The following is a 68,054-nucleotide window of genomic DNA, read 5'->3' as shown; positions in this document are numbered from 1 at the left end:
TAGTCTGATTCATCATTGCTATAATTGGTAGCTAAATGGGGGATCGCTGCTGTCAAACAATCTTCAGGAAAGAATTTGGCCCCGCCGGTGGAAAGAATTTGGCCCTGCCGGTGAAGCGTCTATGATATGGAGGAAGGTGTGGGAAAAAGATGAGAATCAACATGTGAGGTACCTATATGTCCCTCCTCCGTCAAAAAAATATACAATTCTAGATAGTACTAAATCAAACAATCCTAAATTAGGCAATTTTATGTAAAAGATACTACCATTTATCATATACTATACAAAGAATCGTTAGATCTGCCGTGAAACAAATTTATAGAGTATGTTGATACTATTTTCTGTAAACTTTAGTTTCACTTTGACTAGAACTTGAATTGCGTCTTCTTTAAGTGGACGTAGCATATTGCAGAAAAAAAAAGGATATATACCATAAGATAAGGCTTTGCAGATTTTATTTTTATCTTTTTAATATCTTGCATGCAGGCTTCACATTTTTTTTATTTTTATCTATCTATTTATAATATATTTATATCTTTACAAGATAAGATTTGTTCTTAATATTTTTATATGTTTAAAATTAGACCTCCCCCGTTTACTTAATTTTATTTTTAAAATTCCTATAAGACTTCCATCTATATCTATATCTAATCTGCATCTTCAAGGCTGTAATCTAAAAATATATATACATATATCGTTGAATCATTTATAGAATAAAAGATAAGTTGGATATGCCATATTGCCATACTTATTAAATAGTCAAAATCTAAAACTGCCACAAAGAGGCTGCAGAAATGGATGATCCATATATCCACACCAAGTGCAAGCAAACTGATATATGCATACTTATTATTTCAACTACAAAACTAGTCCTTTTTCATTTCTACTAAATCTGCAGAAGGAACATGAGAAGCTAGGTGGCCCGGAATTAATTATGTAGTCAAAACTAGCCATGTAATACATCAGATCATTTGGATATATTGTTTTGAAAAGTTCATATTTAATGAGCTCCTACCATATATTCGTTACACTTTTACATTTTCCACCCTAACTACTATAAAACTCAAAGTTTTAATTTAGTCCCTATAATTTGTGTTATTCCCATATAAAACTTATGCCACACATATTGCAAAATGTGTACAACCTATGCAATATGATTCAACCATATTCTTCTAAGTGTACATTGTTTTATAAGGAATGTGTAGCTGTATTCGATGAAAGAGACACACACAAACGCTAGACCACTACCACTGCATTTGGAAATCACCACAACACACATAATGCCACAGTCATACCAAAAAGCCATATCATTTGTGACCGCATTGGTTGACAACATAATGAATAAATTTAATCGTTACCAAATATGTTGCGACCTAGCTGGCACCCAACTAAAAAAAACCTTTTCCGCATACGCCAAATACGCCCGAGTACGTCACACCACGTCGGATATAATGCGCGTGACGCCGCATGCGCGTGCACAACTGTACTGCGAGCTTGACATGTCCGTTGACGAGATGACCGTTGAGCACTTCAAACAGTGAACACCGCGTTACCCCGCCGCGCCAAACCGCTACGCAGAAGAGCCCCTCCAAATCGTCATTTTCTTGTCTTTGCACCAATTCTTTTCTTCTACATTTGGTGAAGATCCTTTCATAGAATAGTTCTAAACTCTGGGTACCAATTTGCAAATTCAGTGACAACTGCAGGCCTCCCACTAGTATATATACCACCCCTCCACTCCCTCCCACATACAGTACACAGAGCACACAGCTCACTGACATTCAACCCCACACACCAGTGACCAGAGGGGACCAAGCAAAGCTCCCACTGCCACCTCACTCCCTGCTCGCATGCAAGGAATCACAATCCCCTCGTGCGCCGCTAACCCGTCCATGGAGTTAGAGCTGGCGCCGGCGCCGGCGCCGGTGCCACCAGTCAACGGAGCCGGTGGTCCGAAGGCGCGCCGCATCGTGGTGGCCCACCGGCTCCCCCTCCGCGCGGCGGAGGACCCGGACACGCCGTTCGGCTTCGCCTTCTCCCTCGACCCCGACGCGGTGGCGTTCCAGCTGTCGCGCGGCCTTCCGGCGCCCGTCACCTTCATCGGCACGCTGCCGGCCTCGGCCGAATCAAAGATCATCCCCTCCGACGAGCTCGACAACTACCTCGTGGAGCATTTCTCCTGCCTCCCCGTGTACGTCGACGGCGCCCGCCACAACGAGTTCTACAACGAATTCTGCAAACATTACCTGTGGCCGCTCGTCCACTACCTGCTGCCGCTGTCGCCGGCCCACGACGGCGACCTGCACTTCGACGCCGGTATGTACGGAACCTTCCTCGCGGTGAACAAGCAGTTCGCGGACCGCGTGATCGAGGTGGTCTCGCCGGACGACGGCGACCTCGTCGTCGTCCACGACTACCACCTCTGGGTGCTCCCGACCTTCCTCCGCCGCAAGTGCCCGCGAGCCGGCGTCGGGTTCTTCCTCCACTCGCCGTTCCCCTCCCCCGAGATCTTCAGCGCCGTCCCCGTCCGCGACGATCTCCTCCGAGGCTTCCTCAACGCGGACCTCGTCGGCTTCCAGACGGCCGACTACGCGCGCCATTTCGTGGCATGCTGCTCGCGCCACCTCGGCGTCTCCGGCGGCGCCTGGACCGGGCACACGACGGGCATCAACTACCACGGCCGGACCGTCGTGGTCAAGACCCTCTCCGTCGGCCTCGACTTGGGCCGGCTCCGGGCTACGCTGGCCACGCCGGAGGCCGCCGCCAAAGCGAAAGAGATCGCGGAGGCGTACCGCGGGCGGACGCTCATCGTCGGCGTGGACGACGTCGACCTCTTCAAGGGCGTGAAGCTGAAGCTGCTCGCCATGGAGAAGATGCTGGAGACGCACTCCGACGTGCACGAGCAGGTGGTGCTCGTGCAGATAAACAACCCGGCGCGCAGCCGGGGGCGCGACGTCGACGGCGTCCGCGGCGAGACGCAGCAGATACTGCAGCGCATCAACACGCGCTTCGCGAGGGCCGAGGAGACGGCGCCGGCGGCGGTGGTCATGATCGACGGGCCCGTGCCCATGTCCGAGAAGGTGGCCTACTACGCCGCCGCCGACTGCTGCGTCGTCAGCGCCGTGCGCGACGGGCTGAACCGGGTCCCCTACTTCTACACGGCGTGCCGCGAGGAGGCCCCCGGCGCGCGGAAGCACAGCGCCGTCGTGGTGTCGGTGTTCGCCGGGTGCTCGCCGACGCTGCGCGGCGCGATCCGCGTGGACCCGTGGGACCTGGAGGGCATGGCCGACGCCATGCACGCGGCGGTCACCACCATGAGCGCCGAGGAGAAGGAGGCGAGGCACAGGAGCAACTACGAGTACCTGCGCGCGAACGACGCCGTCACCTGGGCGCAGGTGTTCGACGACGCACTGCAGGTGGCGTGCAAGGATCACTCGACGACGTCGTTCGTCGGCCTCGGGTTGGGGATGAGCTACCGCGCCGCCGCGATCCAGCCGAGCAGCAGGACGCTCGCGACAGCCCTGCTCTAGCTAGTTGTAGCCTTGTAGGCACAAGGTGGAAAACAGGCAGGACTATGTACTCGATTTGAATAATCCTGTAAATTACAAGAACTGTTAGCCCCCTTAATTTCAAATGCTGGAATTTTTCTTGTTTGCTATATTTTTTTTCTTATGAAAATAAACTGGTTTTTGCGAATTTCCTATATGATTCATGTGAAATGCCTGCATTTTAGAGAGACACTTAACTGTTATCCTTTTACTGCCTTACTCGTATGCTTGCATAATATGTATGTTTACTTATTTATTACTCGATCATTTGTAATATATTAAAATTATTAAATGAAGTAGCTTATATGGAGAGATTATGTGGAGTAGATAAATGACATCCGATGTAATTTGCTATCCGTCCAATATGATTTAATTAATACGGAGTATTTTGTTTGGCCTAGTGTTATGTATGTACCCATGGAGTGGCATGTCCGCTCCATCCTCAAGGATGCAAATCTAAGTCTGGTCCAAAGTCAAATTATCTTATAGAAAAATAGTACGGACATTTATAATAGATATATTATCTAAAAAAATATTTTATGATAAATCTAATGATATACTTATTAATATGCTAGGTATAAGTACCTTTTTATACAAATTTTGTCGAATTTAGAAGATTCGACTAAACTTCTAGAATTGCATCCTTTCTATAGGATGAAGTTATAGTATATATATATATATATATACTAGTACTGGATAGATATGCATCTCATTGCATGCATGGACTGCATTCTACTCTACGGTAGCTGACACAAGAAAACTTCAGGTGTGATGGTGCGTACGTGCCCATGGATCAACACATATAGTTCTAGTAGGCTGTCTTCACATCACAACAGTAAACTCTCGAGGAGTGGGAGCAACCAGCTAGGGTGTTAGGGCAACTCCAACCAATCTCTCAAATTTTGCCCCTCTATTCCTTCAAATGAGAGTCCCTCATCCATATTTCATCCTCTACTTCTCAGGATACTCCAACTGATCCCCTAATTTTCCCTGCTTTTACACTGTATCGTCATGGATCCTATTTATTGGTCCCACTTGTCAGCTTTATGGAAGAGAGAAAGGAAGCAGATGAGGGAGAGGATGAGGGACTCCTACATCTGGGAGTTCAGGAGAGAGAAATGAGAGTCCCTCATCCATTGGGGCTTGAATAGGGGTTTGGTTGGAGAGGTTATTTATGTGTTTGAGCTCTCAAAATAGGATGAGGGCTCAAGTAGGAGTTTGATTGGAGTTGCCCTTATCCCTGTACTGTACAAATACGACACCCCATGACACCCTCATAAGGTTTTTAGGCTTTTAGCTGAGTGTCAACCTGTTGTTTTGGTGTGCTAGGTGTTCATGCTAGTCAAGGTTGTTGTGGGTGTGTTTGCAACCATGGCCCTTGGGCCAGACTGCACTCCCGAGGAGCAGAGACAAGGTTTGGTGGGCTTTGTCCCTCCCACAACCTGGCTCGCTGGGGCCAAAACCACCCCATCTACCTGGCTCCGAGGAAACTATTCCCCCCTCTGTTTTTTAGGGCATGGCTCCATGCGGCTCTGGGCGGGCGATTTTGCAGGTGATTGGGGCAGCGCCCAGCTCGCTCGCGTGGGAACGGTGAAAGCTCTGTGTGTGCTCTCATGTCTGGGCATTTCCATTCGCATATTTAGCCCCCTCCTCATACAATGGCCTCCTCCTTCTCTGTTCCCTCTCCACTGCAATGGTGTCTAGCGAGGCGACGTCCTTCCCCAGCAGGCTTCGTCTTCATTCCCCCGTCCTGGATCTGCTTTGACTTGGCGCCACACTATGTTCCTTCTTGGGACTCTAGGGAGGCAGACGTCTTCTTCCTTCGCCTTCCTCGTCTCTAGTGGTCTAACTGCCATTGTGGTGGAGTGGGTCTGCTTCGTCTCTGCCTAGATCTGCTTCTTCTTCGTTGGGTCATCTTCTTCTTCTCTGTTTTGCATTGCTCATTTTCTCTACCAACCACCCCGAGATAAAATTGGTTCCCAATCCCCCATATTCATTGTTTTGTATGATGTTAGGGTTTGGGTGTTATATGCTGAAGATGATGCTTTGCACTTTTATCTGAGTTCTAGCTATCTTTTACATGATTTGACTCATGTTGGTCTTAGGGTTTCACATGATTTGTTCATTTGTTTTGCTTTCAATAAGCTTGAATGCACTGTGTTTAGCTGATATGGTCGGTTGTGATGTTCAATGTAGTAAGAGGAATGTTCATACATGTAGTCGTGCCTATTTTCTAGCGCCTTCGGTCAATCTAGTCAATCACCCAGGTGGAGAGGCAGCAGGAAATTGAGATGTGTATCAAGATGGTGTAGAGGGTGGACTTGATGAGTGTCAGGCGTCCTGCATTGTTGATGAGCCTCGCCTTCCATGTCTGCATGTGTGCTCAGAGTCCACCAGTCGCTTCTTGTCTAAACATTGCAGCCTGGTGAGTGAAAGGGGGGCACCTAGGTACTTGCATCGAAAGGGGGCAACTTAGTAAGGGAATGCCACTTGCACAGTACCAACTTCCTCGTCAGTACACCTGATCAGCATGATGAGACACTTATCAAGGTTAGTGTCTAGCCAAATGCTCCCACAAAGAGGAGTAACAACTGAAGGATACAGGTGAAGTCACTAGGTTCTGGGCGAAGGAAGATGACCAGGTCGTCGGCATACACTGATGCTCTATGCTTCATAGCATTGCCCGGCAGTGGTGTGAGGACATGTAGCCTGTCAGCCTCAACGATCAGGATGTTGAGGACCTCTGTGACAATGATGAAGAGCAGGAATGACAGCGGGTCGCCCTGCCACAAGCCACGAGCATGGCAAATTCTTCAACCCAGTCTACCATTGATAAGGATCTTTGTGAGTAACACGGAGATCTAGTTGCACCACTACAAAGGGGAAACCGACACGCTCCAAGACTTCTAGCAAGAACATCCTGGTCACATAGTTGATGGCCGCCTTGGCATCCAGCCATTTGCTAGCCAGCTATACGACATGGAAGTTTTCATGGATCCTACATCCCTTGATGAAGGCCGTGTGATTGTCCCTAATGATCTGTCACATTCGATTAATTAAGTGATGTATAATATGGGTTCTTCCATTCGATGGTGCTTGTATTATAAGTTGTACTGTTTCAGCGAAGAAATAATATTTTTCTCTCACAACAAATCAGTCAACAGTATTTTTAGTTATGGCTTTTCAGCGAAGCGAACAACTCTGGTAAGACAAGCGAATAGGGTGAACATAAATGAGTGCTGCTGTAGCTAGTTATAGTTTGTCACCATGGCCAGGGTAGGCTTGGGATGGATTCCTCTATATATCTACAACTAAGGTCAATCGATAAATAAAGGGGGTATTTGTCATGGCTCCTCACGAGGGGTTTCTCTAGAGGAGTGGCAGCCGTTTTGGAGAAGCTACAATTTGTGGCTTCGTTAAAACGGCTTTGGTTCCTCTGCTTTTTACTTAAAAATAGTTTCTTTAGAAAAACATTTGGTAGAGCTCCTCTAAAAAAATCAGAGCCGAAGCCGAAGAGAAACCCTGCCAAACAGACCCTAAGATAGCCATTGACCGCGTTCCAACTGCCAAGTATAGTAGACATAGCTCAAAGAAAACAGGTTTTGAAATGTAGCCTTTGGAAGGGGAAAAAAAAGAAAAGCAGCTTAATACTAGCATTAGTCTTTTAAGTAGTAATAGTTAATCACTGCCAGCAAAATGAGATGTGGCGGGAAAAATTTAAATCTGTGTTCATATATATGACCGTTTATATATTTGCTAATAAACAGGAGACTGGTGTGAAAGGGTTTATAATAATACGCGTATATATAAGTTGTTGGACGTGGCACGACGCGATTGGCTGACCCATGCATGGCGTCCGTTTGAAACCGCGCATGTCTCCCGCGCTCTCCATTCCTTATTTTGAATTGCTTACACGGCGGCGCGCGGTTTTGACACAGCAGGGCAGGGTGAGAAAGAGAAACCGATCGATCGATGCCTGTAACCAAATAACCTGCCGGCAGCTGCCTCTAGCTCTGCCGCTGCTTCTACAAATACCAGCCCGCACAGCGCTTCCCTTGCATCAAATCGATCGACCATTCATAGCTAGGATTTCCATCAATCAATCATCATCAGCAATATAATCTCTGCTTGCAGCTAGGAGCTAGCTAGGTAGGTAGCAATGGCGGCAGCAGGTGCTCTCACCGTCCGCGACATGCTCTACTTTTACTCCGACGCTCGCAGCGTGTACGAGCGGTTCATCGGCATGGGCAGCCACCCGGAGCAGGCACGGAACGCCGTTGCTCTCCTGCTGTGGCTGGACCACCAGGCTTTCCACCAGGCGACGCCCATCCGCCACCTGCCGACCCTCGACGCCATGGCCGTCAGCATGGTGGCCAGCGAGGCCAACCGCATCCTGGACTGCCTGCGCGGCCTGCAGCCGCAGCAGAGCCACCACCACCACCACCCCGTCGGCGGCGTGCTGCCGCCCATCCCCTTCATCTCCGCGCTCTGCCAGTGTGACGACGGCGGCAGCGGCGTCGACACCGCCGCCTTCTTAGCCTTCAACCAGGACCTCGTCGTGCGCGGCGTCGCGGACATCCTCGACGGCGTCGGCGCCCTCATCTTCGACGACCGCCTCTACCGCCTGCTGCGCCGCTACCAGACGGGGCTCGTCGGTCGCCTGTCGGAGCTCGAGGCGCCTTACACCTGCAGCCCCGTCACCGTGCCGGAGGACTGCCGCTCCATGTTCGTCACATTCTCAAAGGGGCAGCCCGCCGTCGACCGTGAAGAGATATTCGACTACTTCAGAAAGTAAGCTGCTTGCATGCGGTGTTTATATATATACACATATATATATTTATATATCTCCTCTCGATCGATCGCCTTCATTTCATTGATGGATGCAAATGCAAATGCTGAAATGCAGCAAGTGGGGCGACTGCATCGTCCGTGTTCTGATGGAGAAGACGACGAGGGGCACGCCGCCGATGTACGGCAGGATAATCTTCAAGAGCGAGGCATTCGTCAGCCTGGTGCTCAACGGCGAGCACACCGTCAAGATCACCATTGGCTACCGCCAGATCTGGCTCCGAAAGTACATCCCGCGCCCGCACACCATCAACAACCTGCAGTGATGACGATGCATATGGTTGATGGATCGATGATCATCGATGAACCCACCACCACTGCACATGTTTTAAGCAGTGTCTATACTAGCAGTAGCCATTCCTCTTGCATTCCTTTCCATAAATTCTATGTAATGCAATTTTCATTTTTTTTATATGTTAAACAATTAAACGGAGATGGAACACCATGAGTCAAGGTTATGTGAGGTTTGCAATGGGCAATAATTGAATTTTCTCAAACAACATAACCTAGCTGCAGAAAATGATTTGGTGAGGTGACATTTTCATGGAAATACATATGGAATATAATTCCCAATATATACCAAAAAACAACTATCCGGCACAACAGTTTTCTTCCAAGTAAAACATTATTTTATCACGGTGTGTACATTTTTACTGACTAGAGAATAATTGTTTTGCTCTATCAAAAAAATGCTAAAAGAATATTCTAGAAAAAAGCAAATGTTTTGGATTGGCGACGTGGCTACCACCCGTCGCATATGCAACGTATGATGTTCACGTGGCCTACTTAACATCTCTCCCTTCGTTTATCATCAATAACCCACCTTAGGTCTTTCGAGTGGTTTAGCGTAAAATTAACCACACCAATACACATGCTGGATTGAAATGAATACATGAAACGATATCCAAACAAGTCTTTATGTGCTACTAATACCGTGTTAACAAAACTACTATATATGTAACGTCTGGTAGTGACATTATAATAGAGGGTGAATTATTTATGCTTCTAAAAGGAATATTTGCTCTAAACCCAACACAAGATGGACTTATATCAAATTTTGTATGTAAATGTGTTATGGGTTTATCGGGGTGCCTCTCCTACTTCTCAAAAAGTCTTGCAACTAATTCCAATCCTATAAACAACACAATACAAGTAAGTACAAAACAATTAGTAACTATTGACTAACACAAAAAAAATTTTCCATTGATAATACAAGACAATTAATCAATTAGATATATAACTAGCAAAAATACCCGTGCGTTGCAACGGGAGAAAAAAAACTATCAAATCTATATCTATATCTTTATTACCTGATAAAAAACATAGAGCCAACATTTACCTCATCAGTGTTACAGCTTTGAGCCTGTTTGTTCGGTGCGACTATGTCATGAGCACTTTGATTTGTGGTACAGCATCATCAATATAGCAGGTTTATTTTAGCTTTGACTGATAAAGCAGCTTTATTGATGATGAAGCGGAAGTTACTTTGATAGAACAACTTCTTCTGTTGTTGAAAACGGCGAATGGTGTATAATTATTCTCTTATTTATTTTTCTTAATTAATTAATTTTTCTACTTATTTTATTTCCCTCTTTTCTCTCTCACCTATCCATCACACGCACATAGTCACCACTCAACCTTATCTTCATCCACCGCAAGCTCACACAACTTGGCTCTTTCATCTCCATCTTTCTTTTCATGGTCGTCCTCGTTTATTTCTTCCTTGGCGGCCTCACCTTCCTCGCCTTAGGTTGGCTACAAGACCCAGTGCACACCTCTCGCGTCCATCCACCTGAAGTGTCACGACCTGCATGGAGGAGACCCATGCTCTCGTCAGCCCAAAGCCACAATGAGCCGTGCCACTGCCGCCATGGGCTCAGGAGCTCACCAGGCGCTGTTGAGGTGTTGTCCACGTCCATGTGGCCACGCCGTGCCAACCAGAGAGAAAGTTTGTCTTTTAGATCATATTCTTGTGCTCGAATCCATGAAGGATACCTACAAGAAATGTGATTCTCACAAGCCATTCTCACAAGCCATGAAGCTTGGCCTCAGAGAGTTTGCCATTGTTGGCTCGGCTTTGACTTCCTTTCTCTCTTTTTGCCTCTCAATCTGATGTTTATTTCTTGGTTATTGGTTATCTCAGTGGATTATATGGTGGTTTATGATTTTCTTGACTCCCGAGCCTTGCGTGTTGAAGCTTATTTGTGGCCTAGATGAAACTCTGTTTTTTCTTTAGTAGTATGGGACAGGAGCGGCGTTTACTTTGTGATTCGATTCGATTCGATTTGTAATATTGTATTTGATTTCGATTCAGTTTGGGAGTATTTAATTTTTGTTTAAGTTGGAGATATGTACGACATGGTAACTTGGGCAAAGTTGCAATGATTCGTCCAACACAAGGATGAAACCAATGATGGATTAGAGAGTCGTGTGTTGGTTTCGATTTGGTGGGATTTTTTCCCCTTAATTTCGTTTGATTTGGACTTGGATAGGATTGGCTGGTTTAGATTTCAACAGTAGTAAGAGTCCGATTTAGGAGATACTACAACATCTAGTTAAACTTAGTTATAACCAAACCCAATAGCAAATCAATTCTATCTAGAACCAGTCCAAATATAGTTTAAACTGAACCTAGCAACCAAGAATTGGTGGGCAAAATTTACCTGATGAACTGAAATTTTAACAATTATATATTAAGACTAGATTACCTTTCGCGAGTTCAGATATTTATTTTTAAGATAATTACCTTCCGCTGCGAGTTCAAATGTTTAGGAATCAGGCGCCTACTGCTCCTGTCAGCTGGGCTCCACTATATCCATCCGAGCCGGGGAGACATCATAAATGGGCATAGATGGATTCTGCGAGCGCCAAAAGGAAGGAAGAGCCGCTGCAGCGTCTGCAACTTCACGTCTTAGGCCTTGTTAGTCACCCAAAAACTAAAAAGTTTTCAAGATTCTTCATCGTATCGAATCTTACAGCACATACATAAAAGTATTAAATATACATGAAAACAAAACTAATTATACAGTTTATCTGTAAATCGCGAGACGAATCTTTTGACCCTAGTTAGTCTATGATTGGACAATATTTGCCAGAAACAAACGAAAGTGGTACAGTAGCGAAATCCAAAAAAAATTCATATCTAAACAAGGCCTTTAGTTACATCTAAAATCTAAAAATTTGGTAAGATTTCTTATTACATTGAATCTTACGATACATGCATAAAATATTAAATATAGATAAAAATAACAAACTGGACAGTTTATTTATAATTTGAGAGATGAATCTTTTAAACCTAATTCCATAGTTAAACAATAGTTGTCAAATACAAACAAAAATGTTACACGTAAAAACTTACCCAGGGAACTAAACAAGGCCTTACTTAACCTTGAAGTCGGCAGGGTCTACAACTTGACCCTGAGAACTTGCCGTTTCGATTCGGGCGGCGGCCGGGGTAGACCTGAGTACCTGACCGACACAGAGAACTCCCCGTTCGTTCAGTTGATTCAGGCTTGCTTGCACTTAAAGTTGATTCAAAACTGATGCCGGCCGATTCGGTTCGATCGGTTCCCATCCCAATTGCATACCCACCTTGTAGAAATAACCTAGCGCTGAATACCCAAGATATATTCACCTTTGTGCACATTTATTGACTACTACTACTATGGTTCACCTTTTGCACAAGCTGGAGGCAGGGAGCACGGGTATGAAACTATTGCAACTGTTGCTAGAATTATGATAGATCTGTTTGTATGGTGTATTTGGTATTACAATTGTTGCTACAACTGTGATCTGTTTGCACTCTTTTATATAGAAACTGACCTCGCTACTGCCTTTGCTGTCACATTCTAATGCTTTCTGTATAAATTAAGTTTTGCCTTCCTTCTCTTTTCAGATGAACCAGTTACTGAATCCTACAGTATCTTGGGCTTTCCTCTTGGGTGGTATACTCATCGTAGTGGCAAATGTATGAACCCCATCTCCCTCCTCTTCCCCCTCTCTCTCTCTCTCTCTCTCTCTCTCTCTCTCAAGACATCAATACCTCATGATCATTCGCTTTACTCAATTTTTTTCATATTTCTTGGCTTCCTGTGTTTTTGCAGTCGATTCTTTTTGCAAGACATGCTACCTTCGCTTTGATGTTCCACATCCTAGCATACAGAAGATATTTGCGTGTGGACATAAGAATGTGGAGAAAGTATGTGAAATGTGCTATATCTTTGCTCCCGTGTGCTGTATCCATCCCCTGGGTAAAGTTTATTTTGCCTTTAAAGGCATGTGCCTTCACTCTCCCACCTATTGGATTTGCTAATGAGAAGTATGCAAACACACATCTCAATGCAAACTGCTTTGAGATATGTGTTTGCACACTTCTTAAAGCGAATGCAATAGATAGAAGAGCGAGGACATGTGCTCTTAAGGACAGAAAAACCGCCTCTCCGTTTGGAAAGCCACCATCCTTACCGCCCCTACCCCACTAAGCACTGATAGTATGGATCACTGTGGATGGGAAACTAGCTAGCTTCTTAGCTTGCTGCTTGTTTGGTACTTACAGGTAGACAGACTTGTCGGTATTGCTATATTTGACCTTGCTGGTTGGAATGAATGTACAAGAAACTTAACGTGATGACCACTCTTCCATATGCGAGTTAATTTGAAGTTAGAAATAAGCCACGTTTCTATGTAACATGGAAGACCGTTTGTATGTTTCTACTTTCTGCTGGAGACGTGCAAAAATGTTAAACTTTTTTCTGTGGCTGCATTTTTTGTTTTATATATGATACTAGAAAATTTGCGTCAGAGGATTCACCATTTTATTAAAAAGGCAATTTGCAGTAGAAATGACAAATTAATCAATACCGAGACATGCATCCTATGTCACATCGACCTAGCAATAATTGGCAAAATTGCATGGTTTGAAACCGTGATTATGACAAAGAGAAGAACTTCATGTCCGTTCAGTTGATTCAGGCTTGCACTTAAAGTTCAATCAGAATCTGCAAATTTCTATAGACTTTGATCTTACTAATTACAAAATTATTACGTCATAAGTGCATGCGTAGTTGATTCATGCACGGTGTGAATTATGATGCATGTAGTCCTGACACGGAACTTATCTGTCATTGACACTGCAGCTTTGTGTGTTGCTGTTCATTAACAGATTAGACACCAGAATGTGGAAATCTCTATATAGCCAAGATCCATGGGTTTAGGAAAAAGCAAACTGAGAGAGATAAAAAACAGGGTCACACCTTTCTTGCGAGTGACCTACTCACAACCACCTTCACAACAATACATGTGTATTAATCAGTAAAGCATGCTTTGCTTTCAGCTAACCCCAAGATTCCACTGAACAAATCTGTTTTTTATGGATGGAAGAAGAGACGAGGGGTAATTCAGACAAGAAACGCCTGTGGCCTGGTAATACTACATGCATATATAGTACTAGCACTGCCACACAATGATGCAATACAACAGTCCTGGACTGGTCCTGCAATAGAAAGGATTCTTCAGTTAGCAATAGCTTTCAGCTGATTCACTTCTCCCCCCTCTGCTGAATCATTACCCCGCGGCGTTTCGTCACCGCTTTCAGAGTTCAGAGAGAGGTCACCAGGAACCCAGAAAGGTAGCTTTATATTTCCATCTGCTTATTCTCACATATTATACCTAGGAATGACTCTTGGGGTATCATCATCGTCAGAATGTTCAGAAATGCTTGTGCACAAAGGTTACAGTTACTTGTAGACCTCTTCAGTTCAGAAAGTTCAGAAATGGAGGTTCAGGTGGAGATGACCATGCATGCTAGTTTTTATTTACAGTTTCCAAACATGATTTTGTCTGTGATCATAGATGTAGAGTACTAACATTGAGTACATGACGCCGAGAGAGCACATGATCCATAGCCTGCCTCAAGTTCTTTTCTTGCAGCTTTTTTTGCACACCCCTACCCATGACATCAACCGATCCCATCCTGATTCCTGACACACAGCACGGAAGCTAGTAGCGACCTCGCGCATGCGCGCTGCTGACGCTTTCATTTTCATGGCTGCTGCTTCTTGCTTCGATGTGCAGACTGCAGCAGCCACAGTCCTCCAGTGACTCCTAGGGTGAGGCGATCGCAGGTGCTCAGTGCTCACCGGCCGGCTGGCGCCATGGGAGGGGGAGGTCACTCGTGCGTGGCTGCCGCCGGCGATGGAGCCGGAGCCAGCATGGAGGCCGCGTTGAGGACTCTTGTCGGCGTCGACGCCTGGGACTACTGCATCTACTGGAGACTGTCTCCTGACCAGAGGTAGGAGTAGCTAAGCTAGCATGTAGCATCGCTGTCTGTCACTGGTCTTGCTTTCTTCTGAATCATGCGAATGAAACGAACTACTCTTGTAGGTTCTTGGAGATGACTGGGTTCTGCTGCAGCAGTGAGTTCGAGGCACAGCTTTCAGCACTAGGTGACCTGCCTCCATCAATCCAGCTCGACTCCTCATCTGCAGGGTAATACAATTTTACAATCTCTCCATCATCAGTTCCACTGTCACTCTGCTGCATCGATTGCCTTGCCTGCTGTGCCAGGTCGAATTCTAGCTAATCCCCGCAGTTCGTTCTATGCATGATCATAATCGATTGGTCAGAATGCACGCCGAGGCAATGGTGTCCAACCAGCCGATTTGGCAGAGCAGCCGCGTGTCAGAGCTCCAAACAAGTTACTCCAGTGTAAGCATGCAAATAATAAGCACATCGATCAGCTCCTGTCATCTTCAACCTCCCTCCATTGCCAACTGCTGTCTGATCATCGTCTTGTATATCCATGGCATGGTGCAGGAGCCCATCGGATCCGGCGGCGGCCCGAGGACGCGGCTGCTGGTGCCCGTCGCCGGCGGCCTCGTCGAGCTCTTCGCTGCGAGATACGTACGTAAAAGCCACGTCTGAATCTGCACCGTTTTTTTTTCTTTCTGTTTGCCTCCATCTCATCAGAAAATTCAGGATTTTTAGTTTGGGCGCGGGATCGGTTTCTGTTAGCCCGCCGAGAGCTGCCAGAACCAGGAGCGCACGGCTTCCGCGTGAGCCAGCTGCCAGCCGCCGCCGCCCCGGCGAAGATGTGGGGGTGAACCGCACGCAACAGCCACGGCCTTTGCATTTCCATGCCATGCGGCATGCGCACACAAACACATGACATGACATGACACACCTGACCTGACGCTCTCCTCGTTTATATGTATGCCGCCGCGCCGCGGCGTGCGGGCGTGCGCGCGCAGATGGCGGAGGAGGAGCAGATGGCGGAGCTGGTGATGGCGCAGTGCGGGGTGCCGGGCGGCGCCGAGGCGGGCGAGGGCGGCGGCGGCGTGCACGCGTGGCAGCCGGGCTTCGCGTGGGACGGCGCCGCGGACGCGTCGCGCGGGATGATGTACGGCGGTGCTGCGGTGCCGCCGTCGCTCGGCCTGTTCGACGCCGCTGGCAGCGTCGCGGCGGACCCGTTCCAGGCGGTGGTGGTGCAGCAGGCGCCGGGCGCCGGTGGTGGTGGTGGGGTGGACGACGCCGGGTGGCAGTACGCGGCGGCGGCGGCGGCGGCAGGGAGCGAGCTCGCGGCGGTGCAGCAGGAACCGCAGCCACCACAGCCGCAGCCGCGCGGCGCGGACTCGGGGTCCGAGGGCAGTGACATGCAGGTGGACCCCGAGGACGACGGGGACGGCGACGGCGACGTCGACGCGCAGGGGCGTGGCGGAGGCGGAGGCGGTGGCAAGGGCGGCGGGAAGCGGCAGCAGTGCAAGAACCTTGTGGCGGAGCGGAGGCGGCGGAAGAAGCTCAACGACCGGCTCTACAAGCTCAGGTCGCTCGTCCCCAACATCTCTAAGGTCAGTACTCGGGGTACCCGTCGACCCGCCGCCGTCTCCATCCATGGATTGGAACGCTGGCTTTCTTGCTTCTGAGCTTCGATTCTCTGATGGTATTGTTCAGATGGACCGCGCGTCGATCCTCGGCGACGCCATCGACTACATCGTGGGTCTGCAGAACCAGGTGAAGGCGCTGCAGGACGAGCTGGAGGACCCGGCGGACGGCGGCGCCCCAGACGTGCTCCTAGACCACCCGCCGCCGGCGAGCCTGGTGGGGCTGGAGAACGACGACTCGCCGCGCACGAGCCACCACCTGCCGCTCGCCGGGAGCAAGAGGTCCCGCGCGGCGGTGCAGGCCGCGGAGGAGGAGAAGGGCCACGACATGGAGCCGCAGGTGGAGGTGCGGCAGGTGGAGGCCAACGAGTTCTTCCTGCAGATGCTGTGCGAGCGCAAGCCTGGCCGCTTCGTCCAGATCATGGACTCCATCGCCGCGCTTGGCCTCGAGGTCACCAACGTCAACGTCACCTCCCACGAGAGCCTTGTCCTCAACGTCTTCCGCGCTGCCGTAAGTACAATGCCACCGCCGCGCCATTGATGCATGCAGTTCGTAACTTCGTACTTCGTAGCAGCACGTGCTCATTTTTTTTTTTTTTGGTGACACTGGCAGAGGCGGGACAGCGAGGTGGCGGTGCAGGCGGACAGGGTGAGGGACTCGCTGCTGGAGGTGACGCGGGAGCCGTACGGCGTGTGGTCGTCGGCGGCGCCGCCGGTGGGGGTGGGGATGAGCGGCGGCGGCATCGTTGACGTCAAGCTCGACGGTGTGGACGTGAAGCTCGATGGCATCATCGACGGGCAGGCGGCGCCGGGCGTCGCAGTGGCGGTTGGAGAAGATCAATACGGCGGCTACAACCATCTCCTCCAATACCTCGCTTGATCACCATTTACTACCATTTTTTATGTTGGAAATTTGAATCAAAGGATGGATCAACTAATAAAAACGGGTTCTGCATATAAGTGACTGAATTGCGATTATTGGTAGTATATGGTCGTTGATTAAAGTATATTAATTATTGAGTTTAAGTTCATGGAGTTTTTTTATGCTTTTCTTGTTTTTTTTTGTGTTGGTTCAAATGAGTGTGGAATAATAAAGTTGTTTTATATGTTTTTTAAATAAAAAATAAACTATGGCTCTGTGCATTAATTGCGCACTTAAATATGGTTTGTTATGAGTTTCAGTTCGAGCAAATAATATCATTATTTATTATAGCACAGGGCTAGTTTAACTCTTTTTGTAAAATATAGTTTAAAGAGCAACTTCAGTAGTTTGGCTAAAATTAGAAGCTAAATTTTATTGTTTAGCCATTTTATAAAATATAAAACTTCTTAAGAAAGAAGAAAAGATCTACAACCGTCTTGCAATTTTATAAAATCAGATAATTAGTGTTAGTGGTTGGCTATATATAGCAACCGAAAATCAAGGGATAGTGTTAGTGAATTTCAATAGCACCCTATTTTATAAAATCAGATAATTAGTGTTAGTGGAGCATCTCCAACAGTTTGCTAAAACATTTGCTATCTCACAAATTTTGGCAAATCAATAATAAAAACTTTCTCCAACAATTTGCTAAATATGTTTGTCTGGAGTTGCCATCCTACACGTCGGCGCGGGGACTTCTACACGCGCGGACTCCTCGCGTATTCGTCCCTGCGCCGTTCGTTGCCGCGCTGCTGGCCTGCTGCTGCTGAGCTCTGCCGTGCTGCTGCTGAGAGCAGGTCCAACGCTGGCGAACAGCTCGTACTGCCCCAGCAAAAATCATCAGGACACGTAACATGGAGCAGTACATCTCCCAATGCAAGCTGCTTGGACCATCTTTTTGTCAGCAGCACTTGCCAGTGCATGCAGCAGGCTTTTTCTCTCCCATAGCTGCTGTTTGTCAGACGAAGCAGCCGTTTTTCTGCTACAGCGCACTTGATCTTGATTGCCTCTTCTTTTATCTGACGAGGCTGTTGGTGTGTGGGCTTTCTAGTCTAAATGGCAAACTATTGAAGATAGTCATTTTTTTTACTTGTCAAATTTTTTACCAAATTGTCAAAACTTAAAATATGGTAAATAAATTTTAGCAAACTGTTGGAGATGCTCTAAATACCACTAAAGCACTAAATAAACCCATATTACCCTTAATTAATGCAAGCGGGGCGGATTTAATAAGCGATATCCTTTGTAATATTTGCACTTTAGTCACTTTTAGCAGCCCCTTATCTACTAAAGCCACTAAACTTTAGTGGACCTTTTAGAGGGGGTGTTTGGTATTTCAGTGACTAAAAGTGACTAAACTTTAGTCACTAAACTTTAGTGAGGGTGAACCAAACAGGCCCTGAATTGTTAGAATCTATGTCAGTTATTTTTTTTATTTGACTAACTTTATAGAAAAAAGCATCAATATATATGATATAAAATAAATATCTTATAAAAATATATTTTATAATAAATATAATAATACTAATTTGGTAATATAAATCTTAATGTTTTCTTCTAAAAATTCGGTCAAATTTTAAAATTTTTGACTTAAAGACAACTCTCAGAATTAAAACTTTCAAGAACAGAGAAAGTATACCTAAACTAATCACAAAGTTTTTAATATTTTTCAATTTATCAAAGCGAATTGAGCATAGTTCACTTGATCAGATATTCAGATTTCTTTATGATGATGATGGTGGAACCGTGCGTGAGACAAAAGAGAGATCTTTCAAAAAAAAAACAAAAAACAAAGAGAGTCAACAGTGCGCGTGAGATGTGAAGGTGGGAGTGCTCTTACAAGTTACAATACAAGCTCTTGACCGTGGCAGTCATGACTTGGGCCGTAACGGCAGCCCAAGCCCACGCTTCCAGCTTGATGACTCGATGCCCGCCCGCCTCAACTGCACTCAGACATCACTGCCGGAACGGCCCAGGTGCTCCCATCCGTCTCTCGCTCCCCCGCCGCCGAGCTTCTGCACCGCACCGGATCGACCATCGCCGCCGGTCAGGACCGAGGGCCCCACTGATGGCGGAGGAAGCTGCTGCGTCCCTGGAGGAACAGCCACTCCACAAACCCTCCTCCCTGCGGGAAGCCGCCGTCGACGACGAGACCCGCGCCCTCGTCGTACCTGACGCCGCCGACCTCCTGCCGTCTCCCCCGTCAGCCGTCGAGGCTAACTTTGCGCGCTACTTCATCGCAGGTAAAAAAGGCCTTTCTCATGCCTGATTAGTGTATAAGCTTTGAACTTTTTCTTGCTTCGCTTGCTCTCTGAGTGTGTCAAATTCGTAAGGAATACTATGGAAGCTTAGGGATTTCGAGGAGCTTACTTCATTACAGTATTGTCTTCTGAGCCAAGTGTTTAGCATTCTCACGTATGATTTACTCCAATCACTGTGGGAATATCAGCATCAACATCATCCAACTTCCTTTGTCGGGCCCATTGACCCATTCCAAGTAGGATAAAGGATCCTGGTTTCCATTGCCGAAAATTTTATTTTCAGCCTACCGTGTCTGCACTGCGTAGCATAGTGAATTGACATACTAGAATGTTATGTTTCGCAAGTTTATGATGTTATTTTGAGCCGGGTGAGGGAAATCTTTCTACTGGTCTCTAGACATCTGCTTCAAGCACTCTAATTTCACTCCACTGCTTTCTTGGGCAGATTTTCTGAATCCCGGGTATGATCAGTATGTGTATCGTCATCCAAACGGGTACGTTTTCAATTTCGAGAAGTCAACATCAGGTTTTCGAGGCTTTTGGTGAAATTTGCATTTTCACAATGTGCATCTAAGGCTGGCAATAGTTCGCTATGTTTTCTATCTTCAAAGGGAGTTATTGGTAGATACTAAGAATGTTAAGTGTTGGGTAACTAAGAAAGCCGAATGTGTGCTTCATAACATAATCGTGGTACCTGCAAATAAATGACTTGTTCTTGTGTTAGGTATTTATTTTCTACATACAGTAACTCTAGTTGACAAGTGTCAATCAATGCCTCTCTGTTTTCTGATTAGTGCAGATAGAGATTTCTAATGAGCCTTAGTATCTATTCTTATGGTTCCTTTGTTTTGTTGAAAAACTTTAGATTGTGTGTGGTTGGTTTAGCTCCAGCCCATGTTGTGTTTAAAGAGGAAGGAGCAATAACTGCTGTTGACTTCAATGTTGGCAAGTCAGATCGCAGTGAGATGAAAGTCACGGGAAAACGCAAAAGGGTAACTAGACTGCTTAAATGTTTCTTTTTCAATGTTTGGTTAAAAAAAGGGCAGCATCAATTGATGTTCGTTTTACATTGCAGAATGCACAACACTTGCAAGAAAATTCAGCGTTGTGCAAAGTTTGTGTAAATGATAAATCTTTTATCGTGAGGTTGGTCCCCTTGATCTTACAGATCACAGAAGTATGCCTGATACATCATAGTTTTCTGCACTGCAGTATTGCTTATGCTAAAGTTATACAGATGCTGTGTGAAAGGCTCACTTCTGGAGATCAATGAAAGATTGATCAAACAACCAGATCTTCTAAATACCGCTGTGAGTACATCCTGTTGTCCAGCAAATTTCCTCTGTTTCTTTGATTCTTTGTGGCTTACTATATTGTTTGTTCTCCTTTTCTGTTGTAGTTGTGCTCTAGGTCTGTTTCTTTGATTCTTTGTGGCTTACTATATTGTTTGTTCTCCTTTCCTGTTGTAGTTGTGCTCTAGGTTTTTGTTTAAAATAGAATATTAATTCAAGGCTTTTGCTGCCTTCTCATTGCTATATATGTTTGTTTTCGTTAACATATACTGGGCAGCACACATCTTTACTCCTTTTTTCCCCTTTTTGCATTTAGGCTGATAGGGAAGGATATATAGCAATCTTCCAGCCCAAACCAGCTGACTGGCTCAAAATTAAGGATAAATTTCTTAGTTATGAGGACTACAAGAACTTGAGAGGAGTATGCTGACACCCAAAAGGTAACTGGTGCCACATTTTTCACCGTTTTGGCTTTCACTTTCCAAACTTTGAACACGAAGAAACACGTTCCAGACATCAATATCTGATTCCATATGTTCACTACTGTCTTTTTGCATCATTTTCTTGTGGCTTGCAATTAAATTCCTTTTGTCCATGCAGAAGATGTTTTGAACATTGAAGCCGCCTCTTAGGTATGAGTATTACTCAACCATTGGTGTGATGATATCTTTACTGCTCCAGATATTTGCAGTTCGATAGAAGCTTCATCAATCAATCACATAGCTACTGCTGGGCAAACATGTGAACTGGACTCACCTTAACCTCGTGTACTGGACTGGACTCATGCAGTCATACTAAGTTCTGAGGCGATGAATGAATGCCTGCTTATATGATGCTGAGGTCATGACGATGTTTGCTTTGTTTATTCTGTCAGAAAATTGGTGTGCGAGGACTAATTCATTTGTGGCTAGGCATTACTCCCAATGTAATAACCGATGAACTGGGATCCAATTTATCGAACTTTTTGTTCTCCAGATTTAAGTTATATGAAACTGATTCGAGACCAATGCACTGCAAAAGTGGAACTTGTAAAAGAACAACGATGAATATCGAAAGAAATACACCATCTCAGGATATAAACGAAATTTTCGAAGCCTCAGTTTTCTGTCTTCGCTACATTTTGGATGTTGTATAAACTTAAGCAATTCTGCAAATCCCGGTCAAACGAATATTACTGCTTTCAAAATCAAATCAAAAGGAAAGGAAAGGAAAGAATGAATGGATCAAAAGAAAGAAAAAAAGAGAGAGAGAAAAAAAAAGAAAGAAAAAAGAGAGAGAGGCCTTCAGCGGCTGCCCTTCCCCGTTCCGTTAACTCTGCCTTCTCTGACCTGCCCGGCTGCCCGTCGTCGTTTTCCCCGTCCCCCCGCCACCTCGTCGGACGGCGAAAGGCGGCAAAATGCTGCAGTGCATCTTCCTCCTCTCCGATTCCGGGTAATCTCGGTTCTACAGACTCCTAATTTCTCTGACTGCTAACAGTCGTCGCTTTGATTCCTGGTCCGCTCGTTGGATCCGGCGCTGCGCTGAGCTTGATGCGATCCGGGATGGTTTTTTTTTTGGCAGGGAGGTGATGGTGGAGAAGCAGATGGCGGCGCACCGCGTGGACCGCGCCATCTGCGCCTGGTTCTGGGACTACGTCGCCGCCCACGCCGCCGGCGACCCTTCCAAAGTAAAAACTCCTGCTCTTGCAAATTTCAGCCTTTTGCCTACCTTTGCTTATTATTGTTACATACTAGAACCCTACTTCGTGCTTCTGGAGCTAGTCCTAGGCTTGGCTGGCTGAATTTTGGGAGCTCTCGGGCTAGTCCTAAGCTTCAGTCAATACATTGTTTCGTTGCTCATGTTACAACCTACCAATTTCGAGCTATTGTGGCTAGAGATGCAAGCGGATCGACCAAAACCTACTACACTCATCTATCTACCTAATATATAGATGTAGTCATTTTGTGTATAGAGTGGTAGATCAAATGAACTATGATGAATGAGTCAAGCCAACCAAACAAATCACATCCCTAATTGTGGCACTGTTCGCATCCCTAATTGTAGTTCTCATTCTATTTATCACTCTTTCTCCTTAATATAGATGTACTCTTTTTGTGTATAGACTATAGAGTGGGTAAATCAAATGGACTAGGAAAAAAAATAAACGAGTCTAACCAACCAAACAAATTGCATCCCTAATTGTGGCACTGTTTTCATTCTGTTTATCTTAGCTGTTCGATTCCACTAGAATTTTACTTATCAGGTTTGTTGGGCTTTGGAAGGTCTTGCAGGTTGTGGTGTCACCAACGCATTACTTGTTTCAAATCTATCGTGATGGTGTAACGTTCTTGGCGTGCACCCAAGTGGAGATGGCCCCACTGATGGCTGTCGAGGTGTGTGATTCATCTCTTTGCAACTTTTTTCTTTTCACTTAGCCGTTACTTGTTTTTTTAATGTCCTGTAAGGCTGTAGCAGGAAAAAGACAAAAAAAAAAATGCAACACATTTGTTTCATTGTGGGTAAATATTGCTTGTTATTTGGTACAGAGCATGGTGGGTGCTTTGGAACAGTGGTGTAGCTCTTAACTCACGCATAATCAGTCTGAAAGACATAATGGCAACCAAAGTAGAGCCTCTTACACACTGATTCACATAATTTGTTATGTATAAAAGGAATTTTTATTTCTACAACTTGCTATAAAAGGATATATAGTACTGACAAAGAGAAGTCTGTATGGTCACTTGCTCAAATCTGCAGAGCCAGATTCATTGTCAACTATAGTGTCTGTTTGGCAAGAAAAAGAAACAATGGAACCATTGAATTAGTTCTTTGCTGTAGAATATTAGTGAAAATGTGTTGAAACCATCCACATTGGACCCAGAAAACATGAAGAGGGAATTCTGCATATTTCGTGGCTGCAAAATTGAACAATAAATATTTCATAGTAACCTCATTAATCCGCAGGTCTCTTTTGGCCTCTCATAGTGTTACTTGGACCCAGAATTGATTTTAGGAAAGTTAAGTAAACTATTACAAAATTTCATGAAAATGCAACTTTTTAATCAAGACCCATAGTTCTGTCCTATCCTCAGATGTTTATCTTCCAGTAGCCTTCCAAATTTATCTATCTGTAATAACGGATAGAGTGATTGACCATAAATGATACTTTTTGGCTGTATTTCCTGGATGTGCTCAAGTGTTTTGCATTTTTCAGTTTCTCTCTCGCGTGGCCGATGTCTTGACAGATTATCTTGGAGATCTGAATGAAGATATAATCAAGGACAACTTTGTAATTGTATATCAGGTGTATTTCTTAGTCTCTGCTACACCACAATATAAATCTGCAGGTGTTGCTTATTCTGTTGTTTTGCTATCTGACTGTTATATCCTTCTGAATGAGTATTACAAGTGTCAACAGTGTCATTGTCACTTTACTTACAGGATGATCTGTTTTTACAAACATGACATTAAGAAATAATTTTGTCTTATATATTTAGCAAATGCTCAATTCAATTGTCCTTTGATATATTAAAGGTTTGGAAATTAAGAAATTGTATCTAACTATTATTTAGAACGGGGTTAAATATTGAGTTGCATATACAGAAGTACAAAGCTGATGAAATATCAAAATTTACAGAAAATACAACATAAATCTTTTAATAAAATTCTTGAAGATTTTGAGATAAATTTAGAAGATCAAGGCAGGCCATTGACCTAATGTTGAATTTTTGAGTCTGTTATAATTTATAAATTTCCTAATCTGCAGTCAAGTTTTTCTGCTTGTTAACCCATGGTAGCCACTTGCATGTGCACTTCCTCTGAAAATTCTCTAAATCTATAGTACTTAACATGTGCAGATTTTAGATGAGATGATGGATAATGGTTTTCCACTCACTACTGAGCCAAACATCTTGAAAGAGATGATTGCCCCACCTAATATTGTGAACAAAATGCTGAATGTTGTTACTGGTAAGAGTTCTACACTTGGCAGCAAACTTCCAGATGCAGCTGCTTCTTTTGTACCTTGGCGATCAACAATAGTCAAGGATGCAAGCAATGAAGTCTATGTTAACATAGTTGAGGAACTTGATGCATGTGTAAACAGGTATTCCAGTTTTTTTTTTTTTAATGTCCTATAGATGGGATCCATTAATTCTGCCAATATGGCTTTTAGGACCTTAGTCACAGTAATTGGTCAAATATTTCTGTAAGCTACTCATTTTCAGCATTTTCGTAGTAGTTCTGGATATTGAGCTCCAATCTATTTTTTTATACCTCCATTTTATGAATGCCCTTCACTTTAGCAGGTGGTACGAAAATATAGAAAAAAGAGCATCATAAGAGTGAAGATTCATACTATAAAGTAGTGGTATAGCAAAATTGCACATGAAACTGTCCTACTTATGTTTTATTTATTTTTTCTTATGTTACTGAGGCTGCTTTTCTGTTTGGTGTGCAGAGAGGGGGGTCTAGTGAAATGTGAAGCATATGGTGAAGTTCAAGTAAACTGCAGCCTCCCAGGTGTGCCAGAGTTGACCATGTCATTTGCCAACCCTACAATTATCAATGATGTTACTTTCCACCCCTGTGTTCGATTCAGGCCTTGGGAATCAAGTCAGGTTCTATCATTTGTTCCTCCCGATGGGCAGTTCAAGCTCATGAGTTACAGGTACACATTTGCATGCTAGTTTTTCTTCTGTACACTCAGTATATGCTCATCATTTGATTGAATGAGCAGGGTTAAGAAATTGAAGAAGACACCAATTTATGTGAAACCTCAATTAACATCAGATTCTGGGAATTGCCGTGTTAGTGTAATGGTTGGGATTCGAAATGATCCTGGGAAACCTATCGATTCAATAACAGTGCAGTTTCAGCTGCCCCCTCTTATTGTTTCTGCTGATTTGACTGCAAACTATGGTACAGTTGACATCCTTGCTGACAAGGTTAGTGTACTGTCTATCATAAGTTCCATAGTAATTCCATTCATAGCTATTTTTTTCCATTGGCATAGCTCAAGGTAACTAGGTAAGGGGTCTATAGTAGTACTTCCAGAAAAGGTCTAGAAGCTAGAATTTTTTTCCCCTCAGCATGCACCTTCACCTTGATATGCTTCTCTGACACTAGTATTTTTATGCAGACCTGTCTTTGGACAATTGGGCAGATACCAAAAGATAAAGCACCAGCGCTCTCTGGAAATTTACGTCTAGAGGAAGGACTCACGCAGTTGCATACATTGCCAACATTTCAGGTGAAATTCAAGATTATGGGAGTTGCCCTGTCTGGTCTTCAAATTGATAAGCTGGATGTGAAAAACACACCGAACGCTCCATATAAAGGTTTCAGAGCCCAAACTCAAGCTGGAAAGTATGAGGTCAGATCTTAGGTGCTTTCCAGAGGGCAGCTGTTATGTTTTTTCTTAATCTTAAAAGAAAACAAATGATGCTGCGGATCTGGCTCATGGAGTCATGGCCTGTTACCAAATTATGATCATCAGTTGAGGGTCCACATCTAGTTGCATTTGGGTTATTTTATCCTGTTCTGGGCCCAACTGCATTTGAAGAGAGGTGCCATTGTTCAGGTCAATAGGTGTCCTGTTCCTGTTCTGGGACCTTTGCTGCACTTGAAAGGGAGGTATCATTGTTCAGGTCAATCGGTGTCCTGTTCCTGTACATGTACCTGAATCAGATTCTACTTTCTGGTGTAGTGGTGTGAAAGCGACAGAATATTGCGACTGTAGATCTATCTCGGGGACTTATACAAGGTTTTGGATTCTGGCACATTGTTGTAAAATTCAGTTGAGTTTAGAATTTTGTATGGACTCACCTTGCCCAAGAAGTATCCAGAACTAGAAAAGCAGTGGTGTTTCTACTGTAAGTTTTTGTTTAAAAGTTTTTTGGGTTGTAAAGCAACAGTCAGGACAATGCTGTGACATTTCAGTTGCCAGCAATTGTCTTGTACAGAAGGATAATTAGTCTTGCCGTCTGTTGTTTATATTATTATTATAAGAAAGTTGTCTTTTTGTTATACTAGCAAATGTGTCTGTGCTTTGCAAGGAACATAATACATATATTAATTGTTCTTCTAACTTGTATGAGCGCGGAACATGAGTCTGGGTCTCATCCAAGATACATAGGGTGTGGCTTCATGCATATTGGAATCCCGGTTGTCGTAACTTGTATGAGTACTGTGTCATGAGTCTAGACGAAATCTTCCACCATCTAGGTGGCTAGAGGGAGGTGAAACGAAAGAAAAATAGGTGGGAAATTTTTTTGCCTCTTTAATATGATACTATATATAATAGAAAATAAAGGCAGTGGTTTTGGAAATGAAGCCTTCTATAACCTTGGATGTGTATGTGTCGCTTTGGATATGGTTGCAACTGTTCCGGTCTCTTTTTTCTGGTAATACCACGGCTGGCCAATAAGATAAGGTTTGATCATATAATGATACAAGTCTGAAAAGTCATAGCTTTGTTGAATTATTATGTAAAAAAAAAACACTACTAAATGATTAGCAAATTAGTACATAAGCTCAAGCAAACCGGGCTCATGACCTGAGAATCAAGGGGTGACAGAACATTCACATCATGATTTTGGTTGGCACGAAATTGATGCTCGTAGTACCTTCATTTGTCAGGAGCGGCGCAGACATCATAATGGGCAGGGCAGGGAAGGGAAGCGAGAGGTCGCGCTCGCGCCAAAGCAGATGCAAATAAAATCCGCCCCGCGCGCAGGTGCAGCGTTTCCTTTCCTTATCCAAAAAAACTGCTGCCGTCCGTGGCGGTGCAGGATGGCACTGCCGTCCTCGCCTGCAAGCACAATCCATCACCCGCCTCGCATCTCCTCCTGCTGCTGCTGCCCGCCGTCGCCATGCCCGTGCCCCGTCCAGATTCAGACTACCAGCCGCGCCACTCCCTCCGCAGCATATCTTCTTCCTCTTCGTGTTGCCACTGCTTCTCCCACTGCCATCAGCACAAGAAGTCCAGGTCCAGGTCGACGGCGTCTGCCGCCTCTGGCTGCCCTCCCGGACCCCCAATCCGCCGCGGCGCTTCTCGTCGTCGCCGCCGGGACAGTCGGTGCCGCCAGCCTCCTGCTCCGCTCCACCTCCTCCTCATCATCCGCCGCCTCACAATCACAACAGCAGCAGCAGCGGCAGGACGAACAAGAAGAGGTAGAGGGAGAGGAGTGCCCGGACTGCGGCGGGACCGGGCTCTGCGGCCGCTGCAAAGGAGAGGGCTTCGTCTTCAAGCAGCTCTCCGATGAGACGGCCACCAAGGCACGCAAGGCCGCCAAGAACATGGCCACTAGATACACCGCCGGGTACTGTACTTCTTCCAGTTCCAGTTCCAGTTCCATTTCCAGTTCCAATTCAATTCTAGCTAGTAGTTGCATATCTATCTATATACTGTATCCATCCTCATCACCTGTCACCAAGCAAGAACTTGACCACGCATGGCATGACGCATGCAATTGCAATGCATCTGTTGCAGGCTGCCGACCAAGTGGACCTACTGCAACAAGTGCTCCTCCACCCGCTCCTGCACGACCTGCGGAGGCTCCGGCAGAATCATCACCACACCTGTCACCTAGCTAGCACCCAAGCTTATCCATGGAATTTGCAGCTATTATGTATAAGAAGCTTGAATAATAGGAGGTACAAAGATATAGGAGAAACGATTTACCTCTGAGATTATGATGTCATGTGCCAAAAAACTCCCGCAGCCTCAGTTTCAGTTATCTTTTGCGTCTAATAAGTACTCCTTAACCTGCTTATCTTTATCACCTCTGTTTTATCATTGTCTCCTGATATCGTCCTAGTAATTCTAATGCCAGAGGTAAAGAGGAACGCAAAGATAATTTTCAGAGCAAGAATAAATGACCCTTGGCAAGTTGCTTGGCAGCATGCACACTCAAATCAATTAGTTGTGTACCCTGAAGAGTATTGTACTGCTTCACCAGAGTGTTGTTGCTCTATCACTCACTAGAGTGACAGACAGACAGACAGACAACCTCGATGCACTGCTAACAACTGAATTCAGATTTGACTGCTAAAAGATTTAGAGGCATCAACTATAAGCCACAATCCTGTCCAACATGGTTGGTGCTGTTTTTCATGTACCATGGCTTAGTCCAGGCTGCACAAATATCATAACAGCGACACTAGAATGAGCACAATCAGCAAATGTCCAGTAAATGCCTTGCGGGGAAGGAAGGAAGGAAGGGACGTGTGAAAATGTCCATCAAATCTCTTGTCCGGCCCATTTAGCGCCGGAGTAAATGGCTGACTGCAGTCGCACCACAAAGGGCCCATCCACACCGGCCTGACGCCCGCCCGGCCACCATAGCGCATCCCGCCGCCGGTGACTGGTATTGCTCGTCCTCCTGCCGCGCACCCGTGCAGTGCCCCGACCTCCAAAATCCAAATCCCAATCTGCCGCCTCTGCTTCCACCGTCGCCGGCAACAAGCCTAAGCGTGTGCACTCTTTCTTTGCGATTTCAGCTGTAAGTAGCCATTTCAATCATCCATCGGTGATTTTTTTTTAATGTCCCATAGAGTGGCAGAATATTCGGTGCAAACCACATCTTACGTGTAATTCATGAAAACCTCATTAAAACCATACTTTGGAGTTTTCAAAAAATTTAAAACTATGCATACCATTTGTATCTATAGATGTGAATGGTCACGAAATTTGAGATTCAAACTCGTTTTGTAACAATTTCTATGAAAATAACAAATTTCATTTTCATATGCACGAGAATTCCTAAAATTGTATCCTCTAGTGCATATGCAAGTGAAATTTGTAATTTTCATATATTTTTTATAAAACGAGTTTGAATCTCAAATTTTGTGACAACACATATCTATATATAGATGTACTATTAGTGTGGAAGTTTTTTTTTTTGAAAACTCCTACATATGGTTTATTTTGTAAAGGGTTTTCACGATACCGAATATTTTTTACCATACTCAACAGTGAGCATGGATTCAATTCTAGTGAAGGTCTCAAGGTCAAGGATATAAGCGGTGGTGAGTTTACTGCCTTGTTGCACAGTCTGGTCTTGTGTGGTCACATTGCTCCGATGTTTGTCTGTGTAATCAAACCCTCTATTCCCCTCCTATGTCTTAGCCGGTCCAGGGATGGCTTGTGTTAATAGCAGGTGAGGACAGTAATTGTGTGAAAAAAGTAAATAAAAAATAAAAATCCGCGCCAGGGATGGCTTGTGTTAATAACAGGTGAGGACAGTAAAAAGATTGCGGCAAAAACAAAAAAAGAAAACAAAACAAAATCAAAATGGGACAGTAAAAAGATTGCTGCAGCAGTGTGTGCAAAAAGTAAATAAAAAAAATTCCGCGCCAGGTAGGGGTCGAACCTACGGCCTTCTGCTTAGGAAACAGACGCTCTATCCACTGAGCTACAGGCGCTTTTTATATGCTTTAGTTCTGTAATTATGTTAATATTTGTTTTCTTCTCAGCATTTGCAAGCATAGGTGGATCCACCACTAGGGCGAGCTAGGTCAGCCGCCTTAGGTCCTCTTGAGGCTGATCTGACACCCCCATAGAAATTTTAGACATTAGAGCAAAGGAAGAAGATGCTCCTCGAGTATCCGACGGAGGTTGAAGACAACTTAGACGTCTTGGGCCATCATGTGTGCTTCAGCCCATATAAAAAACCACAGGCCCACAAAGCGCAATAAGAATACGACCGACATTTCTCATGTTTCTCATTGTTTTCGACTTCTGACTTCCCTATCGTCTCTCTCGCTAATTCACTGCGTGGGGTTGTAGGTATTTTCATTTTTTATTTGACTTTTTCACAAAGCTAATTGTTTAAAATTTGATTAAGGATGAATCATCGAATGATTTGGTAAAGTCAGTTTAGAACTATTAGTATTAGTATGTATGGCTTCTCTTAATTTAAGGAACAAACTTCTCTAATTTTGATGTGGAAAATATATGCTGAAAACTTCAATATTGGTCAAATTATTATGTTGCCTAAGCAACTTAAGGAATTTGTTGGCTTATGTCGCCATTGGTTCACCAAAATTTTATAGCATAAGTTCTAGGTCATTTCTCGAGCTGGATTCGCCACTGTTTGCAAGTTACTTCCATTCCTGTGCAAGAGAGACAACGCTGGAAATTGTGTGCACTAACAACAGTAAATGGTGAAAACTTCAAACAACCTATATTGTTCACTCAGCCTGTAAGGTTTCATCATAAAAAGAAGGAATTCTTGCAAAAAAGAAAAAGAAAAAAGAAAGAAAGATGGTTTTGAAAAAAGCTGAGAAAAGCTCGTTCTGCAAAAATATGTGTTTAGCTCATCGAACACATGAATAAACAGATGGGCATCTCTGCACGTTTTTTAGGCAATCTACATTTTTTTCGCAGTTAGAACGAACCGATGACTTCTTTAAAATTAAAAAGAAAATCCTTGTGATGACAGTCCAAATGGATGAATTGACATGGAGCCGCTCGCTACATCATGTATGCAGAGGACCAAATATGGCATTTTATTTCTATGTGCTTTTCATCAACTCCTGTAAAACGTGTAACCCACGAAGCATAAATCATTCTGAATCACATACGCTTGCAGATTTTCTGACCCATGAAATAAGCTCCCTCACCTCACCCCAGGGTCATTTATGTTTTTCCTTGTCAAGCGTGATTTCAACAAGCTGAATATTCCCCTGAAGTGAAGCAGCCTTGCATGGTGGGAGGAAGGAGAAACCATCCAGGAGTTTCAAACACTTCAAGCCCCACTTGACCATCAAAAACTCAATCAGATGATGACCACTGCGTAGAGAAATGAAACTGATTCATCAAAATTTTTGCTTGCCACACTTCTTCCAAGTGCAACAGGGATGAAATGATTCGTTGGTACCTGCGGTTGTGGTATGTGGTTATGAAAACCGCCCCAGAAGAATTTTCGAGAAGAAAGGTCACCGTGGCGAACAGATCATCAAAATCTTGCCAAAATAGATGCAGTGGTATGTCAGTCAGCCAAAATGATGACAAATACAAATGGAAATAGGTAGGTATTCAGTGAATGGATGGGACACAAATGATCATCCACATTTAAGAAATAGCAGTAATAGACTGAAAACGGTAGAGTAGAATGGTAGCTCACTTGATGAGTCATAAAGTACATCAGCTCCAAGAATAATGTCAGGACGTAAATCAAATACCGTTTCATCCCAGTCTCCCCATGTAAGTCCTGAAACCTGCATGGTTATGGATTAACCCTAAGCTCTCTGAATTCTTCTTTTTTTCTTTTTTGTTTTTGCGAAGATAAGCTCTCTGAATTCCATGGGATGCAACATGTAAATCTCTGTATGTGAAATCAAACCATACAGTACAACTGGCGTTATTGAGAGCACATATGCTTCTGATGTTGTTTAGTACCTATAGTCAGTAAAAACAAGGAGCAAATTAACCATACTGAAGCTCTGACAAGGATGAAATGATAAGGATTCCTAAGATGGATTGGAATTGGAATTCACTTCTGTATTCTGTGCAATGTCTGTTAGTGTTACATCTGCTCCAACCTTTGCAGCTACTAATCCCGGCAGTGAGGTTCCCGCACCAAGCTGCAAATGATACGTGCAAAAATTAGATAAGAGCATAACTGTAGTATTGTTCCGTCCAACAATAATGTACGTGAATAGGAATGCCGGATTCCATAAAGAGAGGATTTTTCAGCCTCAGACATTGAGAATAATACCAAGGCCTTGGGACATACGAGCAAGTATTGAGCTAAGTTTTTCAGTGAAGAGTGAACTGCCATTTACACTTGGTGACAATAGCAAGTGGACAATGTTGGTGACTGGTGGATGGGAAGTTGAACAAACACAAAGATGGGAAGTAGTAGTACCTCAACAACTCTGGAAGCAGAGAACCGTGATCTCTGCTGCCAGACATACTCTGCAAGAATGACACTGCATGGCCAGACAAACATGCCGTAGTCCTCTTCGATGTTCTGTATGTAAACCCAACCAAAAGGAAGTCAGGACACAAGAGCACAGCAAGAGAAGCATGGGTAAAAACTAAAGAATCCAAAGCAAGGGCGCGTGCTTCGTGTAGCACCACCAGGCAGCAAGCGGCTTAGCAGCAATTTATCAAGCACTTGCTGGGCATTCCTTCAGCCACCGCCCACCAGCAATGGCAACCTCCTAGACGCGATCGAGGTTTAAAGACGTCGTAAGGACAGTCCGGACGAAACGATCGGCCCCAGGCCCCAGCATATGAGATATGAGCGGAGCTGTGGCTCTCGGCTAGCTATGCGACGCGAGCGTGGAGACTGGAGAGGGACGAGATGGCAGGCTGCGGGTACGGTACCTCGATGATGTCGACCCGGAGGTCGTGGTGGCGCTCGGACGCACTGCCTCCGAAGTAGTGCCGCGATACGGTGGTCATACGCGTGGGCGTGGCAGCGGCCCGGTCACCGCCGCCGCCGCCGCCTTCCATGCAGTTGCCTCGTGACAGGTCCAAGCAGTTGACTCGTGATGAGCTAGGGGACGCGCTGGTGCCTGGTGAAGCGACGATGGGTCGCATTTTTTGAAGCTCAATTGGCTGTCCGTGGTGTCATTGTCACCGTGGCGTCAAACTTTACAAGATTATTGGAATGACTTATAAATTGGATGAAGGGAGTATTAAGTAATGAGCTGTCCATTCCAAGTTAAAGAAATTTGTCTTACGACAAAGGTCTACGATTTTAAACAGAGGGTGTACAAGACAGGCCATTGTAGTTCTGAAGTTCCTATCCTGTAAGATTCTTTATTAATGCATATAAGGCCCAGATTTCTGAAAAGCTTTGAGTTGAAATGTTAAAGATTAACAGAAATCACACGCTAAGTTGTATGGTGTTTATTTTGTATAAAACCATGAAGGAAAAGATGCAATTAGGGGATATAAAAAAGAAGGATACATGTCGGCATTAGAGTCAACACACAGCCATGCACCGCCACCAGCTCCAGTTAGCTTTGAAACCAGGCTATATTTCAGAGTGCTTCGCAGCACAGTTTTTATAGAAGAATGTTGACTCCCAGGCACTGAAGCAAACCTTGGTTCATCTCCATAAGCTCTGCTAGCTTATCCTCGTTAGAGGTGATGGCTATTTCATCCTCGGCCGCTAACTCAACAATGCTTTGAAAGCTCTTCACTAATAGAGTTCACTGCATGGCAGACAGAAGCCATATATAGCATCTGGATGCCTAGATGCTCTTTCAGACACACCAGCAACCAGGGCCTTTGTGTTCCTACCAACTCTTGTATCAGTAATAAGCATTTTGACTGGGTTCCTGGACTCCATAGGGCACCAGCAGCAGCAAGGCAACCGCCACCTAGAAGGTCGTTGTGGGGGTGCTTGGACGCGCTGCCGCCGAAGTAGTGCCGGGACACAGTGGTCATACGCGCGGTGGCAATGGCAGCGGCCCGGCCACCGGAGCCGGAGTCTTCTATAGCTGACACCAATTGACTGGACGGTGTTGCAATGCATGAAGAACAAATTGACTGCTGATGTTGTTTCTACGTTCAAGTAGTGTGTTACTTGTACCATTAACAAATCTGGGGATGTAGCTCAGATGGTAGAGCGCTCGCTTAGCATGCGAGAGGTACGGGGATCGATACCCCGCATCTCCAATTTCTGATATTTTTTTCCGTCCCTTTTCACTTCTTCCTCTATTTTTTATTTAGATTTCACTTCTTCCTCTATTTTTTATTTAGATTTTTCCCCTTCCCGTTTCACTTCTTCCTCTATTTTTTTTAATTTTGATTTCTTCTAAAAAAACTGACTTCAGGATTTTCAGTTTCTTCCTCTACTTTTTATTTAGATTTTTCCCCTTCCCGTTTCACTTCTTCCTCTATTTTTTTTTTAAAATTTTGATTTCTTCTAAAAAAGCTGACTTCAAGATTTTCAGTTTCTTCCTCTATTTTTTATTTAGATTTTTCCCCTTCCCGTTTCACTTCTTCCTCTATTTTTTTTTAATTTTGATTTCTTCTAAAAAAACTGACTTCAGGATTTTCAGTTCTTTCTGTGGTGCCAGCAGTACACTTCTTTTGGCTTCAAGCTTTTCAGTTCTTTCTCCACTTTTAGATTTAGATTATCTTTTTTTTGGCTTTAGGGTTTTCTTGCTGTAGTACCAGCACTACATGCAAATCAGAGTAGAGCAGCCTTAGCTAGCGAGTCTATCTGCTCATATGGCTCTCCCCTCATGATGTCACAAGGACGTGGGTTTCGTGTTCCCTGCATTCTAGACACGGCACGGCCCTCGTATTCGTATCATTCTGATACGGTCTAAAATATTTTTATGCCATGCCAACAAGACGTACGTCGTGATCCGCTTCCAAATGGTACCTCCCAGATCCTAGCTCTATATAATAAGCGCAAAGAACGGAGTAAACCACAACACCACACAACCAGATAATAAAGCGCACCAAATTATCGGGCCGGGGCCATCGCCAACTATGGCGGCTGGGCCGACGAGAGAACCTCATCCTCATTAGGGCAGCCGTCATTTCTGTTTTGTTTGTTTCTTGTTTTTTTTTTACCATTGGTCAAAAATAACTGTAACATTTTTTTTTGAATTACACGAGTATAAATATAGACGCTCGACATGTACGTACACTTATACATGTACGCAAACCCGACTAGCAATTTTTAATGAGCGACTTGTCTCTCACTGTCTACTAAGGTCAGTCTTAGTGAGAATTTCATGTGAATTTTATTTATATTATTAGTCATAGGCATTTTTATGACATGGCAATAATAAGACATAAAACGACCTCTGAAAAAAAAATATCAAAAATCAATCATGTGCGTCGTATTTCTTTTAAACATCCAAGCTAAGATCACATCGAAAATCAACTATTTAGTTAGCGATGACATGTTTATGGATTCCGTTGCAAACCACCGACATAAATATATAATTACTGCTGACTTGCTTTACGCGTACAAATTTCCAAAAGACGTGCACTAAAGCAATTCTAAAAAATCCCCCCTATATCTATGGGGTGTTTAGTTCCTCATAGAATCCAAAATACAAAATGCCGACTACTTTGAAGTGATGAAATGCAAAATGCCAAAATTTTCAGGGTCATATTTAGTTCCATTCAAAATACAGAATTTATTGTTGTCATAAAACCTCTTGAGGCTCATTTTGGGTTTTTTTTGCCCGTCGAGGCCAAAATCCAAAATGGAAAATAACTATCGTTTTGTCAATTTTTTTACATGATGTTTAGTTTTATTTTATAAAATGATAGACTAAAATCCAATTTTTTTTAAAAAAAAGAAATAGGAACTAAACACCCCCTATATAGAAATAAGCCAAACTTTGTCAAAGGATCTGACATCCGGTTGGAATTCCGGGTGCTTCCGAGTAATTGCTGGTGTCGTCAGTTGGAAACTGACAAAGACCGCACTGGACTCATAGTGTGAGGGCAATAAGTACATAAAGTTTGTCAAAGGATCTGACATCCGGTTGGAATTCCGGGTGCTTCCGAGTAATTGCTGGTGTCGTTCGTTGGAAACTGACAAAGACCGCACTGGACTCATAGTGTGAGGGCAATAAGTACATAAAGAAAATTTGGCAACATTCATGGTCTAGAATAGTCTAGGCACTATCGAAGTCCATGCACATAAAGTTGGGTATGAAGTTGCATCCACATAAAAAGCACAATCGGCATCAATTGATTGAGAAGAAATTTCTTCTTGAATCTTTTCGTCAACCACGTCAAGAAGGGGCCATTTCTTGCAGACATTGTCTGTTTTCTTCGGTCATTATACAATAAGAACACGGCATGGAATTAGCCGAGTCAAAAGAAACTTTAGTGACCATGACGTGTATTTTGGGAGTTTAGACTTTAGAGATCTATACGCAGTGCTAGAGCAAATTAGATGGTGGTGCACTTGCCTTGTGGGTGTATAGATTTGTATTATACGGGGTACATATATGATGAAACTTTACAAAAATCTATTGTTTTCATAAATTTTGGGTGGTGCATCTGCACCCACTGTCATCTATGTAGCTTCGCCCCTGTCTATACGACACTCTTGGCCAAGTTTAAGATCTGCCGGTGTATTTTATACTTGAACTTAAATCACTGGTGGCCACATTGCTACATCAGTAGGGGTGTTTTCCCTTCCTGTTTCATCAAAAAGAAAAAAAAGGAATGACTGGTTCAACTACATATACCCCCCACCACCTATCCTCAGTTTCTGCCTCAATGCATGAAGAAACACATACCTGCAAATTAAAGACTAATTGAAACTCTCCTGATAGAAAGGAAGATAGATAGACCCCAGAGGAAGCTAGCCCATGGCCATGGCTGTGCGCAATCCAAAAATGGCCAGGCACTTGATCCAAGTTACAGTAATAATTCTTTCCATGTGTTGCCTCCTCGTCGTTGCCCAGCAAAGCTCATCAGCCCCAGCAGCGCCTGCACCTGCACCTGCACTCCCACCAAGCACTCTCTGCATCCCCCGAGAGCGTGATGCCCTGCTTGTCCTCAAAGCTGGCCTCACAGATCCGGGCAACTACCTGTCGTCTTGGCAAGCAGGGCAAGACTGCTGCCGGTGGAGTGGCATTCAGTGCAGCAACCGAACCGGCCATGTCATCCAGCTCCAGATCAACAGCAAGGATCCTGACGCCAAACAGTCTGTGGGACTGGGAACCATAGGAGGCGAGGTGAGCTCGTCCTTGCTTTCTTTACGACACTTACAGAAATTGGACCTCTCCTGGAACAACTTTGGTGGTAGACCAATCCCAGAGCTCATCGGTGCCATCAGAAGCTTGATGTATCTTGACCTTAGCTATTCAAATTTCGGTGGGCGAATCCCTCCGCACCTAGGCAACCTCTCAAATTTGCTTGAGCTTACTATATACAACGAAGAAACTTCACAAAGTTTGTACGCCACTGATCTTGCCTGGGTGACACGCCTTGGCAAGCTACAGTCACTCAGTATGTATGGGGTGAACCTCAGCACAGTCATCGATTGGGCTCATGCCATCAACATGCTTTCATCTCTGTCGGACCTTGATCTAAGTTCCTGTGGACTTCAGAACATCATTCCTGCCCCGTTGCATGTCAACCTAACATCCCTTGAAAACCTCTATCTCCGTTCCAACTCATTTTATTCGTCTCTTGGAGCCAAGAACTTGTTCTGGAATCTTTTGGGCTTATGACAGCGGAATCCAAGGTCCTATCCCTGACACAATTGGTAACTTGACCTCCCTACAATATTTGAATCTTTACAATAACAGCATCACTGGCCCTTTGCCATCCACCATAGGGACTCTAAAGAAAATACAAACCCTGCAACTATCGAAGAACTTCATCAGCATGGACATAGCAGAACTACTGCGTAGGTTGCCAAAGCAAGGGTTGCAACAACTCTTCTTGAATTATAACAATTTGACAGGGAGCTTGCCACCTCTGATTGGGGAGTTTAGCAGTTTGACAAGTCTTTGGATCCAACACAATCATCTGTCAGGAGATATACCTGTTGCAATACGGAAACTCATAAATTTGGAAGAGCTGTGGCTAAGCTCAAATAACCTGCAGGGTATAATCACTGAAGATCATTTTACAAATATGTCTTCTCTACAACATCTCTGGATATCTGATAATTCCTTGACTTTGCGGGTAGAGAATACATGGAACACCCCATTCAGATTAATTTCAGCTGGCTTTAGCTCTTGTGTGCTAGGGCCTCAATTTCCAGCATGGCTCAGCAGTCAGCCAATTAACACACTAGATATTTCAAACACAAGCATAAATGATTACATACCTGATGAGTTTTGGACTGCGACTTTAAGTACTATCAGTGTTTTGGATTTGTCAAGAAATCAGCTTGTTGGCAGGCTTCCCACATATTTCGGCAGTTTGAGAGTATCTTCATTGGACATCAGTTCTAACCAACTTGTTGGCCCGATTCCTAAACTTCCAAACAATCTATACTACTTAGACCTCTCTGAAAACAATATATCAGGCAAACTGCCATCGGATATTGGGGCACCAATGCTGGGAACACTACTTCTCTTCAATAATTCGATTTCTGGAACCATTCCTTGCTCCTTGCTTCAGTTGCAACAGTTGAAATTTCTGGACCTATCAGAAAACCTACTAAACGAGACATTGCCCAATTGCCTTCATGGGTCTGAAGCATCAACTATTCAGTTGCTCAACTTGAATAGCAACAACCTTTCAGGAACATTCCCTTTGTTTCTTCAGAGTTGTAAACAGTTAAAATTTCTTGATCTAGCATACAATAAATTTTCTGGGAGCATACCATCATGGATTGGGGAAATTTCATCGGATTTGTCGTTTTTACGGCTACGCTCAAATATGTTTTCTGGTGGCATTCCCATCCAAATCACTAGGATGAAGGGGCTTCAATATCTAGACCTTGCATGTAACAACTTCACAGGGAACATACCACTGTCACTTGGAAACCTGGAAGCTATGGCTCATACTCCCAATAACAATAGTGCACTTTTCAGTGTTACCAACACTGGATTTGTTGGTGTTTTCCTGTACAGACCTGTACGAACTGATAGTTTATTAGTGGTCACCAAAGGTCAACAGCTTGAATTTGCAAGTGGAATTGCTTACATGGTAAGCATTGATTTGTCTTGCAACAGTTTAACAGGGCAAATACCTGAAGAAGTTGGGCTGCTCATTGCACTGAGAAACTTGAACTTGTCATGGAATCATCTCAGCAGCAGAATCCCCTCAAGTATTGGGGGACTACTTGCGCTAGAATCTTTTGATCTATCTCATAATGAGCTCTCTGGTGAAATCCCTAACAGTTTGTCTGACCTAACATCACTGGTCAGCTTGAACTTGTCCTATAATGATTTAACTGGGCAGATACCATCTGGGAATCAACTGAGAACTCTGGAGAACCAGGCATCCAGCTATATTGGCAACCCAGGTCTCTGCGGTCCACCTCTCCCCAACAATTGTTCAGCAACTGACACGGCTCCGAGTGGCCCTGAAGAGAAAGAAGTTTCCTTATACCTCGGCATGGGCATAGGATGTGTTATGGGTCTTTGGATAGTCTTCATTGCCCTCTTGTTCAAGAGAAAATGGAGAATCATTTGCTTCTCATTTACGGACCACATGTATGACTGGGTTTACGTGCAAGTGGCTGTGAACTGGGCTACAATGACACGAAAAACCTGTCAAAACAGAGATCAGAATTAAGTGGAGAAGATTAGTCCAAAAGCAGAAAGGCCGTTGGCCCTTTATATACTTATTAAAAGTAAGCGCTCTTCACGTACTTTTGAGGATTCAATGTTCATTAAGTTTTACAGTTTGCAATGTTTCCATTTGGTTTGCACATGATTTTGTACATGCAACATGAATAAAGGTGGGCTCTGTCCGTGCGTTACATTGTAAACTATACTAGTTATACCACCAAGTTTGAATGAAAATTTCAGTTGGGATCCTCTCCCCTGGTTGTTGCCTTGGAAAGAAAAAAAATGGGCTGGACAATGGACATATTGGTTGGGTTATCTGCAAGTCAATTGTTCAGTTTGGTGTTTCTCTAGAAGTCCTGCCGAAGGATTCAGTAATCCTAAGGAATTTGTACTATAGAAATATTTAGTTTGTAGACATCTTTAGTTTGCAGGAAACGCACCTTAGGAAATCCAAAGGAATATTGTTGGCACCCTACGTACGGTTTCACATGAACTTTACTGGGAGAAAAAAAACATCCCCCAGAACATCCCCCGGACAATGATAATATTACTATCAAGTTTTAAAATCAACAGGTAGTTTTGGAACTAGTCTGTGTATCAACTCGATGTGCTGCTCTTTGATTTAATATAAACTTCCATTTTCAAAAAAGAACATAGTCTTGGAACCAAAATATCATCGGATCTAGTTAAATCTGGTCTCCTCCGTTTTATCAAAATCTTTTAAAATCCGATCCCTCTCATTTCTCTCTCTCCGTATGACTCCAAGTCAGACACCTAGATGGCTCCCAATTGACAACTTGTCATAGGGGCTCCTATACTACACATCACTGCCATTATATAAAATAACGTATGGTGGCCTCTACTCTTCTGACTAACTGTTAGTTTTTCATTGCTTTCAAAAAAAAAATGTTAGTATTCAGGACTTACTTATTAATAAGGTCTATTTGTTTGAGCTGCAGCTTTTGATTGAAAGATATTCATAATAAATTTTTAGCACACCAAAAACTAGAAAAGCTCTGGTCAGTGTAGGTTTTAGTTTTTACTCCCCTATCCTGAAAGAATCAATTTCTAGAGTTGTATTAAATCAAACTTTTTAAACTTTAATTGAATTTCTTGAAAAAAGAACGCTAAAATTTATATTACCAAATTAGTATCATTAGATTTATAATAGAATATATTTTCATAACATGCTCATTTTACGTCATAGATATTTATCATAGAATATATTACCAAATTAGTATCATGCTAAAATTTATATTACCAAATTAGTATCATTCTAATTGACGTTCTTTTCTATAAAATTAGTCAAACTTAAAAAGTTTGACCGACACAGATTCTAGAAATCGATTATTTCAGAACAAGGGGGAGTAGTTTATTTCCCCTAGAAGCTTTTTTCAGTTTTTGAAAGACCAGCTCAATAGGTAGACTGTTTGTTTTAGTTTCTAACTTCTGATGGTAGAAGCCAACAAAAAGACGAAACAAACATATAGCTACGTGCAATTGGAGAGGAGACTTTTCCTGTAATTACCGATTTATACTGATGTCCTCCTTGACTCCGGCTTACTTGTAGAACACGCGCGCGGGGGGGGGGGTTGGGGTGGAGAAGCAAGGAATGATGACCCTTTTTCTCTTGACGATCAATCTAATACCATGTTTAAAGAATAGGCCCTAAAACGTGCACTATAGGGCTTGTTTAGATACACTCAAAAACCCAAAACTTTACAAGATTCCCCGTCACATCGAATTTTGCGACACATGCATGAAACATTAAATATAGATAAAAAGATAATTAATTGCACAGTTTACCTGTAAATCACGAGACGAATCTTTTAAGCCTAGTTGCTCCATAATTGGATAATGTTTGTCAAATAAAAACAAAAGTGCTACAGTGTCAAAATCCAAAAATATTTTGGATCTAAACAAGGCCATAGTCGAATAAAAAAGTACAAATTTGATAATAACAATTTTTAACAATAGAAGGATATTATGCCGCCTGGGTACTACAGAGACCGGGCAAGCTACCACTATTGGAATCTCGTGTTTTGCCTAGTGTTCAGGGCACTCGGCAAGTGATAAAAAACACTCGGCAAACCGGTTGCCCAGTGCCGCACTCGGTAAAGCCGAGACGGCATAACGGCAAAGTAGGCTTTGCCAAGTGTCTTTTTCGGGCACTCGACAAAGTCTTTGCCGAGTGCCCGTTTGACACTCGGCAAACAAAAGTAGTCGTCACGGCCAACCTAACAGAGGTGGTTTGCCAAGTGTATGAGGCCCAACACTCGGCAAAGATATTTTAAAAAAAGTCTTAGGTTTGCCTAGTGTCCGGGACAGGACACTCGGCAAAGCAGCAAGGTTTGCCTAATGTCCTAGCCTGGACACTCGGCAAAGCCATCGGGTTTGCCTAGTGTCCTGGCCTGGACACTCAGCAAACCATCTTTCCCAGGTGCCCAGCTGAAAGGTCCTTATTTGGTTTTGGTAATTGAGTGACAACTTAGGTGGACTAATAGTGTTTATGTGAGATACATAGGAGATTAGTCCACAGGTGATTATGTGATGATGAAGGAGCTCATTGCATATGAGACATGACATGGAGTCATGTGACCAAGGTGGAGAAGATCAAGATGAGGCTTGGCTTGATGGACCGGTTGCAAGAGTGAAGGGCAAGTCGGAGGCTTTGAAGCGAGGGACCGCGTGTGACGGTGAAGCTTGAGCAAGACTTGGCGCCGATGGACCGAGGCAACGGTGAAGAGCAAGTGAGGTCAAGATCGATGAACCAATACGGTCACGTGATGATATGAAGTGGATCATATCATTTGGTGATTGGTTGGTGCATGTGTTGCATCAACATTGGAGGAGATGAAATGGAAAGCGCAAGGCAAAGGTATAACCTAGGGCTTTTCCATTTCACCGGTCATAGGTGTGTAGAGAAGTTTATGACCGGATTTAGGATAGATGGCCGTACTATCAAGAGGGGCAAACTTGTTTGCATATCGGTCATCTAGTGCCACTTGAGCGATCTAACTTTGCATACGTGTTAGGATCGAGTGGCGTGGCAAGTTTGAGAAGCTAACTCCTTTGGTGAAAATGTTTGTGAAATGCTAACACACATGCACATGGTGGTGTACACTTGGTGGTGTTGACACATTTACAAAGGAGGTGGAGTTCCTAGGGTAGAGAGAGGTGTGGACTTCTCTCTCCCTCCCGCCGAGCAAGCTCGGCGGGATTCGGCGCTTTTGAGAAAAATAAGTGTTTATTTTCTATTGCGCCGGTGAGAATTTTGGAGAAGTCGCGGGAGTGTTTCTCGCTCACCGGACGCTAAGTGCAGAGGCACCAGAGAGAGTGTGGTGTCTGTGGCGCAGGTGTGGTGTCTGTGTGGTGTGGTGTCTGTGGCGCAGGTGTGCACCGGACGCACCGGAGAGAGTCCGGTGCTCAGCGTCCGGTGTGCGGGCGGTTTGGCGACCCTCTCTGCACATGAGTCCGGTGAGCACCGGACGCTGAGGGTGCGTCCGGTGGCTTGCGTCCGGTGATCGTGCGACTTTGCGGAGCTCTCTGCGCACGAGTCCGGTGTGCACCGAACGCGTCCGGTGTGACGCAGTTGAGCGTCCGGTGGTGCTGTGCAGGCGCGCGTGCGCAGTAGCCGTTGGCGGCAACGGTCGAGTTCAAACGGCTAGTGACACGTGGCAGTCAGCTGAGCACCGGACGCTGGGGGTTGAGCGTCCGGTGGCTCCCTGTGAGCGTCCGGTGCCCACGTGTTTTACCCAGTGAAGGGGCAACGGCTAGTTTAGCCCTTGGGGCTATAAATAGAAGTGGTGGCCGGCCTTGGTCGGTGCTGAGCACCCTTGGGACTTAGTGTCCATGCTTGGGGAGTGATAGGAAAGCCTCTAACTCACTTGTGCTTGCAAGAGTGCGAATCAATAGCGAGTGAGTGATTCTAGTGCGTTGCATTGAGAGATTGCATCGAGTGGCACTAGGTGTTCGTGTTGCAAGCCGGTGGTGCTTGTTACTCTTGGAGGTTGCCACCTCCTAGACGGCTTGGTGGCTTGTGACTCCGTCGAAGCACGCAAAGAGATTGTGCGGTGCTCCGGAGAAGAGATTGTGAGGGGTACGGTGCTCACCCCGCGGGGATCGCGAAGAGCAACTCTATTGGATCGTGCGTGTCATTGAGCTACCTCACTTGTGGGTAGGTTGTTGCGGTGTCCTAGTGGGGACGAGGTTCGTGTAACACCTCTTAGCCGCCGAACCACCAAGTGTTGGTCGACACAACGGGGACGTAACTTGGTGGCAACCAAGTGAACCTCGGGAGAAAATCATCGTGTCAACTTTGTTCTTCCCGTTGGTTTGCAAGTCCCTAACACAAGCTTGTATTTACATTCATATATTTGTGCTTGTGTAGTTGCTCTTGTAACTAGTTAGCTTGTGTAGCTTGCTAGTTACCTTCTTGCTTGTGTAGCTAGAAGTACTTCCCTTGCGTGACTAATTTGGTTTGTGTAACCTTGTTAGTCACATTGCTTAGTTTGTGTAGCTAAGTATTTTGCGCTCTCTAATTTGGCATTAGTTGCCTTGTTATTGAGCTTTGCTAGTGAGCTTAGGAGCTTTGTGCTTTTGCTTACTAGTTGTGTAGGAGCTCCCCCGTCTTGCAAAGTACTAGTGGCATAGGTTTGTGTGACCTTGCTCCTAGAATTGGTTAGGTGAGCTCTTGCTAAGGTAGCACCTTGTTTGCTTGTTTAGGATCTTTTACAAGGTGTTAGAGAACTTAGATAGAGGGGTTTAGTCTTGGCTAGACCGATAGTTTTAATTCCGCACTTATTTCGGTTAGCCGACGCGATAAGTTTTAGAAAAGACTATTCACCCCCCTCTAGTCCGCCATCTCGACCCTTCACCAGCTCAGTCCTTTGTTGAGTGTTGTGGCCAAAACACTCGGCAAAGAGTATCTGGCACTAGGCAAACTGTATACTCGCCTTTGCCGAGGGTGGCACTCGGTAAATCACTCTTTTGTCGAGTGCCCGACATAAAACACTAGGCAAAGTATGTGACACTCGGCATAGAGCTCATCTCAATACAATACAAGTGTTGAGACAAAAATCATCTCAGTCCCTGTCCATTTCTAGTACGTCTCCCACTTGCTAATTGCAGATTAAGCTTTGTTTATGCCTTTAACTTCAGGGCTCACAACCGAAAGTTGCCATTAGCGGAAAGCATAATCCACCACTGTGTGCCGTGCAGGTGCTGCATGACGGCCGGACACACGCCAAGAATCGCATTCCATTCCCTCCTGGGCCTCCCGTCCCCTCACTCTCTCACTCTCTCATTCTCTCCTTTTACAAGCCACACGCCACTTCCTCCACACACACACCCACACACACACACACACACCTCGTGCTCTCTTGTCTTCTCTCGCTTCCGAACACAGGACAGGAATCATATAGATTTAGTAATCAGTTTGATTTCACATAAAAACACAAAGATAGAACAAGAAAAAGTTTCCAAAAGAGGCCTAACTAGTTCTGCCTCTCCCTCTCGCAAAGGGTGATGTTCTCTTCTTTTATGCTAAGTCGAATTTTCTTACATTTGATCAACTTTATAGATAAGATTATCAATACAAAATCAAATAAAATATATTAGAAAATATATCATGATGAATTCAATAATATTTGTTTGATAGCGTAAATGTTGCTATTTTCTTACTCTTTATTCTAAATTGTAAGTCATTTTGGCTTGTCTAGATTTAGAGAATGTTTGCTAGAGCTTCGGCTCTAGCCAAAACAGCTTCAACTTTTTTTTGGCTCTAGCTTTGACTCGTTAGAAAATGTTTGGTAAAATATCTTCTTCGAGTTGTTGAAAAAGATGAAATTTCTAAAATACTCTTTCTTTCTCTTCTTTCTCTCTCATCATTCTCTCTTCCCTTCAACTTCTCTCTCCACCTTATCCCGATTCCTGTTTTTCTCATGAACCACATATGCATCCTCTCTTCCTCACACACCCACACACATCCTCTCGTCTCGTCACCTCCTGTCCTTCGGCTCGCCCCAAAGGCTCCACCCTGGCCCCACGCTCTGGCTCTGGCCCTCCCCGACGCTTCCTTGCTCGCCATCTGCACACACGGAGGAAGGGAATTTATGCCCGAGCCCCCAAGGACGAAGGATGAAGCCGAGTGAAGCTAGTTTTTTTTTTTTCATCTCTCCTTCACCTTGCTGCCCTACAAAGCGTGAAATCCAGGACTACACGTGATGTGGAGTTTTGGTTTGCTTGATCCGTTTGGTTGGTGTTGTCTAGAAATAGCTTTAGAAGCCGTTTGGGAATTGCTATAAAAAATACTCTTATCTATCTAGACATAATGATATATCTAGATACTTAACAAAATCTATGTAATTGCTCTGCTCCTGGAAAAAATCGATTTCTAAAGTTGTCTGAAGTAAAAAAAAATAAGTTTAGCGGAGTTTATAGAAAAAAATGCATCAATATTTAGGACACCCAATTAGTATCATTAGGTACACTACAAACAACATTTTTTATAATGTGCTCATTTGGTATCACAAATATTTATACTCCCTCTAGTAAAAATTACAAGTCAAAGTTGTGTGAGAAGCTGTCTGAAGAGTCAAAGGATCTTACGTGTGACAAAATTGACTCTCCAATATTATTGAATATAATGACTTATAATTTTAATTTGGGATGGAGAGAGTTTTTCTTTTTACCTCATCAAACTTCAAAAATTTTAACTTAACACACCGTGTAACGCACGACAAAATCAGAATGACGCTCTCTGCGCGAGGATCGGACTACCTACTAGCTCTCTCACACAAAAGCTAGCATGGATGGCACGAGCTGGCGTGAGAGGCCATGCATGAGCTCCATTGCAACAATGCCGGCCAGCACCGACAAGAGCATTCCACACTCCTGAATCCTGATCCAAACTCCAAACCCCTGCTCTGCCTGCACCACAGATCGATCGACGATGTCGTACGGCAGCTCCGGCTCGCCGGCGTGGCTGTGGCTGCACGGCGACCTCAACCTCACCATCCACGAGGCGCGGGGCCTCCCCAACATGGACCTGCTCTCCACCATCCTCCGCCGCCTCTGCCTCTGCCCACCACTGGTGGGGATGACGACGCCGTCGACGCGCCCACGCTCGCTGCCCGACGACGACGACGACAGGGCTCATCACCGCGCCCACCCCCACAACCACCATCTCCGCGGCCGGCTGCACCGCCGCCGCCACGAGCCCCAGCCGCACGGGCACCTCCTGCTCCCGACCTCGGACCCTTACGCGGCGGTGGTGGTGGCCGGGCCGCACGAGACGACGGTGGCGCGCACCTTCGTGTACCGCAACTCGGAGGCGCCCAAGTGGGAGGCCAGCTTCCTGCTCCCGCTCGCGCACGCCGCCACCGGCCTCGAGTTCCACGTCAAGGACGCCGACCCTTTCGGCTCCGACCTCATCGGCGTCGCCTCGCTGCCCGCCGCCGCCGTCCTCGCCGCCGCCGACGCGCCCATCGTGTCTAAATGGCTCGACCTGAACCGCCCCGACGGCCGCCGCGGCCCGCCCAAGCCCGGTGGTGGGAGCGCCATCCGCATCTCCGCCACGTTCGTCCCCGCGGCTGCGGCGGCGTCCCGACAGCGCTCCGGCGGCGTGCCGGCGTACTTCCCGCTGCGGCGTGGCTGCGACGTGCGGCTGTACCAGGACGCGCACGTGGCGCCCGGCGAGGTGGACGGCGTCGGCCCCAGGTTCCGGCCCGGGCGGTGCTGGGAGGACCTGTGCATGGCGGTGCTGTGCGCGCAGCGCCTCGTCTACGTGGCCGGGTGGTCCGTGCACACCAGGGTCCAGCTCCTCCGGGAGGCCATGTCGCCGGAGATGGCGGCCAAGGCGGCCGAGCTGGAGGAGCTCGGCGGCGAGCCCGTGGAGAACATGAGCCTCGGCGAGCTGCTCAAGTACAAGTCCCAGGAGGGCGTCCGGGTGCTGCTCCTCGTCTGGGACGACAGGACCTCCCACGACAACTTCTTCGTCAAGACGGTTCGTTTGTGTTCAAATTCAAATTCAAAGCATCTAAAACTATATATATATATATATATATATATATATATATATATATATATAGGATTTGGGCCTTGTTTAGTTACACCCGAAATCTAAAAACTTTTACACAATTTGTCTGTAAATCATAAGACACACTCAGCAAGATGTGTATTTGCACACTTCTCAAAGCGAATCCAATGGGTAGAAGAGTGAGGTCATATGCCCTCAAGGGCAAAATAAACTTGCCCTAGATTGATGGTGCAGGGAGGAGTGATGCAGACGCGCGACGAGGAGACGAAGAAGTTCTTCAAGCACTCGTCAGTCATCTGCGTGCTGTCGCCGCGCTACCCAAGCAGCAAGCTCGGCCTCGTCAAACAAAAGGCAAGCGAGATTGTATTATTGTACAAAATACTTGTAAACTCATAAATTTGAAATATTTTGATTAGAAATACTTTGAAATAACTCATAAATTTGAAATATTTTGTTTACAAATACTTTTGAAAATACTTTGATTGATCGGAAGGAAAACTGAGTGCGACGTGTGCAGCTGCGGCCGTGCAGGTGGTGGGGACGCTGTACACGCACCACCAGAAGTGCGTGCTCGTCGACACGCCGGCGTCCGAGTCGACACGCCGGATCACGGCCTTCCTCGGCGGCCTCGACCTCTGCGGCGGCCGCTACGACACACCCAGCCACCGGCTCTTCCGCGACCTCAACACCGTCTTCCACGGCGACGTCTACAACCCCTTGTTTGGTGTACGTCTTCGCTCGCTCCGTCGCCATGAACGAACCTACGTACGGTGACTATGTCTCCATGATGCATGATCTCCATGATCTGCTCCTTGTTCGTAGGGGGACCTCAAGGGTCCGCGTCAGCCATGGCACGACCTCCACTGCCGGCTGGACGGGCCGGCGGCGTACGACGTCCTCAAGAACTTCGAGCAGCGGTGGCGGAAGGCGACCAAGCTGCGGGAGATGTTCGGCGGCAAAGCGGCGCACCGGAAGGACGACGCGCTGCTGAAGCTGGAGCGCATCCCCTGGATCCTCAGCCCCTCCAAGCGGCGCTCTGCCGGGGGCGACGCCGCCGCCGACGACGACAACGACGACGAGGAGCGGGACCAGCCTGCGCTGCACGTGGTGCCGGACGGCGACCCGGAGCGGTGGCACGCGCAGGTGTTCCGTTCCGTGGACGCCGGGTCAGTGAAGCGGTTCCCGCGTCCATGGGAGCGTGCCGAGATGTCCCGGCGCCACCTGGTCGGCGACAAGAACCTGGCGGTGGAGCAGAGCATCCACGCGGCGTACGTGGCGGCGATCCGGTCGGCGGAGCGGTTCGTGTACGTGGAGAACCAGTACTTCATCGGCGGCTCCTACGCCTGGCCGTCGTACCGGAACAGCGGCGCCTGCAACCTGGTGCCCATGGAGATCGCGCTCAAGGTCGCCAGCAAGATCCGCGCCGGCGAGCCGTTCGCGGCGTACGTGGTCATGCCAATGTGGCCGGAGGGCAACCCGAGCTCCGGTCCGGCACAGGAGATCCTCTTCTGGCAGAACCAGACCATGGAGATGATGTACAGGGTCGTCGCCGCGGCGGCGATGGAGGAGGGGAAAAGTGGCCACCCGACGGACTACCTCAACTTCTACTGCCTCGGCAACCGGGAGCCGGCGGCGGAGGACGCCGGCGGCGGCGACCGCGATAAATGGGCGGATCCGCCCGACGACGGCACGAGCTCCGCGGCGCCGGCGGCGCGTGCGCGGCGGCACCGGCGGTTCATGGTGTACGTGCACTCCAAGGGGATGATCGTGGACGACGAGTACGTCATCATCGGCTCCGCCAACATCAACCAGCGGTCGCTGGCGGGGTCGCGTGACACGGAGATCGCCGTCGGCGCGTACCAGCCGGACCACACGGGCGCCGACGGCGACGCCCCGCGCGGGAAGGTGCACGCGTACAGGATGTCGCTGTGGGAGGAGCACCTGGGGAAGGAGGCGGTCCGGCGGGCGGAGGTGCAGCGGCCGGAGTCGCCGGGCTGCGTCAAGCTGGTGAACGGGATAGCGAGGAGGAACTGGAGGAGGTACGCGGCCGACCACGACGACGGCAAGGGGCCGCTGCAGGGGCACCTGATGAGGTACCCGGTGCACGTCCAAGCCGACGGCAGGGTGGTGCCGCTGCCGGGCCAAGAGATGTTCCCTGACGTCGGCGGGAGGGTCGTCGGCGCGCCAAACAACCTGCCGGATTACCTGACAATGTAGCAGCCGGCGATGTATAGATTACAGAGCGTGTCTAGGAGCAGAGCAGCCAATAGCCATCATTGATGTACTCAATCCATCCTAAATTATAAGATGTTTGATTTTTTTAACACCAATTTGATCACTCGTCTTATATTCAAACATTTATGTAGAATATCATTTATTTTATCGTGGCTTGGTTTATTAACAAAAATTCTTCAAAAATAACTTAAATTTGAATATGTTTGTACAAATATTTTGAATAAGACGAGTAATCAAATTTGAGATAAAAAAATCAAATGTCTTATAATTTGAGATGGAGGGAGTATATATTTTGATGGCACTGCATCGGATTTTAGTGAAGAGTGAGCTAACGGTAACCACTTGCCCTCTTTGGAGCGCAATTTATTTATCTTCAAATTTTATGTATTTTTCTATAAAAATAAACTTATTTCTATGAAATTTCTACGTGATTCATGTAAAATTCATGCGATCTCTTATTGTTATTGCTCAGGAACGGAGGTTTGGGGAAGTTCTCTTTTTTTTAGCGATGTGGCTATTCATTAAATTTAATAGTAGATGATATGTTTGTTTTGTGCTTTGTACTCTCTCTGTATTAACTTATATATATTGATTTTAGTATGTTGATCTAGATATAGTGTATATCTAAGTGCATAGTAAAAATTATGTATCTAAAAAAATCAAAATATTTTCTAATTTAAAATAGAGAGAGTAATTTTTTATAATATTATCTCTAATGACATTTAAATTGGATCTAGGCTGGTTTCAAAATTGGTCCACACCAGTTTTGACCTAATAAAAACACTACAGAATAATATATAATTATACCACTTTGGTTTTTTTAACGGAATAAGACCACACCTATTCTATATACATACTTCCTCTGTCTCAAAATAAAAAACGTTCTCATTTTCTAAAAAGTTAACTTTTTTTTAACTTTGACAAACTATATACTCTTTCTGTCTCTAAAAGCTTCAACTTTTAGAGTTGACCTAAATCAAACTTTTAAACTTTGACCAATTTCTAGAAAAAACGTATATTGTATATTGTTTGCAGTCTTATGTTGCTTCATTCATCAAATTTCATCGGAAAGAATTTAGGGACAAGTCTCTGAATTTGAGCGCTCGAGATGCAGGCAGTCTTGCACGTCTCTCAATCCCACACCTTGCACCAGTACAACAATTATAGCATCTTTAAATACTGCAACAATTATAACATATTTAAATACTAAGAGCTAATATCGAGCTAAAAATTATCTGAACTAAATTAGACTTAGCCCACCCAAATAGAAGGGCTAATAGGTAAGTTGATTTTTTTTAGCTAAGTCTCTACTCTAAGTGTCTGTTTGATACACATAGCTTGCTACTAGTTGTTGGGGTAAAAATTAGCCCAAATTAGCTATGGTTGGTTAGCTAGTTGAAGACTTGATTAAAAAATTAAGTCACCTGCTCCTATCCGATTGGTTTATTTGGCTGTAAACTTGTTTATTTCTCTACCTATGTGAATGGTGTTCGATCCTAGCATGGGAATGTATTGATAAATTGCCTCATTTTTAATACTCTCTTTGCTTATGAAGAACTTGATTTCTAGAGTTGTTTTAAATCAAATATTTTTTATGCTTGAAAAAATCTACATAATAATATTCATGGAATTTCATGTAGCTGTAATTTAAATATTTAATAATACAATAATAACTATATCTTTTGTGGAATTTCATGTTGTTGTATTTTGAAGCCACTAATAATAATAAAATAGGATGATGATCAGATCTCCTTATTATTATACGTACCAAGAACCCCAAAACCTTAATCCCCCGTATGCATGTTTTTAAAAAATGTTAATAATGGACATGGTTATAGAGACTACACAATTTTTGAATCAAAGTTTTCCCTTTTAAAATAAAGCCCAATGGTCATTCCGAGCATCTCCAACAGTTTTGCATATTGCTTTTGCATTCTTGATTTTTGCCAAAATTTACAAAAACACCTCTCCAATAGTTTTGCATTTTTGGAAACTTGGCAAATTCCAGGGGAGGCTTGACATTTATGCAAGTTTGTCCACAACTTGGCAAACACCGATCTGTCGCGACTCCCGCGCGCGATCGGAAAACACCGATCGCGGTAGCAGTAAGATGGATCAGCGATCGTGGCTCAGCGGCCACCGGCCAGCGGCGATCGTGGACTACTTGCCGATCTCTAGGAGAACTTGCACTACTGCTTACCGATCTCCAGGCACTTCTTCCAGCAACCGCCCGTGGACTTGCCGATCTCCAGGGAGTAGCTACCGAGCCATGGGATGAAGCAACTGGCGGCAGACCTCCTCAACGCGAGTAGCGGCGGACTTCCTGGATACGCCAAGAAAGCCCGTGAACGGACCGAGACCGCGCGTGTGCGGCAGTTGGGTCCATATTTTGGTAAGTGGCAAGTCAGATTTGCAAAACTCTTTGAGATACCTTGTTTTTCTCCTTTCCATTTGCTTTTCAGAATTAAAAAACTCCAACAAATAACAAAGAAAAAAATGTCAAAATGTTGGAGATACTCGCCTACCAACGGTTAGAAACCTACAGTACCAAAAAAAACTTTGGTCCCCACTCTAGTCCCAAGTTCCCAACCGACTCGATCTTATGGCTCCTCAAGTTTATTTCACTACCGTCCATCCCCTCCCTTGGTGAGACCCAGCTAAATCGCTGATCACCAAAGAACTCCTCAACAGAATCAGAAACACCATCCCAAACGGTTCGCAGACCGCTAGGAAGATTACATCCAAGAGTAGAGCTAAGCTATGTGCTACTTTGTTACAAATCACGATTATAGACGACCTGATGTGTTATTACAAGCACTAAATTCAGAATTCAATAGAAGTTTCATCAGCTCAGTGATCACCGATAGCCGAGTACTCATCATCCTCCAGGGCCACCTTTATTCTATGCGTAAACAGTTTCCACACAAATATGCTGAACACCCATTGACGGCCTCCTGTACTACACCAGCGAGCCAGCTCGGCATGAAAGTAAGAGGTCTAGGTCCCTTCTTCCATTTGTGTAAGTGAGATTCTTAACTAAGTTATACATGATCCAATGGGTACGAAATTTTTACCATAGTTCAAGCATATAATAATGAGCCCACTATAAAAATGTTACCACAATTGAACCATAAGAACTACATATATGAATTATTTGTATTAATTATAGAAAACATAGATTTAAAGATACAACAAAAACTTTGTACTAAAGTATACAATATTATATATTCATTGTGTAGATGTACTCATCAAGAGTTCAACAAAATTGAATTTTTTATTTTATGATTTTTCTGTAATTTATTATGATTTTTCAACGATTTGACGAAAATAAATAAATAAAAAAGACAAAACCACCCTCTAAAACCACTCTGGGGTTATTTGACCGGTTTTGAAAAGTTCAAGAGGTAGAATATCCGGTTTTATATGATTTTATATAGTTTGAGAGATGAAGTATTCCACTGTTATATGTAGACTTTTTCCTCTACCAAATGTACATCTATCCCTACGTACTAGCACCACGGGCTTCAACTAAATTAACAGCCCTTAATCCTCTACAAAGGTCCATATGTTTTCCATCCAATAGTAGGGTTCTCTTAATTTTGGAGATAAACTGTTTACGTATAGAATAATCTCTACCAGATACTAGTGGTAATTTATATGGCAAAAAGCAAAAGATAAAACTGATTGAGTAAATATTATCAGGCCACGTACAACGCAGGCGCTGAGGGAGGCGCTAAATAGCTGTTCCTGCGATTTCTGCCATCGTGGCACACCAGTACAGACACATAGGCCAAGTCGTGCTTTTTTCGCGTAAAATCGCGTGCTTCGCGGCCGGGACCTTGCCCTTGCGCGTAGCCTCGTAGCCTCCTCTACCACTCCACCTATCACTCACTTGTGTATCCCAAACCGAGCATATATTGATTATTTGAGGCCCTAAACGGATTTCAATGGAAAAGTTGTCAACTATAAAGTTTCATAACTTTTTAAGATCTACAACTTTTATATTGGAAGTTTTTCCATCCGAGATCTTTTACAAAATTTGAATTTCAAATTTAAAAAATTCAAACGTAGTTTTCGACGACAAGATGATGTCAAATGAAAAATTATCAACTACAAAGTTTCATAACTTTTCGAGATCTACAACTTTCATTTTGACAGTTTTTTCAAACAAGGTTATTTGAAAAACTCAAAAAATTTAATTTCAAATTATTTCTACAGGCGGCTTTCTTAAGAAACCGCCTGTAGAAATATGATTTTTAGAGGCGGTTTCTTAGGAGAACCGCCTGTAGAAATACATGATTTCTACAGGCGGTTTTGTTAGGAAAACCGCCTGTAGAAATATGATTTCTAGTGTCGGTTTCTTAGGACAACCGCCTGTAGAAATGGATGATTTCTATAGACGGTTTCAGTTAGGAAAACCGCCTGTGAAAATGCATCTTCACATACGGTTTGTAGTTCTGACACCGTCCTTTTTACACCACAGACGCATGATAACTACAACCGCCTGTAGTATAAAAAAGGAGGCGTCGGCGTTGTACTCTTTTCTACTAATGGCATGCGCTTAGAAGTTAGAACAAGCGTCGTCGGCGCTAGAAGTTTTCTATTTCAAAAAATTCACGGTTTCAAGGATGGATAGGTAGGTTAGCAGTTACGGTTAGTGTTTTCCATTGTAGATTAAGGCTCTTCTATAATTGTTCCGATTATTCTCTTTAGCTCATAAGGTTGTACGTATACCCTCATAAAAAGGAGACCCTCCGGCCGACTCCAGTCAAAACTCTAAGTCTAAGTTTGCATGAAAAAAAATGTGGCCACGCTCCTTTTCATGCATGCACGTACCTAAACTCCCAAAGTAACACACCACGTGTCATCCATTTTTTGTTTACCATTTTCGCAGTACTCCTATGTTTGGTGCTTTCCTCATGCATGATGTCATGCATGCTACACTAATTAATTTGTATAGACTTTTGTTCGTCATAAAAGCAAATGCATTATTTAGGGTCTGTTTTGATCTATCTAGGCCTATAGGGGTGTCTCGATACTCCACCTAATAGACTCAATTAAACTTTAGCTCGATTTAGCAGGATCGAAGTAGCTAAACTAAGTTAAACGTTAATTGATCTTTTAGGTAAGCCGTTTGGAATTCTAGCAGCTAAATTTAAACAACTAAAATTTAGTTGGTGGATCCAAACAGGACCTTATGCTTGTACCAGGTTGGATTGGTTAAGAACATTGGTTTCATAATTCATAATTGTGATACATATGACTCTTTTCAATTGAAATGTTACGATATTTAGTTTTAAGTGACTTACATTGGGGGTTAGAGCGAGCACGTCTCATAATGCAATGGTGTTAATTAGCTTTGTATTGACCCTTTTTCCCCTAACTAATGTTATAATCCTGTATAGCTTCAGATCCGAGATCCGGATTGTACATGTACTTTTGTACTAAACTAAATTATTTAAATATTTTTCATATTAACTAATACAAATTATAATCAAAATGATTTATCTAAATGCTCTCTGAGAGTCTCAACCGTACTGAAAGTGTAATCTAAAATATAGTATTTCTTCAATCTACATATTTTGATATAGAGCTCTGCCAAATAAGCCCATTCAACACCGTACCTCATCGATAGACTAATTCAATTATACTACTAAAGTACAGTGTCTACGGAGTAATTAAAAAATACACACCATTTGAGACGCGGAGATCCGTTTGAAAGCACAGGTATATTCTAATTTCATCCAAGTTGGGCGCGTGTAGCGATGCTTATCCTCGAGTAGATTAAATTTTATTGACCGACCAATTAACTAATCACATTCTTAGTTCATAACAAAAATCTATACATGGAATGGTTCTGTGATTCGGCGGATCGGTATAAGCATATCCTCCACTACTCCAATTTTTTTTCTTTTTTTAGGGGTAGTGTGCTTGCAAGTATGGATATCAATTGTAATGTCACATAAACATTTTGCTGATATAGCAATATAGTTATTAAAGAGAGACAATAAAAATTATGCAAACCGAATTTAAGTTAGAAGTAATATTTAACAAATAACCAAGATATAAAGGAATATGATTGGTAGAGAATGAAGAAATAATATAGCTAATTGGATAAAAGTTATTCTATAGAAACTATTTATTGGAATCAGTTTTTATATATAGTGTACATACAAATTAATAGGTATAAAACTACATACAGTTTAGCACTATGCCCTCGCTCCATTGCATCTCGCCGTTGCATCTCACTGGACTTTGATTAGCAGAAAAGAAGCATATTCCACCAGTACACTTTGACTACATAGGCAACTCTAATAATTGAAATTTAAGCTAGCTCTAAGTATTTTTCTTATTTTTAATAGAAGAGAGAGAAAAGTTAGCTCTTAAATCTTAATCAAGAGCTAAGCTCCTACACACATTTCAAGGTGATGTGAGAATATCATAGTACAGGGCTATCCATGTTAAAAGCTGAATAGATAACGTTATGGGATGCGTGCTGGTCAAACTTTATCAACTTTAACTAGATTTGTAAAAAATATGTACCATTTATATCTTTAAATAAATTTATTATGATAGTATATTCAACGATCTATCTAATGATACTAATTATATATTATAAATATTAAAATTCTTTTATATATAATTCATCAAAGTTTTAAAAAGTTGACTTTTTGAAAAGCGAGAATGACTTCTATTCTAGGACAAAGGGCGTATGTGCTAAAAGTTAACACTATTGAAAAAGTTAGCTTAGAGCTGGTAATTAACTCTAACCATTACGGGTGCCCTTAGGCCATTTTCAGTGAAAAAAATCATTTGAATGTTTTTAAGAAAAAAAGAAGAAATGAGTTTTATAGGGATAAAATTCTCATGACATACCAACTTTCATAAGTCATAAAACTAAATATATGTGAAACCATAAATGAAACTTTTCATTGAGGATTTTTGTGTTTTATTTCATTTAATTTGACATGATAGTCTTGGAAACGACGTTATAAAACTTCTCACCCAGACTGACTTTATAAGGGGTGTTTGAGACTGCTCTGCTCCACGTTTTTTTAGCCAAATAGTTTTAGCTCCACGTACTTTGTTCGAGGGAAAAAGGTGGAGTTATGAGAGCAACTAAAGAGATGCTCCACAAATACTAGTTTTTTGTGGAACTGCTCCATGATAATGTTAGTGAAGTAGAGTTCATAGAGCAGTCCTAAACACACTCTAAATCTTAGAGTGGGCGCCCATAGCTTTTCTTTTTCCTACTTCACTATCTTCTTGTATTTTTCTATTCTCTTTGACTTCCTTTAGATTTAGATCTCTTATCGATTCTCCATGTACTCCATGTACATATATGTTGTTCATTGTCATTGTTCTTTCCCTCATAAGAGTAATTAGCACCTCACCCATAGTAATAAGAGGGACAACACACCAATTCATAATATTTTAGGTACACATATCTTATGTCCAATACTTGAGAAGAGTTTTATTGTTTGTTTGTTGTGTGTTGGGTGAGTTGCAATATGTGTAATGGAATGCTTCTTGTCAATTACGACAATGCTACCACCGCTCTCCACCTCCATCAACCGCTCACTCGACCACGTCATCCCCACCTCCTTTGTCTCCCCACCCAGATACCAACCTAATCTCCCGACCACAACACCCTCGCCCTCCTTAGTCACAGACTCGTAGCGCCAGACAATAGAGCCAGACAACGCACCAAGTTGGTAGCTTACACCTAGCTTTGTATAGAGCCAGACCACTTACTAATTGTCTGGCGCTACAATGGGTGAGGTGCTAATTAGTAAGTGGTCTGGTGATGATAGAGCCAACTTGGTGCGTTGTCTGGCTAATTAGTAAGTGGTCTGGTGATGATGGTTGGATACTAGGAGCTTTGTATTAAGTAAGCTACCAACTTAGTAAGTACTTCCTTCATTCCAAATTATAAGACACTTTTTTGACTTCAAGTTTGACCATAAATTGTGCAAACATAGTTAAATTTAATTCACTCTTAAAAAAGTTTTATTAATAAACCAAGCCACGACAAAAAAGGGATATTTTGCACAAATTTAGTGTCCAAAAAGTCAAACGTCTTGTAATTTAGGATGAAAGGAGTATGATGGCATGGTACGATATTACGAAGAGAGAGATGATCAAAGTTTTATATGATGAAATAAGTCCACATTATTTTCAACACATGAAAGTTTTGAAAACTGAGACACAAAAAACTAGCTTACGACTCTGTTTAGCTTGTCAGTTTGTCAAATTAGTTAAATCAAGTTCCAAAAACATCTGTGGAGTTTTAACAAACCATTATTGCCCAAATATTCAATAATATCCTTAGGATTTATCTATACTATCGTACTGTGTGTTTGTTGATACTTAATTCAAACATAAAAATAACCCTGCTACTACCCAAGTTGGGTGCCTATATCTAGCTAGTCAGCTCGCTGGGTGTCCAGGAGGGATGAACCTCCAGCTACATTTTTTTGGGAGAAAATAGCTACAATTTTTTTTTCTGAGACGACCAACCAGCTCTCTAACTTTCCTTTTGCATGCATCTGTACTCCACAGATGTTTTTGCATGTGTACCTGCTGGTTTGCAGACGCCTAGCTTGCATGCAGTTGTAGACCTAGCAAATACTACATGTGCCAATGTGCCATGGAGTGTTGACCTGTTTTTCCTTGCAGTTTGCAAACAAATTTTTCGGAACACTGTAGCACTTTCGTTTGTTTGTGGTAATTATTGTTCAATTATGGACTAACTAAGCTCAAAAGATTCGTCTCGTAAATTTCGACCAAACTGTGCAATTAGTTTTTAATTTCGTTTATATTTAATACTTTATGCATGCGTATAAAGATTCGATGTGACGGAGAATCTTGAAAAGTTTTTGGATTTTGGGTGGAAGTAAACAAGGGCTTAAAGAACCATGCAGAGCAACTTCTTCGGTTCTCCACATCACAGTTGACTTGGTTTCTGGCCCGGATTACTTTACTTATTATATCCTGGGCATCCAAATCCAAATCCTATACCAAAGCAAGGTGAGACAGCCACCTCATTCAGCCTTATCTCCAAAATTTAATCCACTGATTTCCAGATTTCTATAAAATATGCCCTCTTGGAAACACAAACCACTGCAAATTTAAATAATACAGTAATAATTTATTTCCGAAATCTGCTCTCTGATTTCCTTGTTCCTGAAATCTACTCTGATTTCCTTCATTATTCCTCCCTAACCTTGGACTGGATCTCACTAATTATTTTTTCCCTTATTAATTTACTGATGATGATGATCCATAGGTTAAGGTTTACTATTACTAGTAGTGTTCTTCTCCGAATTAGCCAAGGCGGCGACCGTCTCCGACTCACTACTCGCTGCCTCTCCCTCTCCGTCCCGTCGCTATAAAGCTCTCGCCTTTGTCGCCGCCTCTTCACGTGCGCGCCACCACCTTCCATGCAAGGGCAGTAGGCGCAGGCGCAGCACGGCCCTCTCGTGTCGCCGCGCCGCTTTTCGACCGACTCGCCGCGCGCCCGCCCGCAGCTAGCCGTTCTTCGCGGTAGATCCATGGCCGTGGATAGTCCCCCGCCGCCGGCGCAGCCGCGGCGGCAGTCCGAGGCCGGCGCGGGCGGGCGGCGGACGGACAAGCACGGCCGCCGCCTCGAGGTGTACAACGAGGTGCTCGCCCGCCTGCGCTCCTCCGCCGCCGCCGCCGCCGCCACGGTCTCCCCGGCCTTCGAGGACGCGCTCTGGGCCCACTTCCACCGCCTCCCCGCCCGGTGAGCCGCTCGATCGATTCGCATCGCGTTGGGGATCGAGCGAGATTTCCCGTGATCCGGCTGGCCCGCTGCGTTGCGTTGCGTTGCTCCGATCGGTTGAGGCCGGACTGGCTGACAAACGCATGCGTTCGCTTGCGCAGGTACGCGCTGGATGTGAACGCGGAGAGGGCGGACGACGTGGTCACCCACCAGCGGCTGCTCCAGGAGGCGCGCGATCCGGAACGCCGGCCCGCCTTGTCCGTGCGCGTCGTGCAGGTCAGAAATCCATCCCTCCGCCGCCCATTGGAATTGGATCCACTGTAATCACATGCTTGCATGTCGCACACGCGTCGATCTTGATTTGCGCTTTGTTCAGAAATCTGCGCATCGTTTATTTTCTGATCAAGTACCAAGTAACCTGTTCGATAATACCAAAGCTTGAGATCCTAAAAGTGCACTTTTTAGGGTTATTATCCTTTTGTTCCAGGAGTTCACACACCTTCGACATGTTTGATCCTACCAATGAGTGTATGTAGAGCTTGTAAAGATATGATGCGCGCACCTTTGTGTTGGATGTTTTTAGTTCAGAAGTTTGTACATTAATTCTTTAACCTGTTCGACGGCGCCAAATAAAGTTTGGAGGTTACAAAAGCATTGATCTTTCTTTTTGGTTGTTGAACTCATTTCTTGGAGGATAGATTCACTAAAGGTGATATGTGATCGTCCAAATAAAGTTTGGAGGTTACAAGAGCATTGATCGTTTCTTTTTGGTCGTTGAATAAAGTCATTTCCTAGATAGGATAGATTAATTAAAGGTGATATGTGATTGTCCATGATTTCTTAAGCAAAATTGTTATTTACATGCTTGCTCATCAGGTTTCTAGGATTATTGATGGTGATACAGCCGATTCTTGTGATACTGACATGGAGACGGTTGCTTCTAATAATCATGTGGTGGCTAGCCAGATGTATGTAACTATGTATCATATATGTATAGATCTGGATAAAAGTTTGTTTCTTTCATGTGCCTATAGATCTTCTTGGTTTCTTTTGTACGTTATAACGTTGTGCACGACGTTTCAGGGCTCACCCACCCCCTGCTTTTGGTTCTTCCTCCAATCTAGAGGCGCTCGGGCTCGAGACAAATGAGGGTGATGTAAGGAGCACCAATGATACTGATCACAGTGTACATCTCATTTCCAGGTAAACAACTTCCTACGCGATGCTGGATTTTTCAGTTTTTTTTCTTTCCTTATTTGTTTAGCACTTTAGGATGTATAATATGAATAAAATCACCTTTCCTGACCCTCAATAGACTGTTCATGATATTTCGGAGTTGCAGTTTTACAAATAGCTAACATGGTAAATTGTTTTAGTATTTGCCTTTCGAAGAATGCATTTTTTCTTTAAAAAAATGATGTTTTGCTGCGAATCGGCTCCATATATGTCTTGACGTGCCTTTCACTGATCTTAATATGTGGATATGTATTATTTTCCTTGAATACAAGAAAATCCACACTTTCTTAAGTTTGTTATATATATTAATCTTGGTTAGGGGTGGAAGCATCTCCAAAAATACTTGCCTTAGCTAGCATCTTTAAGCTTTTTGTCTCATTCTGGTTTGATGACATTGCATGCAACTGATAGATTATCATACGTGGAGATCTTCACTTTTCCTGAGTACATAAAACTTTTTTTTTCGAGAACATGCGCTGCATGTATTTCATTAAGCGATGAGTACATAAAACTTAACCTGACAATGTTTAGGGACATGAGCCTGTTGATATGTAAACAATTTGAGAAGTTGTATTCTCTGTTAACTCATTGTTCTCTATGTTCTGAATCTTGCAGGCCGATGCATGAGGTAACTTTTGCAACTATTGATAAGCCAAAGCTCCTTAGTCAGGTAGTCACACTTCTTTTTCCTTGTAGTGTGGAAATTCTCTGACACGGCTAGCCCTGGCATACTGTTGATAGAGCTAACTAAATTCAGTAAATTATAAGAAGCCAGCATGTAGTATACATAATGAATGAAATAGTATTAACAAAGAAATTGGTAATAGTAGGAAGAAACTAACAAGATACATTAAGGCCATTTCCAGAGTAAACTTCTGTTCTTAACTAGCAACTACTTACCACCTGACACTCTGTCATCTATACATTAATTTACAGCTGACCTGTCTGCTTGCTGAGCTCGGTCTTGACATCCAAGAAGCTCATGCATTTTCAACAATTGATGGCTACTCATTGGATGTATTTGTTGTCACTGGATGGCATCTTGAGGTACATAGTTTTTCTCTGCTTCCAATACATCGCTGAAATTGGTTATTTGCTCATTAAGGCTTCTTTTAGTTCAGCAATGTGTAATAATTTTTATGCTACTATATTAATATTAATATATTATTTTGCTGCATCTTCTAGAGTACTGAGCAGCTACAAGGAAAGTTGCTTCAGAAATTTCACAATGCTGAGGTATAAGGTTCCTTCTTCCCTTTCTTTTGTAAAGCTGTTAACTCCATAAAGAGCAACCTACCTTTTGCTCTCATCGGATTACTTAAATTGTTCTCTCTGCATTTCTTGAGAAGTTAGTTTGTTGAAGCAGATAAAGAACTTAATTATATCTGAAACAAATGAATACGAAAGATCTTGTGATTGGCAAAGTGCAAACCTTGATGGATACCATGAAAAGTGTTACTTTGAACATTTCAATATATGGACACAGTGCTTCTATAGTCATTTGTTCTGAAATTATGAGCGATTGTTTAACTATGGTAAGTTAGATTTCTACAGACACGAGCTTGGCCTGTATCAAGCTCATCATCGCTATCATCCGAAGGTCCACAAGGTGGACAAGGTATGCCATCTACAAGTGTTGAAATTCCAACAGATGGTGCAGATGTTTGGGAAATAGACCTTAAACTGCTCAAGTTTGGAAGCAAAGTTGCTTCCGGGTCAAATGGCGACCTGTAAGTCTGAGTTTTCCTTACTCAATAACGTGGAAATCAGAACCTATTCAGAGCTTCTTTATCTGATACTTGAGCTTTGCTTAGGTACCGTGGAACATACTGCAATCAGGACGTGGCCATCAAAATAGTGAGGCCTGAGCGCATCAGTGCAGATATGTACCGAGATTTTGCACAAGAAGTGTACATCATGAGGTTCGTTTGATATTTTTTACTGACAAGATCTTTCCAAAGACAGTTGCATCTCCCAGCTACAATTAATTTCAGTAATGTTGAAGATGTCAAATCCCTAGTGTAGGTTTTAATAATAGTTCAAAAATGTTTGAGAAAATAATAGTAAATAAATGTCTGTCAACATTAATCATACAAATGTTTCTTGGTTTATACATGCTTGCAGAAAGGTCCGTCACAGGAATGTCGTGCAATTCATTGGTGCCTGTACAAGACAACCAACTTTGTATATAGTAACAGGTATACTACAGTGAGATTCATCTCTGCAGTAGGCATGTCAATAAATTTCTATCGTGTTTGATCCCCTTACCCCATTTTTGCATTTCCTTGTCTCAGATTTCATGTCAGGAGGGAGTGTCTATGATTACCTCCACAAAAGTAACAATGCTTTCAAGCTTCCTGAAATACTGAAAGTGGCAACCGACATCTCTAAAGGAATGAACTACCTGCACCAAAACAACATAATTCATCGTGATCTCAAGACTGCAAACCTTCTCATGGATGAAAACAGGGTCAGTTTTTTTAACAAAGCCCTAAATCATGTTTTTTTTAAGAAAAAAACTTTGGAAAAGGGCATGGAGTTCCTGGACTTCACTAGAGGAAAGACTTAGGGCCTGTTTGGCAGGGCTCTGCCAAACATTTTTCTGGAGAAGCTGTTTTTGACTAAAAAGCAATGTGGCTTCACCAAAACGGCTCCGGCTCCTCTGGAGGAGCCCCTCGTGAGGAGCCCTGTCAAACAGGCCCTTAACCCAGTTTACGAGTGAAACTGGGCACCAAACCATACAACTACAAAGTTAATTAAAGGGAAACCAGCAAAACTTGAGCACCTTGTAATTTTTCCTTCCATGTACCTTGCTTTTTGTAATCTGCCGTTTTGGGGCAATCAATAAAATTTTGAACAGGTGGGGAACGCCTCCCCCCTGTTGACAGTCAAAAAAAAAACTTGAGCATGGCAGTCTAGATGACTAACTCATCAACTCACAAAGAATCATATTGTTTGTTTGATTTAGAATGTGCAAAGCTGTCTTTGTTGTGATTGATTGATAGATCTCAAAAGGTAATAGGAATATATTTTGCAGGTTGTAAAGGTTGCAGACTTTGGTGTTGCACGTGTGAAAGACCAATCTGGAGTGATGACTGCAGAAACTGGAACTTACCGTTGGATGGCACCTGAGGTGCGCTGTCATGAATATGTATTTCAGAAGAAAAAAACAATGCATATTTGTCCGTTTCTTAAATATTGATAAGGATGTTATTATTGAAATTTCAGGTCATAGAACATAAGCCCTACGATCACAAAGCAGATGTTTTTAGCTTTGCTATTGTTCTGTGGGAACTGCTAACCGGCAAGGTAACTGCAGTTGCATTCTTCTACATGAATATGCACAGTTTCTGTTTTCTATTTTTAGTTTGTATATAAATAATATAAATAAATTACTCATAAGAGTCTATTGATTTTCAATCTTTTTGATTCCTCAGATTCCTTACGAGTACCTCACACCACTACAAGCAGCAATAGGTGTTGTTCAGAAGGTAAGTGCATTAGCAGACCTAAGGATATGACCTAATGGAGTCTATTCGATAGATACATACATCTAGGAGATGCTGTAGTATTTTATTCAGTTCTTATTTTAGGTAACCGCATGTGCAGACACTTGGGAACAGGAAGCAGTGCAATTCTGTTAGGAAACAGTCTTTTAGAAGTGATGCCAGCCTTTGCTCTTTCAGGAAGAGCCACTTAAAAACTGGACCATCATCCATGGCTATGGATTTGTTTATTAATAGATTATATACATGAGATTAGAGGAACAGGTTCATTCTGTATGCTACAAGTTCTCATGGAAATAAGAAAAGTAGAAAACTTTATCACTAAAGCACATATTTAAAGCAACCGGATTTGTATTACTGCCATACAAAAAAACTGTGTACAAAACATACACTTAATTGTTGATTTCAAGTGAAACAGGTAGCCGTGACAAGCTAGTTCCTCTTTTTTTTTAAAGAAAAACAAAGAAGTATTGAAACCTTTTGTTTCAGAGCTTTTTGTATAGATTTTTACAGTTTCTAGTAATTTTTGGGTAAGGCCATATCATCTGCTCATGTGGAGACTCACATTATGAACAACTTGATTCACCCACACGCCTTCTCTGCAGGGTATTAGGCCAATGATCCCAAAAGACACCCATCCCAAGCTTATCGAGCTGCTTCAGAAATGTTGGCATCGAGATCCAGCTGAAAGGCCTGACTTCTCCGAGATACTGGAAATCCTTCAGAAACTCTCCAAAGAGGTCAGTCCTGCATTTCCGGTTCTCACTTCCTAGTTTATCAATCACATGTCTAAACAAAATTATCATGATTTTATTCTACAACACGAAAGAGGTCAGTCCTGCATTTCCGGTTCTCACTCTCCAGAACTGAGCATTGTGATGTCTTAACTTTGAAACAGGTGAAAACTGACCCTGAGGGTCGCCACAAAACAAAGTCAGGTTTTCTTGCAGCGCTGAAGAGAAGCCACTGAAGGGCACTCCAAGAACTCCAATGCAATGTTGGTGCTCGATGCACACTGTAATCACAGCATGCTACTGAAGTTCTGATGCAAATGGATAATGGAATAGTGTGCTGTAGTTGTACAGTCACGATTTTTCTCTTGTAATTGCAGTTGCTTTTCACTTTCTGGCTGAATTGCCTTTTGTTTTGCTTCTTTGTCTCATGCATGTAACCGTAGATGTTTTTGTTGAATGTCCTAACGACTGACATAGATGAACTGTGCTGAAATAAATTCCAGCTGATGAGAAACAATTCTCTTCATGTCGATTTATCATAGATGATAAATTTTCTGCTGTAGTTGTACAGAATTGTCTGCTGAAATAACTATTTCAGCGAACTTTAATCAATCGTCGCTCTGGACTGAATTGACTGAAGTTTTGATTTCTGGCACAATCTCAAGTGCAAACTCATCCTACTCTACTCCCCATGGGAAATCCTAGCTAGTTATCATTCATCACCTTTGAGCTTCCTGACCTTGTCGAGGAATGATTGCCGGCCGGGGAAGGGGCTGGCGCCCTGTCCGCCTTTCACCGGCGCCCTCTTCTCGTCGAGCATCTCGCCGGCGCGGCTACCTCGACCCAGACCCAAAATCTCCTTCTTGGCCGTCCTGATCTGAGCCTGCTTCCTCGCCGACGACGACCCCAGGATGCCGCCGTCTGCCACGCCGGCATTCACCCCGAGCATGTCCATCTTGGCCGTCCTCACCTGTTCCTCCCTCCTCATCCGCACCCGCTCCCTCCTCTCGTCGCGCTTTCCCCCGGCGCCGTCCGGGGCGTCGAACAGGGAGCCCTTCTTGGCGCCGCCACCGGTGGAGCTGCTGCTGTTGCTTTGCTTCCTCCGGGAGTCCTTTCTTGGGATGCGGCCGCCGTAGGATGTGCCGAGGAGGCGGAAATCGAGGCGGCCCCACCCTTCCTCGTCGGAGAGGTCCCATCCGAAGCGCTCGGCCATCTCCTGGAGCGGTCCGTCGCCGCCGTCGTCGTAGGCGTAGTCGTACCCGTCGGCGTCGCCGCGGAGGAAGCGGTGCGCGTGCTCCCACTCGACGCGGTCGACGTAGACGGGGTCGTCGAGGACGTCGCGCGCGAGGTCCGCCCAGGGCGCGGTGTCCCCGTAGTCGAGCTCGGCCGCGACCCAGCGGAGGTACGACGGCGGCAGCGTGCCCAGCATCTGCCCTCTGTGCTTGCCGAACTCGATCACGCGGTCCCTCGCCGGCCGAGACGACGGCGCCGGCGGAGGCGTGGGCGCCGGTCCCGCTCTCGGTGGCCTGGCGCGGCACTGGCACCTGCGCGCGCGGTGGTGGGTGGTTAGGGGAGGGAAGTGGATGAGGTGAGGAGGCGCCGTTGTGGTCGTGGGTGTCGGCGGCGGAGCCGGGGAGGAGGGGCATGGCCCGGCGGCGGTCGGGGCCAGCATCGTCGTGTGCGCTGCGTGGCGGCCGGCGAGCGAGCGAGGCGTCTCTGGTGGGGGAGTGAGCCGCAGCGCAGTCGCCACAGTCACAGGCTGACAACAGCCCGGCGCGATGGTGTGGATAAAAAGGGCACGTCGTGTCATGTCTCACCTCATCCATATCCATCAGGCACCAGCACAGGAAGCTCCGCCAGCCCAGCCCAAGCAGCGATGCCAGCGGTGGCGTCCATCCCGGCGCCGCCGGCGGCTGCCCAGCGGCGGAGGTTCTCCCCCGTGGCCTCGGCCTCTCTGCGCCGGGTCGCGTCGGGCGGGGGTTCCAGCTGGCGGAGCGAGCGGCGGCTCATGTCGGAGCTGGAACGCACGGTGACGGCGGGCGCGGCCGAGCGCGTCATCCGCAGCTACGTCGGCACCAAGTCGGAGCGCGCCGCGCTCGCCGCGCTCTCCAGGCTCCTCATGGACTCCGACCCCCTCGCCATCCCGGTGCGCTCCCTCTCTCAACTTCGTCATTTTTTCCCACACAAAATAAATTTGAAAATTTATGCTTGTCCCTGTACCTGGCACTGCAATCTGTGAACAATAGACTCAACTTTCTCTAGTTATTATCTTTGAATTCGAGCAACCGTAGTGTCTGAGTGCCTTCTTCTGATGAACTGCCATTTCATTCATACTTGTGCATGTGCACGCCAAGGACATTTGGAAATGTCTTAGCTTGCTGAACTATATTTGAAATTCCAAAATGGTCTGCACAGAAACAAAAAATCATCACCTGATTCGTTATCATCTCGTAACTTCTATTGTTGTTGCAGTTCTATGAGGCAGTCACACAGGCCCGGTGGTTCAAATGGAGCTCAATCCATGCTGCTGCAGTTGCCGCGTTGCTTGAAGGCAATGGAAGCACCGGAGAATCAAGGACCCTTATCTCTGACTCCATCTCGCAGCATCTCCAGTCCACCAATGAGGTAGCTCT

The 68,054-nt window shown here is 44.3% G+C and overlaps 10 protein-coding genes, 2 non-coding genes and 1 pseudogene across 15 annotated transcripts in view; 10 read left to right on the top strand and 3 right to left on the bottom strand.

Moving 5' to 3' along the window:
* Nucleotides 1,776–3,577, top strand: LOC8068253 (probable alpha,alpha-trehalose-phosphate synthase [UDP-forming] 9). The gene has a single exon (XM_002453164.2). The coding sequence runs from the start codon at nucleotides 1,851–1,853 to the stop codon at nucleotides 3,528–3,530; it is 1,680 nt and encodes a 559-aa protein (XP_002453209.2). The 5' UTR covers nucleotides 1,776–1,850; the 3' UTR covers nucleotides 3,531–3,577.
* Nucleotides 14,077–17,302, top strand: LOC8068250 (transcription factor TDR). Its single transcript, XM_002453161.2, has 8 exons — nucleotides 14,077–14,179; nucleotides 14,469–14,685; nucleotides 14,778–14,882; nucleotides 15,020–15,101; nucleotides 15,210–15,296; nucleotides 15,644–16,240; nucleotides 16,344–16,784; nucleotides 16,887–17,302. The coding sequence occupies exons 2-8, from the start codon at nucleotides 14,549–14,551 to the stop codon at nucleotides 17,151–17,153; spliced, it is 1,716 nt and encodes a 571-aa protein (XP_002453206.2). The 5' UTR covers nucleotides 14,077–14,179; nucleotides 14,469–14,548; the 3' UTR covers nucleotides 17,154–17,302.
* LOC8068249 (FAM206 family protein) lies at nucleotides 19,145–21,733 on the top strand. The gene is made up of 7 exons (XM_021459336.1): nucleotides 19,145–19,438; nucleotides 19,902–19,950; nucleotides 20,322–20,448; nucleotides 20,532–20,602; nucleotides 20,694–20,766; nucleotides 21,065–21,188; nucleotides 21,349–21,733. Exons 1-6 carry the CDS (start codon nucleotides 19,264–19,266, stop codon nucleotides 21,176–21,178), a joined length of 609 nt encoding a protein of 202 aa, XP_021315011.1. The 5' UTR covers nucleotides 19,145–19,263; the 3' UTR covers nucleotides 21,179–21,188; nucleotides 21,349–21,733.
* On the top strand, nucleotides 21,903–26,756 carry LOC8068248 (AP-3 complex subunit mu). Its single transcript, XM_002453159.2, has 8 exons — nucleotides 21,903–22,179; nucleotides 22,309–22,414; nucleotides 23,010–23,120; nucleotides 23,942–24,031; nucleotides 24,585–24,832; nucleotides 25,187–25,396; nucleotides 25,466–25,673; nucleotides 25,868–26,756. The coding sequence occupies exons 1-8, from the start codon at nucleotides 22,145–22,147 to the stop codon at nucleotides 26,111–26,113; spliced, it is 1,254 nt and encodes a 417-aa protein (XP_002453204.1). The 5' UTR covers nucleotides 21,903–22,144; the 3' UTR covers nucleotides 26,114–26,756.
* On the top strand, nucleotides 27,417–28,508 carry LOC8085228. Its single transcript, XM_002453158.2, has 2 exons — nucleotides 27,417–28,049; nucleotides 28,220–28,508. Exons 1-2 carry the CDS (start codon nucleotides 27,436–27,438, stop codon nucleotides 28,317–28,319), a joined length of 714 nt encoding a protein of 237 aa, XP_002453203.2. The 5' UTR covers nucleotides 27,417–27,435; the 3' UTR covers nucleotides 28,320–28,508.
* On the bottom strand, nucleotides 30,081–30,153 carry TRNAR-CCU. The gene has a single exon. It is a non-coding gene; the product is annotated as a tRNA-Arg (tRNA).
* Nucleotides 31,060–33,324, bottom strand: LOC8068247 (methyltransferase-like protein 23). 4 transcript variants are annotated; one of them, XM_021458891.1, is made up of 8 exons: nucleotides 33,065–33,313; nucleotides 32,601–32,705; nucleotides 32,230–32,316; nucleotides 32,081–32,131; nucleotides 31,857–31,950; nucleotides 31,611–31,695; nucleotides 31,354–31,522; nucleotides 31,060–31,266 (listed from the first exon to the last, which is right to left on the bottom strand). In XM_021458891.1, the coding sequence occupies exons 1-7, from the start codon at nucleotides 33,278–33,280 to the stop codon at nucleotides 31,366–31,368; spliced, it is 795 nt and encodes a 264-aa protein (XP_021314566.1). In that variant the 5' UTR covers nucleotides 33,281–33,313; the 3' UTR covers nucleotides 31,060–31,266; nucleotides 31,354–31,365. The 4 variants fall into 4 exon arrangements, with proteins under 4 accessions (XP_021314566.1, XP_021314565.1, XP_002451411.2 ...); XM_021458890.1 differs by having other exon boundaries at nucleotides 31,060–31,522; nucleotides 33,065–33,324; XM_002451366.2 differs by having other exon boundaries at nucleotides 31,060–31,522; nucleotides 32,275–32,316; nucleotides 33,065–33,314.
* On the top strand, nucleotides 34,294–34,366 carry TRNAA-AGC. The gene has a single exon. It is a non-coding gene; the product is annotated as a tRNA-Ala (tRNA).
* Nucleotides 36,817–40,176, top strand: LOC8068246 (annotated as a pseudogene).
* On the top strand, nucleotides 46,757–50,289 carry LOC8068245 (phospholipase D delta). Its single transcript, XM_021460297.1, has 4 exons — nucleotides 46,757–47,932; nucleotides 48,200–48,316; nucleotides 48,497–48,691; nucleotides 48,788–50,289. Exons 1-4 carry the CDS (start codon nucleotides 46,880–46,882, stop codon nucleotides 50,180–50,182), a joined length of 2,760 nt encoding a protein of 919 aa, XP_021315972.1. The 5' UTR covers nucleotides 46,757–46,879; the 3' UTR covers nucleotides 50,183–50,289.
* On the top strand, nucleotides 59,507–65,947 carry LOC8085227 (serine/threonine-protein kinase STY46). The gene is made up of 16 exons (XM_002453155.2): nucleotides 59,507–59,966; nucleotides 60,107–60,221; nucleotides 60,822–60,913; nucleotides 61,029–61,148; nucleotides 61,797–61,851; nucleotides 62,118–62,228; nucleotides 62,367–62,417; nucleotides 62,736–62,911; nucleotides 62,996–63,103; nucleotides 63,306–63,379; nucleotides 63,476–63,651; nucleotides 64,219–64,314; nucleotides 64,410–64,490; nucleotides 64,619–64,672; nucleotides 65,293–65,427; nucleotides 65,586–65,947. The coding sequence occupies exons 1-16, from the start codon at nucleotides 59,755–59,757 to the stop codon at nucleotides 65,655–65,657; spliced, it is 1,728 nt and encodes a 575-aa protein (XP_002453200.1). The 5' UTR covers nucleotides 59,507–59,754; the 3' UTR covers nucleotides 65,658–65,947.
* LOC8068244 (alanine and proline-rich secreted protein Apa) lies at nucleotides 65,919–67,272 on the bottom strand. Its single transcript, XM_002451365.2, has one exon. It carries the CDS (start codon nucleotides 67,229–67,231, stop codon nucleotides 66,134–66,136), a length of 1,098 nt encoding a protein of 365 aa, XP_002451410.2. The 5' UTR covers nucleotides 67,232–67,272; the 3' UTR covers nucleotides 65,919–66,133.
* LOC8085226 (pentatricopeptide repeat-containing protein At2g17033) overlaps nucleotides 67,430–68,054 on the top strand; it is a 1,622-nt gene continuing 997 nt past the window's right edge. Inside the window, exons 1-2 of the mRNA XM_002453154.2 lie at nucleotides 67,430–67,567; nucleotides 67,894–68,054. The exon at nucleotides 67,894–68,054 is cut by the window's right edge and continues 997 nt beyond it. Of these exons, the coding sequence (XP_002453199.2) occupies nucleotides 67,430–67,567; nucleotides 67,894–68,054 (299 nt within the window). The remainder of the gene's footprint in view (nucleotides 67,568–67,893) is intronic.

Source organism: Sorghum bicolor, chromosome 4 (assembly GCF_000003195.3).
Source record: "Sorghum bicolor cultivar BTx623 chromosome 4, Sorghum_bicolor_NCBIv3, whole genome shotgun sequence".
Taxonomy (NCBI): Eukaryota; Viridiplantae; Streptophyta; class Magnoliopsida; order Poales; family Poaceae; genus Sorghum; species Sorghum bicolor.
Note: the sequence above shows the minus strand (reverse complement) of the source record. Positions and strands in the feature narration are given on the sequence as shown.

Bases quoted from the DNA above. Each gene is read 5' to 3' on its own strand.
- LOC8068253 (XM_002453164.2), top strand. From the start codon at position 1,851: ATGCAAGGAATCACAATCCCCTCGTGCGCCGCTAACCCGTCCATGGAG.
- LOC8068250 (XM_002453161.2), top strand. From the start codon at position 14,549: ATGGGAGGGGGAGGTCACTCGTGCGTGGCTGCCGCCGGCGATGGAGCC. The intron at 14,686-14,777 runs GTAGGAGTAGCT...CTACTCTTGTAG, and splicing joins AGACTGTCTCCTGACCAGAG to GTTCTTGGAGATGACTGGGT. The intron at 16,241-16,343 runs GTCAGTACTCGG...GGTATTGTTCAG, and splicing joins TCGTCCCCAACATCTCTAAG to ATGGACCGCGCGTCGATCCT.
- LOC8068249 (XM_021459336.1), top strand. From the start codon at position 19,264: ATGGCGGAGGAAGCTGCTGCGTCCCTGGAGGAACAGCCACTCCACAAA. The intron at 19,439-19,901 runs GTAAAAAAGGCC...TTTCTTGGGCAG, and splicing joins TGCGCGCTACTTCATCGCAG to ATTTTCTGAATCCCGGGTAT. The intron at 19,951-20,321 runs GTACGTTTTCAA...GAAAAACTTTAG, and splicing joins GTGTATCGTCATCCAAACGG to ATTGTGTGTGGTTGGTTTAG.
- LOC8068248 (XM_002453159.2), top strand. From the start codon at position 22,145: ATGCTGCAGTGCATCTTCCTCCTCTCCGATTCCGG. The intron at 24,032-24,584 runs GTGTATTTCTTA...TAACATGTGCAG, and splicing joins ACTTTGTAATTGTATATCAG to ATTTTAGATGAGATGATGGA. The intron at 25,674-25,867 runs GTTAGTGTACTG...ATTTTTATGCAG, and splicing joins TTGACATCCTTGCTGACAAG to ACCTGTCTTTGGACAATTGG.
- LOC8085228 (XM_002453158.2), top strand. From the start codon at position 27,436: ATGCAAATAAAATCCGCCCCGCGCGCAGGTGCAGCGTTTCCTTTCCTT. The intron at 28,050-28,219 runs GTACTGTACTTC...CATCTGTTGCAG, and splicing joins GCCACTAGATACACCGCCGG to GCTGCCGACCAAGTGGACCT.
- LOC8068247 (XM_021458890.1), bottom strand. From the start codon at position 33,280: ATGCGACCCATCGTCGCTTCACCAGGCACCAGCGCGTCCCCTAGCTCA. The intron at 32,132-32,229 runs GTGAATTCCAAT...TACTGACTATAG, and splicing joins ACATTGCACAGAATACAGAA to GTACTAAACAACATCAGAAG. The intron at 31,696-31,856 runs GTGAGCTACCAT...TATTTTGGCAAG, and splicing joins TGTACTTTATGACTCATCAA to ATTTTGATGATCTGTTCGCC.
- LOC8068245 (XM_021460297.1), top strand. From the start codon at position 46,880: ATGTCGTACGGCAGCTCCGGCTCGCCGGCGTGGCTGTGGCTGCACGGC. The intron at 48,317-48,496 runs GCAAGCGAGATT...GCGGCCGTGCAG, and splicing joins TCGGCCTCGTCAAACAAAAG to GTGGTGGGGACGCTGTACAC. The intron at 48,692-48,787 runs GTACGTCTTCGC...CCTTGTTCGTAG, and splicing joins TCTACAACCCCTTGTTTGGT to GGGGACCTCAAGGGTCCGCG.
- LOC8085227 (XM_002453155.2), top strand. From the start codon at position 59,755: ATGGCCGTGGATAGTCCCCCGCCGCCGGCGCAGCCGCGGCGGCAGTCC. The intron at 61,852-62,117 runs GTAGTCACACTT...ATTAATTTACAG, and splicing joins AGCCAAAGCTCCTTAGTCAG to CTGACCTGTCTGCTTGCTGA. The intron at 64,315-64,409 runs GTGCGCTGTCAT...TTGAAATTTCAG, and splicing joins ACCGTTGGATGGCACCTGAG to GTCATAGAACATAAGCCCTA.
- LOC8068244 (XM_002451365.2), bottom strand. From the start codon at position 67,231: ATGACACGACGTGCCCTTTTTATCCACACCATCGCGCCGGGCTGTTGT.